General features: G+C 40.9%; 1 protein-coding gene across 1 annotated transcript; it reads left to right on the top strand.

The window, feature by feature from the left end:
* The first annotated feature begins 19,852 nt into the window (after nt 1–19,852).
* On the top strand, nt 19,853–52,264 carry LOC144668609 (salivary plasminogen activator beta-like). The gene is made up of 12 exons (XM_078530796.1): nt 19,853–20,348; nt 27,545–27,640; nt 31,271–31,325; nt 32,269–32,394; nt 33,758–33,868; nt 35,687–35,861; nt 37,581–37,672; nt 41,182–41,374; nt 42,592–42,728; nt 42,882–43,022; nt 45,314–45,462; nt 47,739–52,264. The coding sequence occupies exons 2-12, from the start codon at nt 27,587–27,589 to the stop codon at nt 47,895–47,897; spliced, it is 1,392 nt and encodes a 463-aa protein (XP_078386922.1). The 5' UTR covers nt 19,853–20,348; nt 27,545–27,586; the 3' UTR covers nt 47,898–52,264.
* The last annotated feature ends 8,684 nt before the right edge of the window (nt 52,265–60,948 follow it).

The raw sequence follows: 60,948 nt of genomic DNA, 5'->3' as shown, positions 1-60,948 counted from the left end.
CGGGCTGGAGCACTAAAGAGCCTCAGCACCTGATAGTGTCTCAGGATGTAAGCATCATGGGAGCTGCCAGGGTACCTTGCATAGACTTGCAGAATCTGCATCCTGTGATCACACACTATCTGCACGTTCAGGAGTGGAATCTCTTTCTGTTGACGAAGGCTCCCTGCTCACCCGCTGGTGCCTTGATGGCCACATGTGTGCAGTTGAAGGCACCCTGGATACAGAGGAACCCAGCAATTACTGCGAAGCCTCTGGCTTGCTCTGCCTACCTGGTTTCATCCATACAGTAATCAATGAAAGTCAATGCATGGCTGAACAGAGCTTCTATCACCAGTTTGACACAACTGTGGACAGCTAATTGGGAAACTTCACACAGATCCCCCACTGAGCCCTGGAAAGAGCCAGAGTCACAGAAGTTTAGGGCTACCATGACCTTCAGAGCCACTGGCATGGGGTGTCCACCCACACAGTCAGAGCTGATCTCAGGGTCGATCCTCTGACAGATGGAGGTCACTGTCTCCCTTGAGAGATGGTGCCTCCTTTGGCATTGCGCCTCGGACATATTGAGGTAGCTGCATCGCCGCCTGCAAACCCTGGAAGCAGGATAGTGGCGTCTTCTGCGGCCCCTTCTGCCTTGGACTTCCTGCTGGCCCTGCGCCCCTTGTGCCTACGCCTCTCCTCCCACAGGTCGCTCCCCTGGAAGCTGAATAGGGACACCTGGCCTCTTCCCCGTTCTGGCCCTCTCCTCCTCAGCAGAAGTGCCTTCAGCGGAAACCACAATCCCCATTACCAGGGTAAGGGAAGTCTGTCTGATACCTGGAAGGCCTCACATGGTGTGAATCCTCGAAGGGCCTGGAAGACAATACTGAGCCCTGAACTGAAGCCTCTAAATGCTCTGAAAGCAGCGTTGAAGCCAAATGAAGCTGTCCTGTTCACAGAAGCAAACAGCAGCAAGTGATATCCAAAACTACCCGCTATTCTCTTTGTCAAGCCCAGTGACCCCTCTCATCCTGCCCATGGATGAGGTTTTGCAACTTGTGACCTGCCCACCTGCCCGTTTTGCCCGCACGACGGCCTGAAAATCGCACAGGCTACGTAAACTTGGAGACATTTGGTTTCTCAAGGGCCTTAACTGGCCACTTAATTAATGGTGGGCACGCTTCCATCTTCATCGCGCTCCCGCCTAGTGAAATATCGCGAGAGTGTGCGTTGATGTTGGGACACTTGTCTGACATCAACATGCTTTATTTCACCCATGGGCGTGCCAGGCGCAGGCCCACATGTCAAGGGTAAAACTCTGCCCTTGGAGTTATTGCAGTGATCTTAGAAAATTTTCCTATTCCTTCCTGGTGGCAGCATGGATACAAAGTTGGCTTTTTTTCCTTTATTCTGTCATGGTATGTGGACATCACTGGCAAAGATAGTATTTGTTGCCCATCCCTAATTGCCCTTGAACTGACTGACTTGCTATGCCCTTGTAGAGGGCAGTTAAGAGTCAACCACATCACTGGGGGTCTGGAGTCACACTTAGTCAGACCAGGCAAGGATGATAGGTTTCCTTCCCCAACTAGATGGGTTCTTACAACAATCACTAATAGTTTCACGGTCACCGTTACTGAGACAAGCTTTATTTTGCAGATTTATTAATCAAATTTAAATTCTACCAGCTGCCATGGCAGGATTTGAACCCATGTTCCCAGATCATTAGTCTGGGCCTGTGATATTATCACTTGCCGCCATCTCCCCATGACAGGAAACAAAGTTGTGGTAAACATTTGATTTTCAAACTGGAGGAAGATATATTTGCAGATGGCACAAAACTTGGAAGTATTGTGAACTGTGAGGAGAATGCTGAAAGACTTCAAGAGGACATAGACAGGCTGGTGGAATAGATAGATATGGTGGCAGATGAAATTTAATGCAGATAATTAGAAAGTGATACATTTTGGTAGGAAGAACAAGGAGGGGCAATATAAAATAAGCAACACAATTCTAAAAGGGCTGCAGGAGCAGAGGGACCTGGGGTTATATTTGTACAAGTCATTGAAGGTGGCAAGGCACAAGGGATCCTGGGCTTTATAAATAGAGGTGTGGAGTACAGAAGTAAAGTGGTTATGGTGAACCGTTGTAAAACACTGATTTGGCCTCAGCTGGAGTGTTGTGTCCAATTCTGGGCCCCACACTTTAGGGGGGATGTGAAGGCATTAGAGAGAGCACAGAAAAGATTTACAAGAATTATTCCAGGGATAAGGGACTTCAGTTACATAGATAGATTAGTGAAGCTAAGGTTGTTCTCCTAGAGAAGAGAGTTTGTGAGAAGATTGGATAGAGGTGTTCAAAATTCCTTGAGGGGTCTGGACAAAGTAAACAAGGAGACATTTTTCCCATTGGCAGAAGGGTTAAGAACCAAAAGAGACTGATTTAAGGTAAACGACACAAGAACCAGAGGCAAAATGAAGAAACTTTTTTTACACATGTGTATAGGGTAAAGAATGCACTGCCTGAGTGTGTGGTGCAGGCTGATTCACTCATAACTTTCAAAAGGCCACTGACTAATTATCTGAAGAGAAAAATTTGCAGGACTAGGGAGAAAGGGTGGGGACTAGTTGATTTGCTCTTGCAGAGCCCGAGCATGGACACAAAGGGTTGAACGGCCTCCTTCTGTGCTGTAGCCATTCTATAATTCTACTCCAGAACTGGGTCTACACCAATTAAACTATTAAATGGATCAGAATTAATAAAAAACAGAAAATGCTGAAACTAGTCAGCAGGTCTAGCAGCATCTCATCATTAACCTGAAACATTAACTCTCCACAGATACTGCCAGACTGGCTGAGTATTTCTCTGTATTTTTATTTCAGATTTTTAACATCTGCAGTATTGTATTTTTGTGTAAATGGTCCAGTGTAGTTTTTTTAAGTCATTTTCAATTACCTTAAATCAGGTTACTCAGTTGGATGACTGGATCCCCATATTAAAAATGCTTCTTTTTGCTGATAAAACTATTGTCAGCTGCATTTACATCAAGGAATACATTCCTGCTCAATTAGCTGGCAGTTTCAGGTATGTGCCTGCTAGCTGAAAAGAGGGAACTGTGCTGTAGTATTCCACTATGGTTTTAACCGTTTAACCCTTAGTTGTCCTGCAGACGTATTTTACTCTTCCACAGTTATCATCCCTAATTGACCTTGAACCATTTAAGTTCCACCAGCTGCTGTGGTGAGATTTGAACCCATTCCCTTTGGGCATTAGCCTGGGCCTCTAGATTATTAGTCTAGTGAAATTACCATTGCCATTGCTACCATCACCCCTGATGTGATTACATCAATGAATTTTAGCAGAAGTTTGAAGCCTAACCTAACCAATGCAATTTCAAGTACATTTTGGGTGCAAAATAGAAGTCTTAGAAACCATGTAAAATATTTAAGATAAAAAAAATTACCCCTTGTATATCCCATAAATATCAGTTAAGTGTTTGACTGCATATAGCTGGAAAGAGTTCAAACGATAGCCTTGGAATTATGTTGGGAGTAATTGTCACTGAATGCTTAATATATTCTTGTAAAATTCCTTCTGGCTACTATTTTCTTGGTGTAAAATAGTAATGTTTATTGGTCCACTCAATTAGCACACAGACGACCATAATAGGAATATGTAAAGCCTTCAACTGAAAATATCTCCAATGGTAAATTTTCATCTTACAGCTTTCTGATGTTGTGCAATAGATATTGTTGTTTTTGGATTAATGTGTGACAAGCTTTATAATGCTTGGCACACGATATTCATGCTGCCCTTGTCCTAACTCTCACCAAGTTCCAGTAACCCATCAGCTGTTTGCTTGCTGACTGACATTAACTCCCAGTTCAGCAATATCTCAATTTTAAAATTCTCATCCTTACTTTCAAATCTCTCCTTGGCCTCACCACTCCCTATCTATAACCTTCCTCCAGCCCCACAACTCTGCAACTTTCTAATTCTGGCCTCTCGAGCAGCCTCATTTATAATTGCCATTCATGGCCATGCCTTCAGCTGCCTAGGCCCAATACTCTGGAACTCCTTCCCTAAACCTTTCCGTCTCTCAGTCCTCTTTTAAAGTATTCCTTGAAACCTACTTATTTGACCAAGCTTTTGGTCATCGGCTGTAATGTCTGTTTACGTGTCTGCAACTGGTGTGGTTTGAGGAAGAAATGTTGTCTCCTTACAGATATTAAACATTCATATGTTCTGTACGTGTAATAAAGGAGTAAATAATGGCAAGTAAGTGGAAAGCATTAACTGAATCAGTGTGTCCTAACCTTACAAATAGGGTGAGCTTTGCAGTCATACTTCTCTGCATCATTAAAACTCTGAATTAATTTCAACCTTGTATTCTCTCAAATATTGAGTTGAGAAATATAACATACATTACTGCCACTGATCACACTCTCTTATCATATTAGTTATTTTTGTACAAAGTCTGCATGTAATCTTCAGTCAGCCCAGGTATAGATTTCTTTTGTGCTTTAGGAAAAGTAAACATATTTTTAAAATATGGATTTACAAACTTTCTACACATCATACACAAGAAAATGATTCATCACTCAATTGAAACACCACACCCAATTTGTCTATACAACTGAACACTCATTTTCATTTTGATGAAATCTTACCACACCTTGGTTGATTAGGCTGAGTTCTGTCTGCAATATAATCAGGAGCTGCTGACTGCACACTGCAACTGATACATGCTGGTCTTGCACATATTACTGTAGCTTTACTATGGTCTTTTGTGGACAATGGTTAATTACTTACTTACTAATCTCCAAATAGACCCTTTCTTTTCTAGGTAGACTGTGTGTCTGTAGGCTGCTTCTATTATGATTCACAAGCCAATTGAAAAGTATTTATTCTCAGCTTTTTTCTGAAGCCGAAAATATCAAATAACATGGAAGTTATTTAAGTGACAAAATTGTAATAACAGCTTGCAGTTATGTAGCACTTTTAGAGTAATAAAACATTTCAAAGCACTTAAAATTATAACAGACTTAAAAGTAAATGGTAAAAGCTTTGAAAGCAGAGAGAATTTTAGGTTCTGAGTTCCAGACAGTCAACTGAAGCTTTACCATTGATGAGGTGGCAGCACACTAGGGTGGGATACGCAGAGGGCAGGATCTAAGGGCTGAGGGAATTCGTTGTGATAGGACAAAGCTGGAAACCAAGTTGCAACACAAAAGTCCTAGAGGATTTTAGAAGCAAGGAAAGGATTTTGAATTCAGTGCATCCGGACACAGGGTGGTCATGGTGGATAGAAGGTGATAAGTGAGCAAAAATTATTCTAGGACAAGATGTGATTGATGAGTTTTGGACAATTTATATTGTTAGGGTGCAGGTCAGGGGACCATTACAAAGAACATTAGAGAAATTGAGTCTTGGGGCTATGAAAATATGAATAAAGATTTTGGTGTAGTGGGGGTGGGGAAAAATGAAGGTAACATTACAGACCGGATACAGTATCAGGGTTGAAGTTCAGCTCAGGATCAAAGAAGAAATATGGACTGTGCTCATCTGGTTCAGGCAAAGCAAACAGCTGGGAGGAGGGATAGAGTTGGGCACAAGAGTTTCAGTAGGAGCCAAATAAGATCAATTTTGTTTTCTTAATGTTCAACTGGAAAATGTTCTAGTTCTGTAACGACTAAAACTGAAGTGGCTGTCAAATCGAATGTGGTGGTAGCGAGGTAGGGCTAGGTGTCATTCAATCAACTTTAACATATTAAGGTTTTTGCCTCTTTGGCCTAGAGGGATTTTGTTTTAATTTATATTTTGTTACTGATATAAACTAACATTCAGATTACAAATAGTTAACTCTCAGGGGTACCCAAAGACATCTAGGATGTTGATAAAGATAATTAGATGCATTACCAGATTGAACAGCCATCAAAATTGTGTACCATTGTAGATAACATTAGCTTTAAGACAACATGGAGGCATGAAGCACATTACCATAGCAGTTTGCATGTCAAATAAAAGAATAATTTCCATTTAAAGTGCCCAGTAGAGGATTTAACTAAACTGAGAATGTAGTTACTATGAGCCACACATTGAGAAATGCCTCATGTAAGTTAGTAATTTTGATTGGCAGCCCAACAAGCCAACCCTTAATAATCAGTGATGAAGGAGTGGCTAGAAGTCAGGTACTCTCTCGAGAATGCAGTGTAGGCCAGAGTGACTGAAATGATGAGAGTCCAAAAGAGATCTCTGCGCCAGCCAGGGCGCAGCTGAGATATGAATATATAAAGCTTGTAAGAGAAAAGGTTAGTGATAGTTAATCGGTCTGCCTGAAACTTGCTGGTCTTCAGGTGCAAAGAGTTGTCCACAACTGAGTATTGTAGGCTGGTACAATCCAAAATCCAGGACTACGTGCTGAGGGACGCACACAAGATTGGGGCAGCCACAGCAAAGGCACAATGGGGAAAGGCCACCATCTAAGGTCATTCTGCCTTAGTACACCAAGGGTCTGGAAACTAGGGGGCAAAAAACCTTTGGGCTGTATGCTTAACATATAGTGAATGTTATAAATATTAATGTAATTGTAAATGTAGTGAGTAACATATAGTATTGGAAGAAACTGATTTGGTTTGCACTTTATGTAATGTCAACTTCAAATGGTCATTTCATATACTTACAAATTTTATGAATAAAGTATATTTTTGGAAAAAAGTTATCATAGTTCTGTAGGGGTACATAAGTACAGAAAGTAATTAGACAACTGGACAGATATGTGGAAGGGTATATAGGTACACAGTAGACGGGAACTTGATGTAAGGGTGACCACAAGACCATAAGATGTACGAGAAGTAGGCCATTCAGCCCATCAAGTCTTCTCCGCCATTCAATGAGATCATGGCTGATCTGATAATCCTCAACTCCACTTTCCTGCCTTTTCCCCATAACCCTTGATTTCTTTCCTAATTAAAAACCTGTGTATTTCAGCCTTGAATATACTTAATGACCCAGCCTCTACAGCCCCCTGCAGTAAAGAATTCTACAGATTCATTACCCTCTGAAAGAAGAAATTCCTCCTCATCTCTGTTTTAAATGGGCGACCCCCTTACTCTGAGATTATGCCCTCTGGTCTTAGACTCTCCTGCAAAGGGAAACAACCTCTAAGCATCTACCCTGTCAAGCCCCCTAAGAATCTTATAATGTTTCAATAAGGTCACCTCCCATTCTTCTAAACTCCAATGAGTACAGGCCCAACTTACTCAACCTCTCCTCATAAGGAAATCCCTCCATACCTGGGACGAACCGAGTGAACCTTCTCTGGACTGCTTCCAATGCCAGTATATCTTTCCTTAGTTAAGGGGACCAAAACTGTTCACAGTATTCTAGGGTATGGTCTAACTAGTGCCTTGTTTAGTTTTAGTAAGACTTCCTTATTTTTATACTCTATTTCCTTTTAAATAAAGGCCAACATTTCAGTTGCCTTCCCTATTACCTGCTGAACTTGTATGTTAGCTTTTTGTGATTCATGCACGAGGACCCCCAAATCCTTCTGTGCTGCAGCCCCATTTAAATAATATTCAGCTCCACTATTCTTCCTGCCAAAGTGCATAACCTCACATTTTCCCACCTTATATTCCATCTGCCAAATTTTTACCCACTCACTTAATCTAGCTATATCCCTCTGTAGACTCTTTGTGTCATCCTCACCACTTGCCTTCCCACCTACTTTTGTGTATTCTGCAAACTTGGTGATAATACATTCACTTCCCTCATCCAAGTCATTAATATATATTGTAAATAATTGTGGCCCCCAGCACTGATCTCTGTGGCACTAGTTACAGGCTGCCATCCTGAAAATGCCCCCCTTAAACCAACTCTGTCTTCTATTCGTTAGCCAATCCTCTAACCATGCTAATATACTACCCCCAACACCATAGCCTCTTATCTTATTAAGTAGCCTTATGTGCAGTGCCTTATCGAATGCCTTTTGGAAATCCAAATATATTACATCTACTGGTTCCCCTTTATCTATCCTGTTTGTTATCTCCTCAAAGAATTCAGATAAATTTGTCAAGCATGATTTAAAAACATTTAATTCAAGCTTAATTCAGAATCTGCTCAAGACACAGAGAGGAGAGTTGAGCAGTTTAGCTGCACAAAGAGACATAACCACGATAATGCGTGTAAAGTAGAGACTCGTTTAGCGTTACAGAGAGATAATTGCTGCGAATGGGAACCTGTTTGCATTCACAAGGGACAGGGTCACTGTAACGTAGGTGCAGAAGGAACTTCATTAGCTTTACAAAGGAAGCATTTATTACAACCAGGGACTAGTCTAGTCTCCTAATAAGGCATCGATACTGTAATTGTCTAGTACTGTTTGTGTAACAGACTGGATACCTGAGTAACAAGCACAACTGTAAAGTGTATTAGCATGTAAAGCAAACTTTTGTTCATTGAACAGTCTCTCCTGAGCTGTATTGCCATATGCATATAGGTAGAATAAAGTCTTTGTCTTGTTGGGAGAACCCTGAAACCTCTCTTTGAGTCCCTGGTGGGAAGCAATCAAGGAAAACATCAAGAGGTTTTTCATATTCAAAGGCGTCCAGAAAGCTAGAAGGGAACAGAGGGAAATGTCTCGACTCCAGAAAGACATGCAGAACCTGCTCCGGCTGCAGGCGATGGGGGTCGATGTCAAGGAGGAACTCCAAGAGGTGAAGAGCCAGCAAGCCTCGCTCTTTGCCTCGGAGGCCTCCAAGATCATCTTCCAGTCCAGAGTCCGCTCCGTGGAGCGGGATGAGACGTGCTCACATTTCTTCTTCCAAAAGGTACACAGAGAGAGCTCTGTGATCAGCAGCCTGAAGGAAGAAGATGGCTCAGTAAAGTTATCGCAGTCTGACATTTTGAGGATCAGCAAATCCTTTTATGCTGGGTTGTATGACGTGAAGCCCACAGACTGCGTGGCCTCCCTGTCCTTCCTGTACTCTATCACGGAGGTCTTAGACGACAGTACACGAGAGAGCCGGGACAAACCGCTAACTCCTGACGAACTGACTAAGACCCTTGAGTCCTTCGAGAAGAGTAAGACTCCCAGAAGCGACAGCTTGCCGGCTGAGTTGTATTCTGCCCTGTGGGACTGGATCAGCCCTGACCTGCTAGAAGTATACGAGAGTATGCTCCTGGCCGGCAGCATGTCAGAATCCATGAGGAAAGGCATCATCACCCTCATCTACAAGCACAAGGGAGAAAGGGAGGAAATTAGAAATTGGCGACCCATTTCACTGTTGAATGTGGACTATAAGATTCTGTCCAAAGTCATTGCCAATCAGGTCAAGTCTGCTCTGGAATTGGTGATCCACCCTGACCAGACCTGCGCTGTGCCCGGCAGGAAGATCTTTGACAGCCTTGGGGATACGATTGCCTATGTGCAGGACAGGGGTGTGGACACTTGCCTCATTAGCCTGGATCAGGAGAAGGCCTTTGACAGAATATCGCATACCTACATGGTAGATGTGCTCTCCAAAATGGGGTTTGGAGAGGGAATCCGCAACTGGATTCAACTGCTCAACACTAACATCAGTAGCGCAGTCTCAATCAATGGGTGGGAATCAGATAGCTTTCCTTTTAGATCTGGAGTCAGGCAGGGCTGCCCTCTCTGCCCTGTCCTGTTTGTGTGTTGCATAGAACCTTTTGCTGTGTCCATCAGGAAGGATCTGGGCATAAGAAGAGTGATGATCCCAGGCAGTGGAGGCACTCAGGTCAAAGCCTCCCTCTACATGGATGATGTCGCCGTCTTCTGCTCGGATCTGCTGTCAGTGCACAGACTGATCCACATCTGTGACCAGTTCGAACTGGCCTCAGGAGCCAAGGTAAATCATGGGAAGAGCGAGGCCATATTCCTTTAGAACTGGGCTGACCAATCCTTTGTCCCCTTCATCGTCAGGGCTGACAGCCTGAAGGTGCTGGGGATATGATTTGGAGGGTCCGGGGCATGCGTTTGAAACTGGAAGAAGCGAGTGTCCATGGTGCAAAGAAAACTGGGCATGTGGGAGCGACTCTCCCTCTCCACTGCGGGTAAGAATCTGGTCATCAGGCATGAGACACTCTTGGTGTTGCTGTACGTGGTGCATGTCTAGCCCATTCCAGACTCCTGCACATTGGCGATTACCTGAGCCATCTTTCGCTTTATCTGGAGGGCGAAAATGGATCGTGTCCGCAGGCATGCGATGTACAAGCCTCTAGATAAGGGGGGAAAGAAACGTGCCCAACATCGCCCTCATACTGATGGCCACCTTTGAGTGCACCTGCATCGAGCTGTGCGTAAACCCTCGGTACGCAAACATCAAGTGTCACTACGTGCTGAGGTTCTATCTGTGCCCGGTGTTGCGAAGGATGGGTCTGGCCACGCTGCCGCGGAACGCTCCAAATAGTTGGACCATGCCATGCCACCTGTCCCTCGTGGAAAATTTATGCAGAGAAACACCTTTGACCACAAGTCCATCAGGCAGTGGCCGGTACATAACATCTTAGAGGCCCTGTGGGAAAAGGAGATGGTGGATCCTGTTGGATGGTTCCCTGAGCAGACTGTCAAAGTCATTTGGCAGAATGCCTCATCACCAGAACTGTCCAACAAGCGCCAAGATGTAGCTTGGCTGGTGGTGAGAAAGGCCCTCCCCGTCAGATCCTTCCAACATGCCAGGAATCTCACCCCCCTCTACACATTGCCCTCGAGGTTGCTGTGGTGGGGACGAGACTGTTGTTCACCTCCTTGTGGATTGTGCCTTTGCAAAGAAGGTCCGGAGAGAGATGCAGTGGTTTTTGTCGAGGTTCATCCCGAGCAGTTCTGTGACACAGGACTCTGTGCTCAACGGACTGTTCCCAGGGACACACACAGAGACAAACATCAACTGCAGCTGGAGGATCATCAACTCAGTGAACGACGCTCTTTGGTCTGCCCGAAACTTGTTGGTCTTCCAGCGCAAAGAGTTGTCCCCGACCAAGTGTTGCAGACTGGCACATTCCAAGGTCCAAGACTACGTGCTGAGGGACACAGTAAGCTTGGGGCAGCCACCGCAAAGGCGTAATGGGGAAAGGTCGCTGTCTAAGACCTTTCTGCCATAGCGCACCGAGGGGCTGGGAATTGTATAGACCCCTCGGGCTGTATGGCTCATAATGAGTGTATGCATTGAATATTAATTGTATTTTAATTGTATTGAAGCACCTCAGAGCGCAACATGATGTATGTTGATAATTCCAATACCATTGCACTGTCTGACTGTCTGTAATGACCATATTGAAATGATTGTAATGTTCATTGATTGTATTGAAGCACCTCGTGATCCATGTGTAAAAGTTGAATCTGATTGCACTTTTTGTGATGGCGATTTAGAAATGTTTTGTAATGTTCTTCCAGATATTTTATGAATAAAGTATATTTTTAAAAAAAAAGTCTTTGTCTTGTTGGCGCTGCAAAGGCACAATGGGGAAAAGTCGCTGTCTAAGACCTTTCAGCCATTGTGCACCGAGGGGCTTGGAATTGTATAGACCCCCTCGGGTTGTATGACTCACAATGAATGTATGTAGTGAAAACTAAATGTATCATAATTGTATTGAAGCACCTCAGAGCGCAACATGACGTATGTCGATAACTTGAATACCATTGCACTGACTGACTGACTGTAATGACCATGCTGAAATGTCTGTAATATTCACTGATTGTATTGAAGCACCTCATGATCCATGTGAGAAACATGAATCTGTTTGCACTCTTTGTGATGGCCATTTTGAAATGTTCTTTCAGATATTTTATGAATAAAGTACATTTTTCAAAAAAAAATTTTGTCTTGTTGGGCTTTTAACTGTCTCCATATCTAGTGTTGCATGATACACTACCACAGTTCATAGTTTGCTAAATTATGAGCTTGTTTTTTGAAAAAAGGATGACAGCTTTTAAGAGAAACTGAAAGCCTCCTTTGCAAGTGTTTACAGTGATAGTCAGCACTGGAGCAAGAACAAAGAGTTACAGGGAGGTGGGTTTCATAGATCAGATGAACCTCACTATAGCAGGGAGAAATAATCTGTGGATTATCTGATTCTTTGATATGAAGAAGTCAATAAGCTTCTAACAATGAGCAGGATGTGGATGGAAGGAGCAGAAAGTGTATGTTGGAGGAGGTAGTTGACCATTGAGAACAGAAGTTTAAGATTGTCTTCTCCTGAATGGCTATGGAGTAGCTGGAGGATAATCACATGAAATTTTTCCACAAAAAAAACCTGCAAAAAGCAAACTTTTGAATATTTAATGGAAATTGACTAGGACTTTTTAACACCAAAATAATCAAAATAACAACTGCAGTGCTACTCTCAACCAAAAGTCAGCATCAAACGCATGAAACACTGCATGCAACAAGTTCCACAACCACAAAGTACAGGGTACTGGAGATGACAGAAGCATGAATAATTTTCAGCAGCAGAACTGAGAGAGGGTAGGAACCGAGGCTGGGTGGAGATAGGCACAGTTAACCAAGTGAAAGTTCACAGATCTGGTGATGGACAGGATGTGGAGTTTCATGCTCAACTCAGGATTGAACACTAAGTACTGTTCTAATATTACTTTAAGCTCTGAAAATGTAAGAAAACAAAATCAGTAACACAGATTCAAAATGATATGTGAAAATACAAGTGTAATAACACATGATTGAGAGTTGTCATCATTAGAACACTTTCAAACACCTTCAAAGGACATCTTTCAAGGTGATGCTTACATTTGCTGCTGACTTTAACACGTACTTACTGTTGAATTTGATTGCTCTGTCAAATTATTACCATTCTTTCAGCTCTTTTGGAGTAATAATTCCAGACTGCAGTAACATGTACAATATGATTTATGGGTGATTCAGGTTTTTAAAGCACTACTTATTTACTACTGGGAGCATTGGCTGCCTCACTTGGGGTTCTTTGGGAGGAGCAAGAAGAAGTATTCTATTTCCTGAGAATAGCAGGAGAAGGACAGCCAGCCAGACTGAGCAAGCATGGTTGAAGGTGGCTCATTCTGCGAGTGGTTGCAGTGTTGTGAGGAGGTTGTGGGTTCAGTGCCACAAACAATTCAGTGATCTTCTTGCATCTGGCAAGGTGAGTACAACGTGACACCCAGATCTGAGGCCTCCAGGTCTGTAGTCACTGGCATACACAACAGCTGAGCAGCCTGAGGGTGCATAATGTTCCTGAATGTGGGATAACTGTGCAGGAGCACTGTAGAGACATGAGCCAAGCTGATAACGTGAGCACTATTGTGGTGGAGGTAACACTGAAGATCATCATCTCATGTGATTGTACCGATGAGAGAGATGAGGGAAGGCAGTCTCATCTCAGCCTTCTCACTTTTGACCTTGCAGAAGAAAAGAGCACACAACACAAGCGCCCCAAGTTGCCATTTTAACTTCTACGGAGGAGCCGGCTCTCAAAATGGCTATGCTGGGAGTGGGCAATGGGATACTGTCCAAGGCGGGATGTGATGATCTTAAAAACCCAAGGCGAGTAGCGAATATCAATGGACTAGTAATCCAGAGGCCCAGGCTAATGCTCTGGGGTCCAAATCCCATCACAGCAGCTGGTGCAATTTAAATTCAATTAATAAAAAAATCTGGAATTAAAAGCTAATCTCGACCACAAAACTATTGCTGATTGTCGTAAAAACCCATCTGATTCACTCATGCCCTTTAGGGATGGAAAACTGCCATCCTTATCCAGCCTGGCCTACATGTGACTCCAGACCCACAGCAATGTGGTTGACTCTTAAATGCCCTCTGAAATGGCCTGGCAAGCCATTTAGTTGTTTCAAACCACTACGAAGTCTAAAAGGAATGAAACTGAATAGGCCACCTGACATCAACCTAGGCACCAGAAACAACACCAGCAAATCCAACCCTGTCAACCCTACAAAGTCCTCCTTTCTAACATCTGGGGGCTCATGCCAAAATTAGGAGAGCTATCTCACAGACTAGTCAAGCAACAGCCTGACATAGTCATCCTCACGGAATCATAGTTTACAGACAATGGCCCAGAACTTCCAATATCTTGATGGGGGCGGGGGGGGGTTGGTGGGCACTGACTGTACCCAAGAGGAACTGCAGAAGATGCACTGTGGGACTCCCCGGAAGTCCCCAAGTAAGGACCGCATGGCAATTGTCCGGGAAGTTTGAACTTCCAATGGGCAATTACCCTGCACCAGGAACCATCTGACACTCCGATTTAAATCGGAGACTTCAGATCGTTCTGACTCTCTTAGCAGAATAGTTACCCAGGAAAAGTTAAAAAAGAATTAAAACCACTTCTACCTCAGGGGTAGCTATTGTACTGACCATCACTCTCCCCCACCCTAACCCTCACTGAACCACCAGACTACAATACCCGTACATTCACTGGACACCCTGACTCCCAATGACCCCTACACCCCAACCTCCAGCTATCCCCGACTACCCCCCAATCCCCGACTACATTCTCCACCCACTAACTAAGCTTCCAATCCTCTGATTATCCCCCTCCACCCCCCACCAACTGACCACCTGATTCCCCAACCCATCCTACCCCAATTCCCCAAATGACCACCCAATTCCCCCCTGACCTATCCTATCCACCGCCCCACCCCCCCACCCCCCCGCATGACCACCTGACTCCCCCGACATGTCCTAACCCCATTACTAACCACCTGACCCCACCCAAAACATCCTATCCCGACCGACTGACTACCTGACATCCCCCCCTCCAACCTATCCTCCCCCCACCCCGCCACCGACTGACCACCCAGCCCCCTAACCCAACCCACCTCCCCAACCCATCCTACACTCTGGACCCATCCTACCCCCACATCCTATCCTGCCGACCCATTCTACACCTCCCCCATCCTACCTACCTGAACCTATTCTACCCAATCCCCCCCTCCGCCCCCACCCCACCCTCCACCGTCATCCTACCCACTTATCTTATACACTTACCTTCTCCCTGGCTTCTCAAAGTGGCTAGGACCTTTAAACCCACCTGCTTTATGGCATCTAGTGCCATAAAAAGGGGCATGGTTTTACTTCCCCCGATGCTGCTGCCCTGCATTGAAGGCCTTGGGAACCCACTGCACTGCACTTTTCTCACCAGGCCCAAGTTGGAGAGTTGAGCAAGAAATGTGCAGTTCCCAACTAAGGTACGTAAAAAGGAGCAGAATGGCAATCCAACGGTGATTGCTACTCCTCAGAAGTTCTGGCCCCATGTTCCAGATACCACCATCATCTTCCCCGATATGTTCTGTCCCGCCAACAAGACAGACCCACCAGAGGTGGCAGCACAGCAGCATAGTCAGGAGGCAGTTGCCCTGGGAGTCCTCAACATTGACTCCAGACCCCATGAAGTCTCATGGCATCAGGTCAAACATGGGCTAGGAAACCTCCTGTTGATTACCACATACCGCCCTCCCTCAGCTGATGAATCAGTACTCCTCCACATTGAACACCAATTGGAAGAATCACTGAGGATGGCAAGGACACAGAATGTACTCTGGGTGGGAGACTTCAATATCTATCACCAAGACTGGCTTCGTAGCACCACTACCGACTGAGCTGGCCAAGTCCTAAAGGACATAGTTGCTAGACTGGGTTTGCAGCAGAAGGTAAGGGAACCAACAAGAAGGAAATGCCTACTTGACCTCATCTCCACCAATCTGCCTTTGCCAGATGCACCTCTCCATGACACTATTGGTAGGAATGACCACTGCACAGTCCTTGTGGAGGCAAAGTGCTGCCTTCACATTGAGGATACCCTCCAACATGTTGTGTGGCTCTATCACTGTGCTTGATGGGATAGATTTCGAATAGATCTAGCAAATCAAAACTGGGCATTCATGAGTTGCTGTGGGCCATCAGCAGCAGCAGAATTGTATACAACCACAATCTGTAACTTCACAGCCCTGCCTATTCCCCCCCCACAACCCCACTCTACCATTACCATCAAGCCGGGGATCAACCCTGGTTCAGTGAAAAGTGCAGGAGGGCATGCCAGAAGCAGCACCACACATACTTGAGAAAGAGTTATCAACCTAGTGAAGCTGCAACACAGGGCTTCTAGCATGCCAAAGAGTGGAAGCAGAATGCAATGGACAGAGTTAAGCGATCCCACAATCAACGATTTGATCTAAGCTCTGCAGTCCTGTCACATCCAGTTGCAAATGGTGGTGGACAATTAAACAACTAACTGTAAGAGAAGGCTCCACAAATAACTCCATCCTCAATAATAGGGGAGCCCAGCACGTCAGTGCAAAAGATAAGGCTGGAACATTTGCAACCATCTTAAGCCAGAAGTGCTAGGCGGATGATCCATCACAGTCTCCTCCTGAGGTTCCCAGCATCACGGATGACAGTCTTCAGCCAATTTGATTCACTCCACATGATATCAAGAAACGGCTCAAGGCACTGGATACAGCAAAGGCTATGGATTCTGAAAACATTCCGGCAATAGAACAAAAGACTTGTGCTCCAGAACTAGCCACAGCCCTAGCCAAGCTGTTCCAGTACAGCTACAACACTGGCATCTACCCGGCTATGTGGAAAATTGCCCAGGTATGTCTTGAACACAAAAAACAGGACAAATCTAAGCCGGCCAATTACCACCCCATCAGTCTACTCTTGACCATCAGTAAAGTAATTGAAGGGGTCATCAACTGTGCTTTCGAGTGACATTTACTCAGCAATAACCTACTCGCTGATGCTCAGCTTGGGTTCCACCAGGGCCACTCAGGACCTGACCTCAAACATAGGCAAAAGAGATGAACTCCAATGGTGAGGTGAAAGTGACTGCCCTTGATATCAAGGCAGCATTTGACCGAGTGTGGCATCAAGGCACACAGCAAAACTGGAGTCAATGGGAATCAGAGGAAAACTCTCCACTTGTTGGAGTCATATCTAGCACAAAGGAAGATGGTTGTGATTGTTGGAGGTCAATCATCTCAGTTCCAGGACATTGTAAAGTTGCAAAAAAATGTTTTGGATTGGGGGAAAGTGGGTTTTAGTAAAATAAGGTAGGCTGGGAACAGTTACTTGTGGGGAAATCTACAGAGGAGCAGTGGGGGGTGTTCAAAAAGGAAATGGGGAGGGTACAGGCTCAACACGTTCCCTCGAGGGTGTTAGGAAGGAGTAACAAGCCCAAAGAACCATGGATGACCAGAGATATTCAGGTTATGATGAGAAGGAAAAGAGAGGCTTTTAGCAGGTACAAGGGAAGCAAATCAGCAGAGGTATTAGTGGATTACAGAAAGTGCAGGGTGGAGCTTAAGAAAGCAATTAGGAGAGCAAAGAGGGGATATGAGAAAGCTCTGACTGGTAAAAGTAGGGAAAATCCCAAGATATTCTATAAGTATATCAATGGGAAGAGGATAACCAGGGAAAGAGTAGGGCCCATAAGGGACCAAGGGGGAAATCTATGGGTGGAGCCAGGGGACATTGCTGGAGTGTTGAATGAATACTTCACATCCGTCTTCACCCAAGAGAATGAGGATGAAGGTATCGAACTCGGGGAGAGAGTCTGCAAGGTTCTTAAGCAAATTGATATAGGGAGTGACAAGGTATTGGAGGGGTTGGCAGGCTTAAAAGTGGACAAATCTCCAGGTCCAGATGATTTGTGTCCCAGACTGCTGAGGGAGGCAAGGGAGGAGATCGCAGGAGCTCTGACCCAAATTTTTAATTCCTCTCTGGCCATGGGGGAGGTGCCAGAGGACTGGAGAACAGCTAACAGCTAAACCTATTTAAGAAGGTTTGTAGAGATAAGCCAGGGAACTACAGGCCAGTGAGTCTCATGTCAGTGGTAGTGAAACTATTGGAAAAAGTTCTGAAGGAGAATATCTATCTCCACTTGGAGAGGCAAGGTTTGATCAGGGTTAGTCAGCATGGCTTTGTCAGAGGGAGGTCATGCCAACAAATTTGATTGAATTTTTTGAAGTATGTAGATGAGGGAAGTGTAGTTGATGTAGTTTATATGGATTTCAGCAAAGCCTTTGACAAGGTCCCACATGGGAGACTTATAAAGAAGGCAAATGCACATGGGATACAGGGTAATTTGATAAGGTGGATTCAGAATTGGCTTAGTTGTAGGAAGCAGAGGGTGATGACAGAAGGATGCTTTAGTGACTGGAAGCCAGTGTCATACCACAGGGATCTGTGCTCGATCCCCTGTTATTTATTTATATAAATGACATAGATGACTATGTGGGGGGTAGGATTAGTAAGTTTGCGGATGACACAAAGATTGGCCGGGTGGTTAACAGTGAGGTTGAGTGTCTTGGGCTACAGGAAGATGTAGACGGGATGGTCAAATGGGCAGATAAGTGGCAGATGGACTTTAACCCTGAAAAGTGTGAGGTGATACACTTTGGAAGGAGTAATTTGACAAGGAAGTATTCAATGAATGGCATGACACTAGGAAGTTCTGAGGAACAAAGGGACCTTGGCGTGTGTGTCCATAGATCTCTGAAGGCAGAGGGGCATGTTAGTGGGGTGGTGAAAAGGGCATACGGGACACTTGCCTTTATCAATCGAGGCATAGATTACAAAAGTAGGGAGGTCATGTTGGAGTTCTATAGAACCTTGGTGAGGCCACAGCTGGAGTACTGGTCGCCACATTATAGGAAGGATGTGATTGCACTGAAGGGGGTGCAGAGGAGATTCACCAGGATGTTGCCTGGGATGAAACATTTAAGTTATGAAGAGAGGTTGGATAGACTTGGGTTGCTTTCGTTGGAGCAGAGAAGACTGAGGAGCGACCTGATCGAGGTGTACAAGATTATAAAGGGGCATGGACGGGGTGGATAGGGAGCAGCTGTTCCCCTTAGTTGAAGGGTCAGTTACAAGGGGCCATAAGTTCAAGGTGAGGGGCAGGAGGTTTAGGGGGGGGGGGATGTGAGGAAAAACTTCTTTACCCAGAGGGTGGTGACGGTCTGGAATGCACTGCCTGGGAGGGTGGTGGAGGCAGGTTGCCTCACATCCTTTAAAAAGTACCTGGATGAGCACCTGGCCCATAGCCTTGAATGTTATGACGTGCTAAGTGCTGGTAAATGGGATTAGGTAGGTAGGTCAGGTGTTTCTCACGTGTTGGTTCAGGCTCGATGGGCCGAAGGGCCTCTTTTGCACTGTGATTGTGCGTGATTCTGTGATTACTGCAGGAGTTCCTCAGGATAGTGTCCTAGGCCCAACCATCATTAGTTGCTTCATCAATGATTTTCCCTCCATCGTAAGGTTATAAGTGGGGACGTTCGCTGATGATTGCACAATGTTGAGCACCATTCTCCACTCCACATATACTGAAGCAGTCCATGTCCAAATGCAGTAATATCTGAACAACATTCAGGTTTGGGTTGTTAAGTGGCAAGTAACATTCGTACCACACAAATGCCAGGCAATAACCTTCTCAAAAATCGTAAACTGGTTGATAAATAGCTTGTTTACATCAACAATTAACCATATGCCATATTCCGGCAGGTTGGCAGGTCCTGCTTGTTGACATTGTGACCAAAATAGCTGCATGTCAGTGACAAGATTCTGTCCCATCACTTGGCAGCATGAAATTCCAGACCCTGCCCCTGCTGCCTGCCTCCATTGCCACCCCAAACCAGCCTTAAAAATTCTGCCCAATAGATCACACAGTTAGATAGACAGAAAGCTGCATACATAGATGGCTAGGGAGATGTAAAAATACTATAATAGAATGCAGAAGTGACTCAGTTGGTAGCACTGAAGCCTCGAAATCATAAAGTTGTGTGTTCAAGTCCCACTCCACGGCTTAAGCATAAAAAGTAAAGCCGACACTCCAGTGCAATACTGGGGAGCACTGCACTGTTGGAGGTGCCATCTTTCAGGTGCCTGCTCAGGTGGGTGTAAGAGATCCCATGACACTATTTTGAAGAAGGGCAGGCGAGTTATCCCCTAGCTCATATCTATCCCTTAATCAACATCACAAAAAGAGCAGATTATCTAGCCATTTACCACATTCATAAATGTTGGCGGAATAGGAATGTTAATCTGTGATGTGGACACAATCAAAGCAGAAGCCTGATTTCTCGAGAGAACTATTTTTTGGTTGATCTGTATTCCGAGTATCAGCTGGGTTTCAGCATGTGATGTGTCGGGAAATGAAAAGGCAGACCGATACCCGTCCTCCGCTTTCCTGGGGGCTGAGATTCCCCACCAAGTAGGCGAAGTCGGTGATGAGCTGTCGTTCACTTCCGCCACTGAGTCTTTATAACGTGTGGGAGCCTCGGCAAATCACAGCAAAGCTCGGCCAGGAGGACAGATCGCGGTCAGCAACAAACAGGAACAAGCACCCTCTTTTACCAGGTTTGATCTTTCACTATCACGCTTTAAGTTTGAAAATATATCGTAGCAGGCAATATATTAACGATCGTTCGTTATTCGTCCAAAATATCTTAGCGGTGTATATTTCAGCGCAATAAGATTACCCCGTTGCCAAGAAAACATGACCATACATCCGAAAATAGATGGTTACATGGGATGCGCTCACTTACTGACCAAGGATAGACAAGAGTTGCTTTAGACAGCTGTTGGGATTATAAAAGACTGGCGATTGGGTTTGGACTGCTGCGATGTTAGAACTATTGCCTGTGTGAGGGACAAGGCAGGTTCCAAGCTGGAGTCTGGGTTGCGACTGATAAAAACGGGTGTTTTTATCAGTCGCAACATGTTCCATGATTTAGTCGACTAATAATTCATATTTGGTGCAATAATTTGAACTAAATCACCCAAATAACACAGGAAAGTAAAAGTTAATTACTAATAACTTGATTTATTAGTTTTAATTTAATTTGAATTCAGTGATTTTGAACTAAGAGTAGACTGTACCTAAAAGAAAGTCACAAGGACGGGTTCAATAATGAAACTGTGATGATGTAACTGTCTCTAAGACGTATCTCGCTCTTTTCTTCCTTTTCGTGGCATTTAAGAAGCTTGACCTTCTATTTGTATGCTGACAATGCCCAACTGCATCTTCCCGCCAGCTCCTCCAACTCAATGACCACCTCTTATCAAGAGCACGTCTCACATCAAGTCACGAGTGAACAAAATCAAAGAATAACAATCTTGGGGAATTTATTTCAGGTTGGAAACCGATTTCAAATCATAAAGTATCAGCTTGGCTGAGTACAACCGCTCTCACTCCAGTCAGAAACCCATTTGTCAGGTGTGCTGTCTTTTGGTGAAGTGTTAAACAATACCTTTTTCTGCTGGTTTACGTCAATGTAAAAATATTCCATGCTCCTATTCAAAGAGCAGGGAGTTTTTCTGGTGTCCTGGCCAACATTCCTCTTTAACCAACATAGTATATATATAAAAAAACAAAAAACTACTGCGGATGCTGGAAATCCAAAACAAAAACAGAATTACCTGGAAAAACTCAGCAGGTCTGGCAGCATCGGTGGAGAAGAAAAGAGTCGACGTTTCGAGTCCACATGACCCTTCAACAGAACTGAGTGTAGTTAGGAGAGGGGTGAAATATAAGCTGGTTTAAGGTGGGGGGCGGGGGAGAGAAGTTGAGGGTGGGGTGGTTGTAGGGACAAGCAAGCAGTGATAGGAGCAGATAATCAAAAGATGTCACAGACAAACGGATCAAAGAGGTGTTGAAGGTGGTGATATTATCTAAGAAAATATTTTTTAAGACTTTTTAAGATTCTAAGACTTTTCTTAGATAATATCACCACCTTCAACACCTCTTTGATCCTTTTGTCTGTGACATCTTTTGATTATCTGCTCCTATCACTGCTTGCTTGTCCCTACAAACACCTCACCCTCAACTTCTCTCCCCCCCGCCCCCCACCTTAAACCAGCTTATATTTCACCCCTCTCCTAACTACACTCAGTTCTGTTGAAGGGTCATGTGGACTCAAAACGTCGACTCTTTTCTTCTCCACCGATGCTGCCAGACCTGCTGAGTTTTTCCATAGTATATATATATATATGTATCTCAATATATCTATATATTTATATTGTGTATATAATAAAAATAAAATACTGCAGATGCTGGAAATCTGAAATAAAAACAGAAAATGCTGGAAAAATTCAGCAGGTCTCTGACAGCATCTGTGGACAGAGAAACAGAGTTAATGTTTCGAGTCTGTATGAGCCTTCTTCAGAGCTAAAGAGAAATAGAAATGTGATGAAATTTATACTGTTTAAGAGGGGGGGTTGTGGAGCAGGTGAAGCTGGATAGAAGGTCAGCGATAGGTTGGGGTTAAGGAGAGATTGAAAAAGATGTCATGGACAAAAAGACAAAGGGAGTGTTAATGGTAGTGGTAAGGGCTAAAGGAGGAGCTGTTTGTGCGGCCTTACTTTTCAATTGGTTGCTAAATTTGTCGACATTTCAAAAGATTTTTTGTGACATACCTTGAGGTATCCAGACTGTGGTTAGACTAATGATCCAGAGGCCTACACTAATGATCTGGAAATATTAATTCAGATCCCAATACATTAGCTGGGGATTATAAATTCAATTAATTAAATAAAAACTGGAATAAACAACTAGTAACAGTACAAATAATAACAGAGGGACCTGGAGGTTCATATGCATAAATCTTAGAAGGAAGGAGGACATATTGAGTGAGTAATTAGCAAAGCATATAGCACCTTGAGCTTCATAAATATAGGTATTGAGTACAAAAATTGGGAAGTTATGCTGAACCCTTATAGCGCTCTGGCTAGACTAGAACAGGGCTGTCCAACCTACAATCCACCCTGCCATGTCTCTCCATCTAGCTTGCGGACTCTCTGTTCAAAATACAGGCAAGTGGAAAAAACAGTTCCAAACGGAGCTGCTCTTCCAATCACAGGCCATTTCTCTCCTGCATTTGCTGCTGATAGGCTCACTCTCTCTTGCTCTCTAAACTTGAGAGCTCCTGGGGGGAGTAAGTAAGTCTGTGTGAGTGAATCAGTCTGTGTGTGTGTATACGCGCATGCATGTGTGAGTGCGCGCATGTAAGACACACAAACCCTTCCCCTTCTCCTCCTCCCTCTCCAAAAACCTATCCACAAAGCAAACTGGAAGAAGAGGAAAATGCCAGGCTGAAAGGCAACCCGCTTCCAACTCCCACTTTCATGTGAATTTTGCTGAGGCCAGCTGGAATGGCCAACTCCCTGCCCATGGTTCCCACTCCTTACCTGGTATCCAGGACTTGGGGCCTTGCCTGTCTCTCTAGTTCTGCTTCTAAAGCAAAAAGGCAACAAAGGTTTAGTTGGTTAACTCTGCTACTTAGCATTTTTCAATGTTCATTTTTATTAAATACTTCTTTTCAACTTTTCAATTTATTACTTTGACATTGATTTTTTAAAAATTCATGTTTAATGTTGTGCCAAACTTTTTCTTTCCAGAATGTTCTCATCGGCCCTTTCAGTGGGATAAAAAAAAATGAAATGTGGCCCCTCAAGTGAAAAGGTTGGACACCCCTGGGCTAAATATTGCGCTCAGTTCTGGTGACCACACTTTAGGAAGAATGTGAAGGTTTTTGAGAGATTGCAGAGGAGATTTACCAGAATGGTTTGAGGAGTGAGGGATTTTAGCTCCTTGGTTAGGTTGGAAAAGGTTGTTCTCCTTGGTGGAAGGGAGATTTGACAGAGTTGTAAAAGATTAAGACAGGTTTAGATAAGGTAGACAAAGAAAAGCTGTTCCCATTAGCTGATGGTACAAAATCTAGGGGACGCAGATTTAAGGTCTTGGGCAAGAGGTGCAAGAAGGATATGAGGAAGAACATTTTTACACAAGTGTAAAAGTTGTTGACTATGAAGTTGGTGGAAGTGGAGATGATTATTGATTTCAAAAGGAAACTGGATGGGCACTGGAGAGAAATAAATTGTGCCGTAATGACTCTATCACTCTATGGTGACCATGAAACTAATGGATTGTCTTAAAAAACATCTGGTTTACTAATGCCCTTTAGGGAAGGAATTCCACTATCCTTACCCAGTCTGGCCTCTATGTGACTTCAGACCCACAGCAAAGTGGCTGACTCTGAAATGGTCCAACAAGCTACTCAGTGGCACCTCAAATGTAACTAGGGATGAGCAATAAGTGCATCCACATCCCACGAATGAATAAGAAAAATTCTGAGTTTGTTTATAAATGCAAGCTCTCTCTTTAAGCGAAAGGACTTAAAATGCAAACGTACCTCAGTCAGCACCACAAGTAATGTGAACTGATGATCCAGAAGAACTCATACTGGGAACCCTGAGTTAGTAGAATCATATGAGAGTTATATTTTTCTCCTTCCATTCTGGTCAGACAAATGTGCTTAGGAATTTCACCCAATTGCTTATAGCTCCAAGTTGCTGATGATCAAAAAGCTACACTAAAATATTGACTGAATTACATGCATTGTATTCACTTAGTTGTGAAATCTTATTTAAAAATACACTTTCTGTAAATTATTTCTTTGCAGAAATCAGTCCCAATGATTTTGTCTTGTTTCCGTTATTGGTGAAAACATAAAACTAAGCTTTGCTGCTAACTCTTTCAAAATACATAATATATGTAAAGCCAAGTCTATTTCCAGTATTTTAAAGAAACATTCCTATCCTCTGTATTTCTTGTCTACTACTTTCATAACCACTATTTTGAATATCTGTTTGACTGATTTTGAAAGCTGCAAAGAACTAAAGGTTTAATTTTTGTGCAAGCTTCTCCTTTGCCTGCCCCCCCATTTTAGAAGTATTTAACAGTATAATAACCAACCAGAGAATTGAGAAAATTGCTTGTTCCTTGGTTTTGTCCAATGTGGGTTGCCCTTTGGCAGTGGTACGAGAGTGGTCCAGGGTAACTCAGCGCATCCAGGGGCAGGATTTTTCAGTCAGCATGCAGGGGCAGACCTGACACGCTGACGCGTAAAATGACGCACAATGACTTTGGGCATGCATCCCGATGTCATCATGCTGTCTCGCGATGTTTCATTCAGCAGGTGCGTGCCGGAGTCGGCTGCACACCGAAGTCAGCTTAGTTCCCGCCCGTATTTAAACAGCCTATTAAGGAAGTGATTAATGTCATTGTTAACGCTGTCCGTCCAACCTTAAAGTTGGTGGGCAGGCGAAAAGCCCAAATGGCCTTCACGTTTTTTAGGAAACTTCATCCACGAGCGGGATGAGGTTTCCTAAAGTTTTTATTAATAAAATGAAAAATTTTTCCTAACTATAAAAACGTCCTATTTCATGTGACACAGTCACATGATTAAATAAATTGTATTTTAAAATTTCAATAGCGATTCAATCTCCCTGAGGCAGCTCCATGCCTCAGGGAGATTGAAGCGCCCTTTCATGCGATGCGCAAAAGAGCGCTGACCCTGACTCTCCCTCTTCCCCTCCACCCGCTCAGGTAGCGCTGAGTGCTTGGCTTGCTTCGTATGCAGGGTGGGCCTTAATTGGCCCGCCCGTGTAAAATGGCGACGCAGAGCCGATCGAGGCTGGCGACTGGCTTTGCGACCGCCCGCTCCCACCAAGCCTGCCTGAGAAATTCAGGCCCAGGTCTTCAATTCCTCTTAATATGGAGAAGTGATTCTTTTCTCACAGGGGTATGCATGGGAAATTATGAACTTCTATATATGGAACTACTATAGTATAATGGGTATTACAAAAGTCATAAGATTTGTGGCTGAGAAAATGCTGTTGTAATTTGTATTCCAAAGTGGTTTACATTCTATCTTTTTATCCAAAAGGCTCAGTTCTTATCGCACAGAAATTACATTAATTCGAAAGATGGCTGAGAACAAACTTCAAAGGGGAAAAAAAACCTGAATGATACATTTTGTTTCATCAAAGGTCAAATAGATATTCTAAGAAATCTCTGCAGCATAAAGAATTGAGGATATTGCTAAAAATTGGATCATAAACTTTAGTCATTTGCTAAGAATGTTGTTACAAGACTCTTTTCACCTCTGAATTCTGAAATAAAAACATAACTTACAATATATATGCTTAGTTTTTGTAATGCTACATTTATAGGTTGTGTTTTTTTATTATAAAGGACCATTAAACCATCAAACTTACATAATAGAATTCTCCAATTTAGATAATCTACACAGCATGGAACATTATGAGAGTTAAACCGAGAATTATTTCATACCTTGGGGCATAACTCTTTTTGAAGTTAACAACCTTCCATGGTAATTTTCACATTTTTACCGTGATACCTTAGCTTGTGTAATAGTTCTCCCAGGGTCCTGCTCACATTTGCCCCCAGTCAACAGCTAAACACAGATATCTGGTCATATGTTTCATCACTGTTTGTGAGACCTTGTTGTTACTGGCTCCCATGTTACCTACATTACAACAGCAACTACACTTCAAAAGCACTTAATTGGCTGTAAAGTGCTTTAGGACATCCTGAGGTTTTGAAAGGCACTATGTAAATGCACATCTGTTTTTCCTTTCAACATCTGAAATGATTAAGTTCTATCCCAAAGAAGAAAATGTCCCTATGACACTTCGAACAATATTTACCAGCACTTTTATACACCAAACGATATATTATTCACATTTATTGAATATAAAAACTGTTTAGCTTTGGAGATAAAGCAGTTTACCAATGATAATGCTTCAAGTTTAGGATTTTGGTTGAATGTTTTTACTATTAGTGGACAGTCACTATATCATCTTGGTGCCTTGTATTTGGGGAGAAATCAAAATTCTACCTTTTTATCCAACAGGCTCAGTTCTTATCAGAAGTCTTTTGGAAATCTTGGAATGTGTACACTGTTTTCAATAATATTTCCACATAAATGTTTTAAAGGCTTATTTGACTATTTTCACTTAAGTTATTGCAAGCTGGCGGCAACTATCTATCTATCTAGGGATAAGTAATCAATACTAGACTTACCAGCAACACCCACATCCCAAGAATGATTTTTCTAAAAAGTGGTGTTCTATGGAAAAGTGCAGAACACCAGCAAGTCCCGGGAACAAAATGTATTGTAAAGTAAAACTTAAAAAATAAATAAAATGATAGAATTTATCTTCCCTTCTATTTCAGCAATTGTCCTTAAAAACTACAAGCTTGTTAATTAACAAAGCTTGAAACTGTTTTATTTACATTAGTGAAAATGCTAATTAGAAGTAAAGATGACCATGAACTCACTCGACAGTTAATTATACATTTATTAACTGGCAGGAGGAGTAGTAACACTAATGCTTCATGGTAAACTTATCAATCCTTAAAAGGGTTTTGCTGTCAGGAATATTCAGTTTGCAGTTTGTACAAATAAGCAACTTTTCAATAGGTTTGAAAATTTAACCTTTCTTTCAACAGTATTTTTGCAGGTCTTTTTTAAACAATACAGGTTGTTCTTAAATTTTCCTCCCTGTGCCCACTGGCCAGAAAATTAAAGAAAACCCTGGGGGAATATTTCTCATCTCATCTATTATCTGTGCAGCAGGATATTTTTAAAGAGAGAATTAGTCAGCGACATGTAATGCAAAAAATATTTAGTGAGCCATATCAATGAGGTGCAGCTGGTGCTAAGTTCGCTTGTCTCCTTTCTTTGCAGAAATACTTCAAGAAAGTAAGTTCCCGAAGAAACAGAAAAACAATGAAGTTCCTGCTTTTGATTTTACTGTCATCATTCAGCATTTGCATTGAGATGGTAAGAGATTGTAATCAAAATAGTTTAAACAAAGATTTGATAAAAAGAAAAGCTCCAAGTAATTATGTTCTTCCCAAAGAGTTGTCTTTTTTTGCAATGGTTTTTCCCAAAATAATCAGTATCGTTAGTTCCCTTCATCAAGAAAGAAACATTGCTCTCACTTCTGCTTCTGGCTGTTGATAGGACTTATGGAACAGAAATGCTAATGATTAATGTCAAGAAATGTCCATTAATAGTCAATTGCATCAAATGTGCCACAACAAAGCGTTGGATTTCTATTCCTTACATGGTGTTGTCGGCTTTAAAACATCCTAAATTCCAACTATGCACAAGATGATGACATCAATATCAGCCTCACCTATGTTTGCACTTCCTCTGAGAGATAACAAATTAGCAAATTTCAAATCGAGCTCCTTATATAGACATTTGTATCTTGTTATAACCCTCTGATTCATGTAGATTAATCGATAGGCAAATGCTTTGTCTGCTCAAAGCTCAGACTCACAGAATGGTTACAGCACAGGAGGCGGCCTTTTGGCCTGTTGTGTTTGTGCTGGCTCTCAAAAGGAGCAATTCGCCTAGCTACAGCTAAAGAAGCTGAAGAGCATTCATCCAGTCAGAAAGATCATAAAACCACTCCCCTCATAGCATCCAGCTGCTTCTTAAATAACTTTAGAGTCTTTGCTTCCATTACTCTATTGGGGAGTTTATTCAATATGCTGATTACTCTTTGTGGGAAGAAGAATTTCCTAAGTAGCCTTCTCGAGTTTGAACCTGTAATCCCCTTGTTGGGCTCCCACAGTTTAAAGGCCCAGAATTTTCTCAAAGCAGCTCCTACCCCACTGCCATAACATTGCCTGAAGGAATTCTCAGCCAAAGTAATAATTGGGTTAATGTTTGTATATCCATAACAATCCTATATACATGTTGCTTTCCAGACTGAAAGTTTATTCAATTTTTTTCTCATAACCATTAGCCCTGCCACTGGAGTAGCCTTGTGGCTCTTCTCTGCATCGCCTCCAGTGTTTGACTGACTGTTCATCTTGTTTTTTGATGACTAGAACTGGATGCAATATTCAGTGTGTGGTCTGACTATAGCATTGTAAAGTTTGAGCACTACCTCCTCTGACCTATATTCTCCTTGGCTATGTAGTTCAATGTTCTGTTGACTTTGTTGATTGCTGTTCTGCATTAGTTTGATATGTTTAGCATTGAGTCTTCTGGGGCCCTATGTATTAGCCATATCGTCACTATTCATGAAATGTGTAACTTTAATCACATACGGCTTCCTTTAGGCCCAGGTGATGCCAGGAGCCTGTGTCTGTCCAGGAGGCTTTTCCTTCTTTTTGCATTCCTCTACATTTTTCAGCATAAATTTTGTCCATCATTGTTCTGCTCACTTGCCCACCTTATTCTGTAATTTCTGTGTTGCCTTTTCAGATTATTTTTGCTCATTCTAGTTTGGTATTATCTGCAAATGTGACCACTGTACATTGGATTTCTGAATCCAAGATGTTTATGTAAAATATAAACATTAGCAATAGAGTATGTCACCTTAAATGACCGGAATTTTCCTTGTTTTCCTACTCAATTATCCTCAGACCACACATCTCCCGTGTGGAAGAAATAAACTAATAGCCCATTGTCAGATGTCGTGTTTTTTTGTCCTTGGCGCATGGGGTAGTGCACTGGAGATAGAATCCCCTCTCTGATTTCTCCTTTCTTGCGGGAAGGCACCAGTGCTCCATCCATGCAATGCAGTTGAATTCATGGAAATAATAGAGGGATCTCAGATATTTGCTACTCGACCCTGAATCCTTGGGCATTAATATTTCAATATGTAGCATCCTTATTATAGCTTTCCAACATTTTTTAAAAATCAGTTGCTTATGTAACATGGACAGATACCAAACCCTATGCTTCAGAGATTCCAAACCATATAGGTTGAGTTTCTGATTACCTGATACAGAGAGTTCAGTTCCCCCCTCAAAGAAACACACCATATTTAACTACATCCAGTTTTCTTGGAGATGGACAGATTTTAGGGACACCTAATTGTGAGATAGGCCACTGGTTTAACCAGGGAAACTTATTAGCACACAGCCCCTGGTAAGCTTTCTGCTGCTCGTCCACTCTGTTGTTTAGACATTGTATTCCAGGACTATCTGGAGCTGCGCAGGAACAATCAAAGCCCCCAATAACAGGTCTATCATGTCAGGTCTCATTAATGAACCAGGCTGGCATGCTAATCTTGAACAAGGCTCTCGGGTACCATGGATGTTCCTAGCTCAAATACTAGACTCCAAGTCTGTCACACACAGTTGACGCTTTTGTGCTAACTTGGCTGGAGAGAGACATTTCCTTTCCAAAGTAGTATAGTCAATGGGCAGTCATTAGAAAACTGACCAGCAAAGTTTAAGCCTTGTTAGATAGAAAATGTGATTCGGACCTCATCAGTGGCAAGGTGAGGAGCTTGACTCACATAAAAAGGTTGGGTCCATATCCACCATCCTCCTGCATGCATGCTGTACTCCACCTGGTCAAGTTACAGAGCTTCAGTAGCAGCTGTTTCTGTTTCTAATCTAATTACAAGGCATTGTACCCAAGATATATGAACACATCTTCCCCTATCCAACCCTCAGGCAATATGTTCTAGCAGCTGCTATTCCACGCCTTTCAAATTTTCTCATCATTTACCTAATGGACAGCTATCCTCGCTGTTGTGCAATGATCTATGCAGAACAACTTTCGACATTACAGCCACCTTAGCATTCTTCAAGGTGCTATTTTGAAATGTTCTATCCAGCGTTCTGATGAGTGTTGAGTGTTTGGAATGACAAGTAGCTCAGCGTAATGCTCTAGCTTCTCACATGGTTGAAGTTAGTTAGAATTTTCTGCTGTGGGTCAGGCCCTTATGATATTCATCCTTAACTGATATTTTGTATCTCAATTTTGAATTAAAAGGCAGAGTAGTTTATTTTCCCCACGTTTCTGATTGCTAATACTTTGCCTCCAGATCTATGAAGCATTCAGGCAGTTTCTACATGTCTCCCTGTTATTATTTTCCCCTTTCTCTCTTAAAGAACTTTACTCCAAGTTGCATATGATTCTCGCATGGCAGTCACCCTCTGATATTTTGCCCAGTAGTCATTATTCACCGCTAAACTTTGATGGGGACTATTGGCAGATTATTCAACTATGAGATCTATCACATCTATCCTCACTAGATGTTTGATTGACACACACCTTCTTTTCCTTCACCTAAAGCAATGGCACTGAATCCAATGAAAAGTGCCCTGACTGATGCCCCTAGTAAAGGCTGCAAACTCAGCATAGGCTTGGAATTAAACCTGGGATTTACAGGCCTACATGGCTCAGCTGCTCATGGGATGAATTGACTGAGTCATCAGGGGATTACAGGGAGTTTCTTTGAAACTGTATTTCAGGAGTCTTTTATTTTCATAGAATCAGAAATAAAGTTGACAACAATTTCATATTAATTTTCTTTTTCCAAATTGCTTAAAGCATGCCATTTCTTCTCTTATTTGTGATCGATTTTGATATATTTAAAGCAAAAGCTACAATACTTCTGTCCCAGAGATTTCTCATTACCCATATTTTTTCCTTCAGACTCTGCTGAGTAATCAGTTACAGAAAAGAAAAAAACATATTTCAAACAGAACAGGTAAGCTACAATTTGAAACATCTGGCACCTTCCCAATGTTAAGAATAGGGCACATTGAAACATGTTTCATCAGACAATCATGTTCAATCTAATAAAAACTGGTCTCAGCTGAGACGATCATGGGGCTGCTTAAAGTAACCTCATCAATCCCTGAACTAAAGAGGACAAAAAAAAATCAGCCAGGGTTTTCGCTTCTAATTGTTAGCTGATGACCCCACACATACTTACACAGTGGATGGGTTAAGTGGAGGAGTACAATATTATGGGAAAGGAAGTAGACGGTCTTTGTGATGGAAAGTATATGGGATCTGTACTTCAGCTCAGAGTTGAATAAGTTGCTAGTCATCTGGTTCAGCCTGAAACAGTGTCTGGGCAGGAGAATTGAATCAGAGGCCAGGATAACACAATTTATTAGTATCTACTTCCATAACTAGCTCAACCAAGACATAAAGCAGGTGACCTGGTCACCTTTTTCATTGCAGTTTCTGGGACCTAGCTGTGTGTAAGTTAACCTCTGTGTTTTCCTACAGTGATTGTACATTCAAAGTACCTAATTGGTTGCGAAGTACTTTAGGATATCCTTAAATCTTTTCCCAGTGGCATTACCAGTTTAAGGTGGACCTAAATGACAAAGTCAGATTTTCTCTTCCACACTCCACCATCAGCATCACTTAAATAGAATATTTAAATATCACAAAATATTGTGGATTACCTTCTATCCATCTGTGAGTCAACAAAACCATCAGGATGTCCGATTCAATAATCATGCAGCTTAAGGATATAAACCTGACCTTCATTTTTTCTAAGTTAATTCAGTTTGTCCTACATAACTCAGTCACAATATTCAATTCAACTGTGATTCTGTCATAGCTAAACTACTGAGATATTTTACAGATTGGTTAACACATATTAAAAACACAATGTTTCAACAAATCCCTATCAGGTACATGCGTAGAATCACCATTTGAGATCTACAAAAGGGGTGACACCTGGTTGCGAATTCACAGAAACAACATACAGAAATGTATATGCAGAAGGAGTGCAATGTGTTACGATGTACACACAAAAGGTAAAATCATTCTTGCAAAGTCCATTGGTTCTTGTTACTAGCTAATATAACAACAGCTTATATTGGGAGAAGTCTGAGATTAAGCCAGTCTCTTTGCAACCTTGGTGCCACATTTGACCCCAAGATGAGCTTCTGACCTCATTCACACCATCACTAAGACCCTCATATTTCCACCTCCATAACATTGATCATTTCCCCCCCGCCCCATCTGCTGCTGAAACCCTTATTCATGTCTTCATTACCTCTAGACTTGACTATTCCAATTGGTTCCTGGCTGGTCTCCCAAACTCAACCATCTGTAAACTTGAGGTAATCCAGAACTCAGCTCTCAGTATCTTAACTCACACCAAGTCCCATTCCTCCATCACCCCTGCTCACTGACCTTCATTGGCTCCCGTTCAAGCAACATTTTCATTTTTAAATTCTCATCCTTGTTTTTAAATACCTCCATGGCCTTGCCCCTCCCTATTTCTGAAATCTCCTCCAGCTCTACAACCCTCTAAGATATCTAAACTCCTCTAATTTTGGCCTCTTAAACATCCGTGATTTTAATGACTCCACCATTGGTAGCCACACCTTCACTTGTCTAGGCCCTAAGCTCTGGATGCCTCTCTGCCTTGCTTTACCCCTTTAAGACACTCCTTAAAACCTACCTCTTTGACCAACATTTTGGTCTTGTGACCTAATATTTCCTTATGCGGCTTGATGTCAATTTTACCTAATGCTCCTGGGAAGTGCCTTGGGATGCTTTGTTACGTTAAAGGCACTAAATAAATATAAGTTGTTGTTATATAGCACCTTTAATGTAATAACTCATCCCAAGGTGCTTAACAAGAGCATGATCAATAAAGACATTTTTGGCACTGATGTCCAAAAGCTGAGCCAAAGTGATCCATTTGAATGTGTATTTAAAGAAGGAAAAGAGGTAGAGAGGCAGAAAGATTTAAGGAGGGAATTGCAGTGCTTCGGGTCAAGGCAGCCTTAAGTATGCCAGCTGATGAAGCAGTAATTATCAAGGAGTCACTAGCCGGCCGATTTAGAGGAGATTTGTAAAGCTGCAGAAGGTTACAAAGATAGGGAGGGCAAGGCCATGGAGCGATTTGAAAACAAAGTTGAGGATTTTAAAAATTGAGGAGCTGTCAGACCAGGAGCCAGTGTAGGACAGCAAGCACAAGGCTGACACGTGAACAAGATTTGGTGGCATTTAAGATATGGGCAGTGGAGTTTTGGATGAGCACAAATTCATTTATAACTTTAATGCAATACCAAAACAGCAAAACACAACCTGAGAATGCCAGAACTATTCTTACTGATACTAACTCATGATAACTCTGTTTTTAACTGTCACTTTTTACATTTACAGAATGCACCAGAAATAAGTGTCTAAATGGAGGAAGCTGTGCACAACTTATTCATTCAAAGGATTATGTCTGTCGTTGCCCCGAGGAATATTTTGGTAAACACTGTGAGATAGGTATGTTACCATCCAGCAATCTAACCCATTATTTGCAGTTAGCCTAGGTGATATCATGAAACTTTGTTTAGCCATGTTGATTGAAGGAGGAATTTTGGCCATATCACCAGAGAATTTCCATGCTCTTATTTGCATAATGGCATTGGATCTTTCATGTCTATCTGTACAGGCAGACAGATTTAATGTCTAATCTGGAAAGGGGTACCTTGGATAATGCAGCACTCCATCAGCACTGCATTGTAAAATCAGCCTACATTATGTGTTCAAATCTCACAGTGGTCAAGAGGCAAGCTGGCATTAAAGACCACTTTATATAAAATTGCATGCAAAATCAAATCATTTTAGTATCGTTTTCCAATTTTAAGTTAAAAAGTATTTCACAGAAATTTAAGTAACAAATGGGTTTTATAGGATGGTAGATTGTGTAACATGAAGGTGAACCTGTATGCCATGGTTTTGCAGAGTGGGGATATCAGTATGCACAATAACTTGTTACTGATCTTACTGTGGGAATGTGCTGTACACAGGGCAGGGTCTTCTTGGTAGGGTCAGAGAGAGCCCTGAAGCTGGAGTTATCACTAGTGTAACCTTGCAAATTTTTGAAGTGGTTCAAAGCAGCACTGGTGGGGGCCAAGGGCAGATCACCTTTTTTGTGGTGTTGGTTACAGAGAGATCCAGGGTTGTGTGGTGAGGAGGGAGAATGGGATCAGTTAAGTCATACAAAAAAAAAAGGTAAAAAAGCAACATGTGGGTTTGAAAATAAAATAGTTGAATATATTACATAATCTTACTGCACAGGAGGCCATTCAGTCTATCGTGCCTGTGTCAGCTCCTGGGAGAGCTATCCAGTTCGCCTACTCCTCTGCTCCTTTCCTTAGCTTTCCCATTTCAATATATATATATATATATATATATATACACACACACACACTTGCATTCATTCAAATTGTTCAAAATAATGCCATGCCTAATTAGTAAAAGTACTGTGTGGGATACCTTACTTCCTTAGGCCCAGATGCAGAAATTAAGTGCCAAATGCATACATTCATATCATGGTATCTATTGACACCTCCTCCCTTCTCACCATCTAAGGCCCAAAAACTCCTTCCAAGAGAAAGTGATGTACCTCTATCAATTTAGTATACTGTATCTGCTGCTCACGATATCATCTCTTCCTACATTGGAAAGGCCAAACGAGACTGGGTGACTGTTTTGAGGAACACCTCTGATCAAGCATGATCCTGAGCTTCCTGTCAATTCTCCACTTTGCTCACGCTCTGACCTTTATGTTCTTGGCCTGCTGCAGTTTTCCAGTGAAGCTCAATGCAAACCCGAGGAACAGCACTTCGTCTTTTGATGGCACTCTACAGCCTTCTGGACTCAGCACTGAGTTCAACAATTTTAGATCATAATCTCTGCCTCCATTTTGTTCCTTGTTTTTTTTTTGCTGGTTTGGATTTTTTCTATTTTCTTTATTTTTTAACTTTGCATTTGGACAGCTGCTATCCAACCATTCACACCTCATCTGGACACATCATTTGTTTCTTTACTCATAACGACGCCCTTTGGCTTTTGTACCGTGAAACTTTTTGTCATTTAATTTTTCTTGCCCTCCACCTTAACACAGACTTTTCCTCTTGTCCTTCCACCCCTCTCCCATTTGCCATGCTCAAAACCTATTATATTTTTATCTTTCCTCAGTTCTGATGAAGGGTCATTGACCTGAAAATGTTAACTTTTCACAGATACTGCCTGACCTACTGAGTATTTCTATCATTTTCTCTTTTTACATCATTGATATCTTTGTTTTTTCTAAAGACAGTAGATCCCATTGCATTAATGACAGTGGAAAAGATTACAGGGGAACAAGGAGCTACACAGCATCTGGTGCAGAATGCTTGAAATGGGACTCATTTGCTGTACTTGGAAGAAAATACAATGCAATGAGATATTATGCATCAAAGTTGGGTCTTGGAAGTCATAACCACTGCAGGTAGATTTTGTCTTTTCGTAATACTTTGATGAATTATTTTTTCTGAAATAACTTGATCACAAATTTCTATGCAGCTCAAATAAGGGAAGAGAAACTCTGAAATAAAGGTGGCTAGATGAACCACAATGGTTTTCTGGTGCATTTTTAAAAACCAAAGCTAAAATCACTACTAACAATTAAATCTCTATATCGGTGTGAAAATTTAACTTCCAAGTTTGGAAGATAATGGATTACAGTAAGTAGGGTAACATGCCCTTGGGTTAATTTTAAAGCTAGGTCTCGAAAATAGTTGAAATAGCTGGTTATTTCTCAAGACTGGACAACCCCAAGCACTGCTTCTTGTATTTACACCTGCAATTTATTTGGGTGAGTGTGGGAGAGTAGGTAGGAAAAGAACAAATCAAATGGTTAAAATGCTTAAATACGAGGATTCCTGTGAGAGGCAGCATTCCTAGATAATTATCTAAATAAAACATTTAGAACAGCTCACATGTTGATCCAAGAGTTTTGAAATTGATAGCTGCATTCCCCAAAAACATTCCTAACAGTTTTTCATCTAGACTATTTTCATTCACATCTTTACAGATAGAAAGACAACTGGAAATCCAAAATAATGCCAGGAAGATCTGGAAATGCTCAGCAGTTCAATCAGAATGTGAAAATAAAATGATAGATTTGCACTATTTTCTGATAAAGGATGCCATCAGAAACATTAATCTATATTTCTGTCAGTTACTGACTTTATGGCCAGAATTTTCACGTCTTTTCAGAATTTACACACCTGAACTGAGCGTCTGTCACCTGCTTGACACAAGTGTGTCCCAATGTCACCACACGTCATCACGATATTTCGGTGGGCGGGCGCACAATGATCTCCGTTGCATGTCCGCCATTAATTAACAGGCCACTTAAGGCCCTTGAGCCAACTGTGCGGGTGGGCACCCCATGCCTAGGCACGGGCAATATCTGCTGGCCCACCCAGAGAGGGACATGTGAAAGATTCAATGCTGTACTTGCACTCAGAGTTGGCGGGCGGGGGGCTGCTGGGGGGAAAGCCTACCTGCTGTGTTAAGTGACCTCTGCCAACATGGTATTCACCCTTCCCAAGCGCAAGAGGTCGTTGAAATGCTTGCTGCACTAGACCCATGTGCGTTGCACCACGTCATGGGGCTAACTATGTCTGCCACCTCCTCCCAGGCACATTTGGTCAGGTCGGGGGGGATCTCCTCCTCCTGTCCCTAGGAACAAGGACCTCCCGCCGTGCTGCCACCTCCTCCAGGAGGGCAGCTAGGCACTCGTCAGAAAAGTGAGGGGCACTGTGCGTTGCTGCCCGACCCTCCTGCCTGGCCTGCTCACCCGCAGCGTAATGGAGAGCCCTTCTGTTTGCCATGATGCACAGCCTCTGCAAGGCTGCCTGCGTGCTATTGGAACAGGCCGCCGGGTCACCAGTGGACCCTGCGGTCATTGCATTCCTGCCGCCGCCCACCCACTCCTGCTATCCTTAGGAGCCGCGCTTCACGCTGGGTGGGCCTTAATTGGCCCGCCCACGTAAAATGGCGGCGCGGAGCTGATCGCGGGCAGCTCTGCGCCCGTCTGCTCCTGAAAATTCTCCCCTATATGTTCTGCTTTTTTTAATGTCTGATAAATGGAGTTCACTTTATTTGGCCAGAAATTTACTAGTCTATTATGGTTTTTTAAAAAATATTTCTCCTATAAAAGGAATCCAGATGGTGATGCCAAACCTTGGTGTTATGTTCCGGGTTCAATGTATTGGGAACCCTGTGATATCCCAACATGTCAAACAATAGTAGGTAAGTGAAAACTTTATCATGAATTACTATTGGAAAAACTATTTAAAATAATAAAATAATAATGTGAAAGCATTTTCCAGAGACAAGCAATTCATGATTTTTAAAAAACTATTAAACATTAACATGGTGCCTGGTTACTCAAGTACCTGGAGCATCAAAATACTGAAATCTGTTTCACAGTTGAGTTTGGATGGATGGAAAATGTTTCCATTTACTGCTTGTCAAATTGACATGGACACTATGTCCCCTTAGTTGGCAATCACACATTGGTCTTTCCCACTACTCATCTGGTTCTCTGAGCATCTCACTTGTTCCATCCCTCTCATCTCTCTTTTTAAATCCTTGTCTTTATCATAGTACCCTAAGTTTCCTTACCATTCCAACCACACTTCCTTCTGTACCGCCCCTGGAATAAATTCTCCACTAAATCACATAACTGCACTTTCAAACCTCCAACTATCTAACCTTTGGCCCTCAATTAATTACAATACTTAACTAGATATCAATCTGTTCAACTAAATACCTTATCTCCAGCTTTGAAACCCTTGCCCCCAGAAAAACAATTTCTCCCACAACTTGACCATTCCTCCTACTATGGCTCCACCTTCACTCTCTCAATTTGAAGGGCTGTAGACTTGAGCATGTCTGCTGCACAACTAATTTCACCATCTGTCTTTGCATCTGGCTGGACCACATCAAGAACAATAGGGCCTTGCTCACATGTGCCAAAATATCACACCAGCCGAGGATCATCATAAAAACAAATATAAGCTCTCTTCTTTTCTCCACTATCAAATGATTCCTTAAGCTCCTCTCCTCTGCCCCTCCACCCTCACTTCCAACCATAATTATGAAGAACACATGGACTTCTTTGCTCAGGTTATGTGGTGTAGTGGTTGTGTTCCTGGATTAACCTAGAGGATTCTGCTGGTACTTCCATATAACTCTTACCCTCATCCACTCTCACCCTGAACTCATGAGTTTCTCTCCTATCTCTCTTTAATTACCTTTCCCCACTCAATTGTCCATGAGATCCACTTTATGCGTTTTTGACCCCATTGAGCTAAATTGCTGGCCAACCAACTTTCCTTCCTCAATCCCCATGCTAGCTGACATTATAAATAGTTCCCTCTCCTCAGGTAAACTCCCCCTACCTTACAAAAATGCCATCAACGAAACCTCGTCAAAGAAAAACAACCATGATCCTTCTGTATTTACATACTATTGTATCACCCCATTTCCAACTTTCCTTTCCTCTTCAATATCCTTGCATATGTTGTGTCTCTCAAATCCATGCTTATCTTTACCACATTCCATGCCTGAATCTCTCCATTCAAGTTTCTGCCATACTGTAGCACAGAAATGAGCCAGTCACAAATTATACATTCTATGAATGTGATAGCACTACACTATTCTTCCTCATCTTTTTCAACCTCACTGTAGTGTTATGATCTCCATAGAAGAGATTTTAATTCCCAGTGACCAACTTAAAGGAGGTTTTAGGACTTTTACTGTAAGAAAACAACTAAAAACAACACCGACTTAGCAATCAAAAACAAAAATACTGTGGATGCTGGAAATCTGAAATAAAAACAGAAAATGCAGTAAATACTAAGCAAGTCAGACAGCATCTCTTTCATTAACATCTAATGCCACCTGACCTGTTGAGTATTTCCAGCATTTCCTGTTGTTATCAACTAAACAATAATTAGTAGGCAACTAATACACTAAACCACAGAAAACATATCCCCCTTTAACTTTTAGCACAACCAGAAATCCTACGCCATAGTTATACTTCACTGCCTGCTAGCTACAGAATTGCGGTTTTTACGGGAACTACGTATGTCACTCCCTGCTTCCAGGTTTGCGTCTTCCCATTTCACTAAGGCGTAACGTCAAGTGACTATGAAAATTCATTTTGCTCAGTTTTCGGAAAAGTCTGAATCGAATATCAGCAGGAAGGCCCACTCTGGCGATTCTTCTGCCCCACCCCAGCAGGATGAATCTTCCAGATTCCTTAGATTACCATGGGATACACCTCTTTGAGCAGAGACCAGCTTTCTTCCTGCTTTCTGCTTGGTAGCTTGCAGAGAAGTCACACTCTTATTCTCTCTGCTAATCACACCAGCTGCAGCCTCTGTTTCTTTGTGAGACCTCCCTCTTTCTCTCTTTTCTGCCAAAAACTTGGGGACTGAAAGTCTATTCATAGTCAGCACAGCTGCTCTTGCCATTATTTTCAGTTGTGAACATTTTACACTTCGTTCCGAGTAAGTCTCATCCCGGGCCTCCTGTCCCCATCGTAACCAAGCCACCCAGGCTTATTGCTGGGCAGAATTCATAGCAGATAGCAGATCACAAGACTCTCTTCACCACACTACATTACCTTGAATTACAGGGACGATCCCAAAACATAATCATCTTATACAACCTCGCATTCATAACAGCAGCCTTTGAAATAGTCAGCCGCACCACAATCTTCCTCCGATGTTTCTCTTCCGTTATTCAGGCCAATGCCCTTGCTTGATTACAATTATACCTATCTGTAGCCAGTGCATCTCCATCTTACCACCCCTTGGCTTCCTCTTCTAATTGGCTTTCATTGATGAAATAATGAAAAATATGTTTAATTTAACTGAACTTTTTTTTTTAAGAGCCTTAATTAAAAGCATTTGTTGTTGGTGATAAGGAACAATAAAATACTGCTCACCAGCAAAGCATACCATCATGTAAGATAATGCTACTGTAAGTGTATAAACTTGTACCTAGTGTTCAGAAAAGATGTACAATATAAAAACTTAGTTGGATTGATGCACGTACAATTTGATTTCTGCCATATTGTCTTGCCTTCCCCCTTTTTGAAAGAATTGATTCCAAGAGACTGTAGCTCTTCCACTACTGCATCCAAGTGGCTATTCTTCAAGGATAAGCCCAGAAATTAAGAGTTGATAGGTTGCTGCACCACAAAATTCAATGATGTTCTTGTCCAACAGTCATGCACATGCAATTCCAACAGAGGCCTCTGGAAAGCAATGAGGAGTGGGAACACAGCCGACTTTACACCCTTGACCTTAGGAACACTGACCAATTGGAGCACACCTGCTACCACTTGACTGAAATGAGCTAACTTGACACAGACCCAGATATTGAAGCTAGGACATTCCTCAAATCTTTGGAATGAGCTGGCTCAACAGAGCTTTCAATTTTTAACATGGCCAACAGCTTCCACAGCACAACAACATACTTAGTGAAATGCTCAGACTGTATCATCTGTAACACCTGTTTTCCTATACTATTAATTTGGCAGAACTTGTGGCCTATTATCTATAATTGAAATATCCCTAGACATTCTGCCACGCTTACTTGTTTTAATCATTTGAACAACTCATCATTTTTTTGTGTTTGTAGATACTAATATTACCCTTGTTGGTAGTTTAGGTATCTTTGGATGTGGGGTTTTAATATTCCAATAAACAATATGATTGGGTTAACCCACTAATTTCTCTCCCCAGCATTAAAGTGTGGCCAGAGGGAATATAAAATGAACAAGATTACTGGAGGAAAGAAAGCAGCCATTGAATTTCACCCCTGGCAAGCAGCACTCTACATAACTGAGATACGATCCACAAATCCATATTTTATATGTGGAGGAAGTCTGATCCACCCTTGTTGGGTTCTGACAGCTGCACACTGTGTTGACACAAGGTATCTTAAACACTCAATTATTTATGCCCACAGCTAAGCAAATTTTTGCAATGTACAAATGAAAATATTAGTGTTAGACTGTGATCCCACACTGTGAGCTGTATGGTTTGGAGAATCAGGACTACAATGCCATATTCACATCTCCGATTCATACTCCCTGGGAATGTGGACTTTGCTGGGAAGGGAATGGAATGGAATGGAATATTTATCAAGTTCAGCAAACTTAGTTACTTGTGTGGTTGTTCGATGTAAATTAACTTTCTGGGAGTTGACTTACACTTCTCCACATCAACTTATACAATTGCGGAACAGGGTTATAACTATGAAACTTCCTCTTGTGACCTGAATACCAGTGTTCATTGCAAGTTATTTCTTTATCTCTCTAAAAATGTACCATATGAATGAGATGAGGTGAAATTTGGTTTGAATTGTTAAATTGCCTTAATCTACAGTAATGTGAACATAGAAAACTATGGCTATGATCAAGTTCATTTACTGCAATCTTACAACTTATCTCCTTTAACTTTGACTTAAACATAAAGACTCTTCTACATTCTATCTTATAACCCAGGGAAGAAACTTTCTCCCTGAAGACTATATTTTTTTACACTTCTCACAACACTTTACTACCTACTAGGAGATTTGGTGCTTTTTTTTAAACCTCAAGCCAGAGTCAGCTTTCAGTCAAAGCTGACTACACCCCCACCAAACAGCAGAGACCATCAGCTTAAATTGACAATTACCCTATTGAGTTCAAATGAATAGGATTGCCACAGCAACAATGAACTTGAACAATTATTGGAATTTCAAATTTTCTTTCACTATCTCCATGATGTCCATTCAGATGCTCGGCTGAAAATGGATACACATCGGATCTGCTCTCCCTATCCTGTGATCTTTACCCAATGATTACACCTGATGTTGGTTCACTCTGTACAATGTCATAGGAAGGTCAATTGATAATCTGTGTATTTTTTTAAATTTACTTTTACAAACTGTTTATTCATGGCAGACTTTATTTGTGGAGCTCCTATTATAAAGTGAAATTGAGACAAGTCTGAGTGATAATGAAGACCTATGTTAGCCTGAATTTCTTCTGTGAACAGAAATTGGAGAGCATTCATTGAATAGTAAATGATAATTTAACTATGACCCAAAAGCTTGTAAATTTGTGCCAAGTTATAAAATGTTCTAAGAGAAACCTTTTTTCCGTTCAGAGTTTCTCATGCGGAGTATCATGTAGTACTGGGAAGACCTTCAATAAATGAACCTACGAAAAATGATCAAACATTTATAGTGGAAAAGATAATTAGTCATCCACAGTTCAATGACGATACCTTTGACAATGACATAGGTAAGATTTGTTATTGGTATTAGATTAATAGAAATTGTAAACAAGATTCAGGTCAGAAGTCTCATGCTCGATCCTTAATGTATATTATAACTCTTTAAGTTAACTTCTTGTTTAATTTCAAGGTTTGACTAATGGTTTTCTTTTTCTTTTTAGCTCTGCTAAAGTTAAAATCTCAATCAGGAATGTGCGCAGAAGCGTCTAAATTTGTGCAACCCATTTGTTTGCCTTCTAAACATCTTACATTTCCTGAAAACACTCAGTGTGAAGTTTCTGGATATGGGAAGGAAGCTGAGTGTAAGTTGGAAATTCTGGTTGATAAGTCTTGCTATAATATTTTTATTTTCAAAGTGCAATCCTTCCTTGCTTTAAAAAACCTTTTCATGGTTTTATCTATTTCTTAAAAAATACAGCCGATTGATTGATTGATTGAAATAATGCATGTATATTAGTGATAATGCTGTTCAATGCAATTGATTTATATGTTAATTAAAATTTTGTTGCCATTTCCTTCATTGTAGTTCTCTAAATATAAGTAGAATTGTAGAATCATAGAACTATCCAGCAAAGAGGGAGGCCATTTAGCCTGCTCTACCTTTACTGGATCATAGAAAGAGCTTATTCCTATATCCCTGCCTTTTGTCCATAGTCCTTTTATTTCCTCATCCTCAAGTATCTGTCAAACCCTTTTTAGAATTATTTATGGAACCAGCTTTCGCCACCTTTTCAAGTAAGTGAAAAAAATTCTCATCTCTCTAGATTTTTCGCCAGTTATTTTAAATCTATTCCATCCAGTATTGATTCACTCACAAGGAGGAGTATTTTTCTCTACCTACTCCATTATCTTTAAAACCACTATTGGGTCACTTCTTAACCTTGCTTTTCCAAGGACAAGAGTCCTAATTTTTCTAACCTCTCATAACTGATGTCTTTCATCTATGGCAACGTCCTGGTAAACCAGCTCTGTACTCTTTCCAAGGCCTTTACGTCTTTCCTGATGCCCAGAATTGTTCATAATACTCCAACTGAGACCTAACCAATCATTTATAAAATTCCAGCATGATCTTTTTGCTTTTATATTCTATTCCTTTATTTAAAAACCCAATTAACCATCCTATCAATTGGTCATGCCACCTTTAAGCATTTCCCTATATGAGCACCAAGGTTATTCTGCTCATCTACACTTTTCAAAATTATGCTATTTATAGTATACAGTCTTTCCAGGTTAGTCCTTCCAAAGTGCAACACTTTATAATGATCTACTTTGCCAATTTTGTATCATCTGCAAACTTTATAATGCTGCTCTCTGCACATAAGTAAAGGTTATTTCTAATAATTTCAAATAGTAACAGACCCAAAACTGACTCTTGGAGGACATCACTGCAACCACCTCTATCTGCAAAACAAGCATCCATCACCACCCTTTACTTCCTGCCACTGAGCCAATTTTGCATGCATACATCAGTTCCTCTTAAATTCAGGAGTTCTCGCCTTCTTAACAAGCTTCCTGTGTGGCACTTAGAGAAACATTCTCTGAAAGTCTAGACACACATTTTCCCTGTTCCCCCAAAGAATTCAATCAAGTCAGTCAGACATGATTTACGTTTAACAAATCCATGCTGGCTTTCCTTGGTGAATTCATGATTTTCCAAATGAAAGTTAATTTGTTTCCAATAACTTCCTCATCACTCATGTTAGTTTGTAAATTCCTGCTTTATTTCTCTCTCTCTTTTCTTGAACAATGGTATAATATTAGCAACCCTTTTGTCCTCCAGCATTCACTCCTGTATCCAATAAGGATTAAAAGATTGTAACTAATGCCTCTGCTTTTTACCTTTCCTCCTTTTAGCAATCTAGGATGGATTCCATCTGGACCAAGTGACTTACCAACTTTCAGTTATGCAAACCTTTTTAGTACATCATCTCTACCTATTATCCTGTCCATAACTTCCCTCTCCTATTTTAGTGTAAACTTCACATCATTCACTTCCTTTGTGAAGACAGATGCAGAGAACTCATTTAATACCTTAGGCATGCCCTCTGCCTCTACATGAAGAATTCTCTTCTAGGTCCTAAATAGGCCCTGCCCCAATAAAATATAGTGGGGTTGAATTAATGTTGCCTGCTAATCTTTACTTGTAACCTCTCTTTGCCTTTCATATTAACTTTTCCAATTTCCTCCTGTACTTTCCATAATCTTCCTGGTTCTTAACTGAAACTTGCTCCTGACATTTGTCACAAGCCTCCTTCTGTTGTTTCGTTTTACTTTTATTTCATTTGTCATCCAGGATGCATTAATTTTGGATGCTCCATCTATTCTCTTCAAAAGAATGTGCCTAGCTTGTGCCTGAACTCTGTCTTTTCTGAATGCCCTCCTTTGCTCTGTTACTGCCAAGTAATTGTTGTATTTATATAGATTGTTCTATAAAAGTTTCTTGCATTTTGTAAAACATGTCTATGCAGTCCAAATATTTCCAGCACTTTACTTCAATAGTGTTGCAAACCAGCATTATGTCAAATAATTTTCTCAAGAAATGTATGATGATAGAAGTGTACATTTTTAATTTTGTATTTTTGTTTTATTTCAGTTTCTCCTTTCTTCTCCAAATTTCTGAAGGAGGCAAGAGTGAATTTGATTTCACAACAAGAATGTGGGTCTCCTAAATATTATGGAAACAAATTAACAGACAATATGTTGTGTGCTGCCCACCCTGACTGGAAGGCGGATTCTTGTAAAGTAAGTAAACAGAACCAAGTTCATTGACATTTTCCAGTAAAATTCACTAAATCTGAGATGTCCTAGGCCCAACCATCTTCAGCTGCTTCATCAATTACATTCCTTCTATCATGAGATCAGAAGTGGGGATGTTCATTGAGTACCATTTGCGACTCCTCAGATACTGAAGCAGTCCATGTCCAAATGCAGCAAGACCTGGACAATATCCAGGCTTAGGCTGATAAGTGGCAAGTAACATTCGCCCCACACAAGTGCCAGGCAATGACCATCTCCAGCAAGAGAGAATCTAACCATCGTCCCTTGACATTCAATGGCATTACCATCACTGAATCCCCCACTATCAACATCCTGGGGATTACCATTGGCCAGAAACTGAACTGGACTAGCCATATAAATACTGTGGTTACAAGAGCAGGTCAGAAGCTAGGAATCCTGCGGTGAGTAACTCACCTCCTGACTTTCCAAAGCCTGTCCACCATATACAAGGCACAAGTCAGGAGTATGGTGGAATACTCTGCACTTGCCTGGATGAATGCAGCTTCAACAACACTCAAAAAGCTTGACACCATCCAGGGCAAAGCAGCCCGCTTGATTGGCACCCCATCTACAAACATTCATTCCCTCCACCACCAATGCACAGTGGCAGCAGTGTATACCATCTACAAAATGCACTACAGGAACTCACCAAGGTTCTTTAGTCAGCACCAAGGTTCTTTAGTCAGCACCTTCCAAACCCATGACCACTACCATCTAGAAGGATAAGGACAGCACAAACACATGGGAACACCACTACCTGAAAGTTCCGCTCCAAGCCACTCACCATCCTGACTTGGAACTATATCGTCATTCCTTCACTGTCGCTGGGTCAAAATCCTGGAACTCCCTAACAGCTCTGTGGGTGTACCTAAGCCACATGGACTGCAGCGGTTCAAGAAGGCAGCTCACCACCACCGTCTTCTCAAGGGCAGTTAGGGATAGGCAATTAATGCTGGCCCAGCCAGCTATGCCCACACCCCATGAATGAATAAAAAAAAATAAACTGTACCATATAATGCTTTTGACAATTGTTGCCAGTCTTTACTTGGTAAGGAATTGTGCTTTTTAAATGTGAAAAAAAACTACTTATATTAGCCTGGATTTTGCAGTCGTAGGGAAAGGAATAGCACAAAGTTGACAGCTACCTACAACATGGTTGTCGGTTTTTAAGTGGACTTGCACTAATTGAGTGTCTGACCCATAGGGAAACTCTCGACAGGGCATCTATGAGGAAGACAGGAAACAATGAGGTTCTTCAACTAATCAAATTGAAGAATCTTCACTGAGCTATGCAGAGTCTAAACCCAGAAGTATAAATTACATTTAAATCGTGTTCAGAAAGCAAAATAAATAAACATTGTGAAAGGAAGATGGGATTAGGAGAGAATAGAAGAGACAGCTGAAAAAGTAACATTTTTATTAAAACATCACCAGCACGAATTAGCTTCTGAAGGAATGAAACTCCACAGCTGAAAATTACATTTTCTTGGCCAGAGAAGTTGTTTGGATAATCTTCACATTAAAAATGCACTTACTTTTGAATGCGGCAGGTTTAACAATGTTTAGTGGATAACTGGTCAGTTTAGTGGTCAGTATTCCAACTTCACGCTGTTGCATTATTTTAGTACCAAGTCTTTCAGAGAGGTGTGGGTATAACGCAGACTTCGGAGGAGCAGGGTAACTTGGACCGCAATGTCTGGTCTTAGCTGTGCATATGCATACTCCACAGGTTGCTATACAATTTACTCCATAATAACAGTGAGCACTATTAGACTCACCATTATCATTAGCACAAAATATGGGCTATTATGTGCTTTTTCTCATCTCAGAAATAACTCAAGGGTTCAAATTCAATATTTACTTTGCAATGATTATTATATAGGCAAACAAGGCAACTATTTTGACTTCAATGCAAATAAAAAATTGGAAGACCTGTAAAACAGGCTGCTGACTCACTGTCACGCATTTCACACAACCACCCAAAGTAAAAACTACCCACTGCATTTGTTACTTCTGTAAAAGATTTCAATTTAAATGTGTGTTACCCGTATTAGAATATTGTGCTCTTTGACATTGCAAGCCAATTCACTACATTTTTCATTCTCAGATACTGAGCCAGAGTATAATTAGTAATTTTCTGAATCTTTTCTCTTATGTATTTAAACAGTAACAATATAGCAACCTTCCCAATGAATTGATTTAAGCTTTAATTAAACCATTTATTCTTCTTTTAATGACAGGGAGATTCTGGTGGACCTCTTGTATGTGAAAACAATGGACAGATGCATCTTCATGGAATAATTAGCTGGGGAGAAGGGTGTGCCAAAAAAAATAAACCCGGCGTTTACACAAGAGTTAGAAACTACATCCAGTGGATTGAAGAAAACATGAATGCCTGATTTAACAGATTTTAAATCACTGGTCACAATATCAGCTGATCAGTGACCTAGATTGTTTGCAGTAAGGTTTATGTGTCTAATACTATTATCCAATCTACCTCCTGTAATTTACAATTTTGGTATAGTTCTGAAAATTTAAGTCAGTTAAAGCACATTTTACATCTGCAACATTTTGAATTTTGTCTGCATCAGACAACATGGCCCATTTTTATATGTTTCATTTAATATAGCTAAACATTTTTAAAAATTAACTTTTCTAATTTGTTGGGAAGATAAAGACTAATATGTACAGGGCAATGAGCCATTTTGTAAGACAGTTTGTTTTGCTGTGAACTGGTTTTGACTTCACAGTTCACAAACTGTGCATTGTAACTGCTGAACTAGTCTCAGTTTGCATTTGGCTATCGGATGGGAGACCACCCCTGGGAGTAAGTATATCCGGAAGTGAACTTTGTGAACTTGAACAAATTCACAGGCTGGCTGGTCTGCCTTTAAGCTTTTTTTTAATGTTAGTGAAGAGCCAAAAGGATCTTTTCTAATACAAAACATGCTACCAATAGGATGCAAATTAGCAGGTTACTTGCATATGTGTCAGTGTAACCTGTGCACCTGAACTAACAAGGCTGATACTGTTTCAAACCTGTGCCTGTATCATAATGGCAACATACAACAAACTTGAACTGTTGTCAAAGCAAATAATTTATTTTCATTTGATACTTTTTTGATATTTAATCGGTTGTGTGGAGTGTATACAATTATCACTTTCAGCATACTAAACCAGGCTAAATTGGTGCCTCCTCAAGACTCTAGCTTTATGTAATGGTGGGTCATAAGAACATAGGAATTAGGAGTAAGAGTAGGCCATTCAGCCTTAGAGCCTGCTCCGCCACTCAGTACGATCATGGGTCAAGTTCACTGTTCTATCCATTTGGTCTATTTTGTTAAGAATGCTGAAACTTTTTGTGACCATTCATGAATATTTTCTAAGGTCATATTAGGCCTCAAATTCATTATGATGTAAATTTATTTTCCCACTTGTATTTGGGTCAAATGATACATTCTATGCACTAAGTACATTTAAACCTTTCGTAAAATTTGGACACCTCAGGTCAGAGACAAATAGTACATGTCCCTCAAGCATTGGATGGGGACAATTATTATGGATCCAAGGATGAAATTAAATCAATATATGTGCCACGAGTCTTAAATTCATCAGACCTTGGTAATTCTAAAACTAGACATGATTAAAATGTATCACCTCAGTTTGGTACAGTAATGCCTTGCTTAACATGGGAGTTGCTTTCCTGAAAAGTGCAACTTTAAATGAAACAACATTAAGCAAATCAGACTTTCCCATTACAGCCAATGCAAAAGCTTTAGTTAGGTTCTGTAGGGCCTCTCCCATTAGGAAAAAACATGTAAAGATTATACCCTATGTCATAAATACTGTACATAGTAATATTTTAGAGGCAATTTTTATTTCTAGGAAGATTGAAGTTAACTGTAGAAAATGAGATAAACGCAACTAAAGGAGCTCTAAGACTTACATTTAAAAGGTTGGTGCCATGTTGACCAAGAGGTTAACAGCTAAAAACGTTATATCATAAAACAGCAGGTGTGCTTACTTAGCTGGAGAATTGGAGATGAGGTGTCTACACTGCTTGCAAAGAAATGCAAGCCAGAGAGTTTTGTTTTGGGAGTTAAAGCCACAATTAATCTAAAAGTATTCAGTGAGCCCTGGAACGCTACGTCGTCATGGAGATGGTTGGAGCTTAAGAAAGTTCTAGGGTTTCAATTTATCTGTGTGTTTGCTGGGGGAATGTGTGTTCTGCAGCAGGGGAAAAGGCCATACCGAAAAGGTGCTGCTGTTAGGAGGCTCCAGGCAGCTAAAGTGATGCTGTTAGTTGGCTCTGTGTGGTTGGGGTTCAGGAGAAGTCTTGTGGAGCTGGGAAGATGGCAGAAAGTTACTGGCTCCGTGTTGGAAAGGGTTAAACCTCAGGGGAAACCCTGGGAGCCATTTATAATTTAGTATAGCTGGAGAGATTGGAGCCTGGTGAAATCCAGGGTAGTGCCAGGCCAGTGAAGCAAGCCAACTGTTAAAGTAGAGGCTGAAATTGCACCAGTAAGTAGAGGCTGAAGTGCAGACTTGGAAATCCAGGGGAATGGAGCCTCAGGATGAGACTGAAACCCTTGGAGGGGTGCACTTGTTGAGGCTTTGAGATAATTCAGGGGCTTGTTCTTCAAAAGTGAAAAGTTTGGAGTCCCTCAAGAGGGAGACAGAGTTTCAACTGGACTGGTTCACTTACGGTGTTTACTGACATCTGGGTGGGTTGTTAAGAAATCCGTGGGACGTGTCTTGGTCACATTCGCTATTTATTGTACACTGTGGTGTGTTCGACCACAGTTTGCTTGTTAATTTAAATGTACCTCATATGTACCTGAATGTTAGACTACAAGATTGATGTAAATTGTTGTATCGTGAAGTTTATTTTTGTTTGTTCAAAACCTGTGGAATCCTGTGGCTTTATTCTCTAATCAAGTATATTGAATCCCAAACTCTGTCCCCTTTAAACAAAACGTTATTGGTCCTAAACCGGATCTTACCAAAAACTTGGGGGGTCAGGTCCAGGATCATAACACCTGTAAGTTTTTAAATGTTGTACACTGTTTATGAATATAGTAATTTAGCAAAATAATTTTTAAAACAGAATAAATTTAAAAATATAAAAGAAATATGCTATTCTACTTACCTCCTGCTCACCATCTCTCCTGCTCATCGTCTCTCCCACTCCCTGACCCTCCGGCTTGCTGCCGAGTGTGCTCTCCTAACCTCTGGCTTGCAACTGATCATCGTTTTGGAGTGGTTTCTCCCTCTCTCTGACACTCCCGCTCCTTGACCCTCTCGCTGGCTGACTCTGCTGCTCCCCGACCCTCCCAGTCACTGCACTCTCCCACTTGCCACTTCCCTCTCTGTGAGTGAGGGCTCAGCAGATGAGCAGTGAGAGGCAGGAAGCATCCTACGGCATGAGAGCATCTTCACATTGCAGGGTTGCAGAAATAAGCTGCAAGCTGGAGAGACGGCGACCAGGAGGGTCAGGGAATGGGAGAGGCCACTTCAAAATGGCGCCGATCGGCTCATGCCCTATGTCACATCCGGCACAGAACAATGTTAAAACAAAACTGAGACTAAGCACAAGTACCGGCCCCATTAATTGACCGTTAAATCAAAAAGGCGTAAAATGGGGTGACATAAAGCAAGAACTTAATGTCCTTTTAAAAGCTGAAGAGCATAAACGAGCTTCTTTATTACTTACAACATGTTATGATGACAATTTATGATATTTGTGGAGCAAATATAGGTCTGAATTTTATTTGTTCACCTCCAAAAAATCTGGATTGTCAAGTATTTTTTATGGTAGTTAATGAAAGAGCAGATATGGTTATCAGCTGGAGTTAATATCTGAAGCATTGACAGTGTATCCATCAAGTAGACATGCAAGTGATATTGTCCTGTTTCCAAACACATAACCAAACTTAAAGTCCAATAAAGCTTTTATCTAAAGTCCTGTCCTATATATTTAGATAAAAGCACTTTTCTCTCACTTATGATGTTATTATTGCTAGATTTTTATACACATACAATCAAAACCCAAGTCTAATCCTAGAATTTTTTTTACAAAAGCTATAATGTTTATCTGGATTTGAAGTTTCCATTGCTATTTACAAGATAATCAGCTAAGAGATTACAATGTTAATTTTACTTTGTAAAACTGTGACTATATTTTGTATTGTTATCTTTTCAGTTGTGTTTTTTAGTTTCAAGGGTTCAGTGATTGTACCTAGCCTGTTGATACAATTTTAATTTTTATTTGATTCATTATATGCTTTATTCAGATATTAAATGCAATTTTACTTTTTAAGCACACTCAGTATTTAACGGATAAATTTGCAAGTTGTTCCAAGGTTAATGTATACAGTAATATGGAGGTATTATTTATGCAACTTATTTTTAACATACCTATAAATACATGTATAATCCTGAAAAAGAAGTCAAAACAAACAATACGGGCCTTCTGAAAAAATATGGCATTTGAAAAGAATGCCAGGAATTGCATATGGATTTATAAAAAATGATAATTTTGTTGCCTTCAAGATCGTTCCATTTTGTTCCAAAGGAAGTTGAGAAAAATATATCAGAGGAAAATGATTTTTCATCTTTGCTTGTGTAATAAAAAAATGTCTAACACTATACTAGTGATTGACTTCTGAAAAAGTCACACACTATTTCCAACGGTCCTGTGATATTTAGTACAATTTTTATTGTTAATCTTTCTATGTAGATTAATAAAGTTAATTCTTGAAATACATACATGTTTATTAATAGTTTCTGTATTTTTTTTAACAATCATAGACTGCGTCACAGTGTTTGATTAGAAAACAAGTCACATAGGTCATGTACCCAAATAGGCCATAGCTTAACTACTGGTGTTTGTACCTACTCTACAGTTAACCTCGGGTCCTCAGACACAGGTGCAGCCCATATATTGGCTAGAGATTGTAAGTTGTTGTACAGTTATAAGGCAATTGAAGCAGATAGCTGCCATGGAAATTAATGTTCAGTGCATTTTATTTGCCATTAATAATATTGGCATTTGTTCACTAAAAAGACTCCACCTCCAAAGGATGCATAGGTCACACCAGTTACTTTAAAATGCAAAGTGTGAAATACATGTGTGGCCTGTAGTTGTAAAAATAGACATGGGTCACTGATTTTTCTGGGTGATGCACAGATGTTTGTCTGTGCAATAACACTAAATGTTTAATCCTCAAGATAATCTATTAGGAAAATAACAAATGATGTTCTAAAATTGGCTTAGTGTATTTCTACTTATTTATATTATTGATACTTTGCAAGATAAATACATAGGTTAAAAGAGTGCTGTTAAAATATCAAGGCTAATTCTACTTGCTGCTCCTTGTGGTTTTCTCAGAAAAGTGAACAGAATTATAAATTTAATTGCTAAAATGCTGCTCATAATCTCAGCAAATCCAATCCCAGGTACTAAACAAAGAAATTGACTTATTCAGTCATCACAAATCAGTGGCCCCAATTATAAATACATATTATCAAAGAATGTGATTCAAAGAACATTAGCTTAAAAAAAACTTGGAATCCTACATAACAAATGTTAAATTTACTTTATGGCTCAATAACCATAAATCAATGATCCAGCAATAAATTTTCTGTAATAATGATGGTCATATGAGGTCGTTATAGGATCTTATGAGGTCAATATATGTCTGGGAAAAAAATAACATGAGCTGGAGTGGTAAATAATTTTCTTCACTGTAAAACTGATTGACATCCAATTACAGATTTTGGTGCAAAGCCTCATGCAAGTCATGATACTAGAGCCAAATGTGAGCATAAATATTTTACCCATTTAACCACTTTACAGTCAACGTAAGCATCAGTGCAGCAATATCTTCAACATGAACCTTACTTGATGCATTAGCATAAATTGGAAGTTTGTGTCTGAACCATCAGTACATCAATTAAGAAACAAACTGCTACAAGCATGAACTTCATGCTAGAACCAGGCAGTACATCAAGTCTGTGACTGAAAATTGCATCATGTAACCAATATGGAGATATCAAGCTAGAAGGTAAAGGATGAATGAGACGAGACAGAGAAAGGTACTATGCCAAATTATCCCCATGCAGTTTTTCAAAGCATGTCAAATTACACATGAGTGACGATGCACTATTATAATGCACACCGTGCACCTTAGCATTATTTTGCTTTATCTTACTTGCCAGTAAGAAATTGCAGATAAATGCCGGGAATTATCCCTACACTCACAATCCTTGTTGAATGGTGGCGATCACAATCTCACCTATGAAATATCCTTGCACATATAACTATTTGTAGGCCTGACAATACACTAACAGGAGGTAGATAGTTATTCAAAGAGCTTTGTTAACTGTTGAACATGATTCTTTATATTTCTAGAATTGGAAAGAGAATTTGAAATGTATAGGGCTGAGATTTCTGTTTCTGCATGGAGAGAACATTTCTGCATGAACATATATCTGTGTAAGCTTATAATTACTCAATTTTCCTGACCAGCAGTGATTGAATCACATAAATTTATCAATAACAGCCCATCTACAATAAATGGAGGGAATGGTAACATTGGGAACAGATTTTGTGAATGCTTGTTGGCCTGCAGCTAATAGCGCTGAGTTGCGTACTTTATGGTTACTGGGCAACCTTTGAGAACTTCAACTTTCAGTATTTAAAAAAAAATTAAAACATCAGTGCCTTAAATTAGAAATTTCCACACTTATTTACAGTATTAGTACATGAACCAAATAATTTCTGTACTGTATATATTTCAATACATCAACTATTTTTGTACAATTCTAGTTCTGTTGTGTTTTGATTTCTTACTCATGGACCAGAACCAACAATCAAATACAGTTGAAGGGTCATGAGGACTCGAAACGTCAACTGTGCTCTTCTCCGCCGATGCTGCCAGACCTGCTGAGTTTTTCCAGGTATTTCTGTTTCTGTTTTTGTATCAAATACAGTCTACCATTGTCCACAAGAGGGCAATACATGACCAAGCAATGCAGAGAAGTCAAACAAAAAAGTTAAAACAGCAGAACAAGAAAAAAAAGACTGTTAAACCAACTAATTCCAAAGGCGAATGTAAAATTCACCTCCATTGTGAAGCTGAAAGAGGGGTGGCTTCTATAATGGGTGGCCATTCCACAACACCAGCCATACACCCAGAGGGCAAGTTGAAAATCTATCCCCTTTAGGTTTTGTTCTGGTTGAGTCTTTTGTCTCAAGAAGACACATAATACAATGAAAGAGAGTTTCAGGAGAGAAATAGAAATGACAGCCAGGTTGAATGGAAATTTTATAAATGAATTTTAACTTTTTGCCAAACAGCAATCATTAAGACCATATCCATGTTGGATGGCTCATTGCAATTTATATATAAAGACTGAATAAGAGAAAAAAAATGACGATGTAACCCTAAATGAAGCAACTATCACGACTAAATTTAAATTCAGCAAACATAGAAACTTAAGACAATTAAAAACTTTAAAAGATACACAAATATTTTAAGCAGGCAGTGACTCCTTTGGTGAATGTGCAACAGCAATAGTATTTGTTTGCAACCCTCTCAAAAAAGGGATAGATGGTAGACATGGTCAATAATGCCAGTTACTAATTTATATGATTTTCTCTCCCTCCTGCAGGAGAACTCACAGACCTTGTTCATCATGCCCCTCACCAGCTCAGCTCAGAAACCTGCACCCTCCTGACCTATGGGACTGAGCATTAGTGTTACAAATGCTCAGATTTCCTCTGCTGCCTCAAAAGTCTTTGCAGGGGAATTAAGTGATGAACTCAGAAATTTGTATTTCTGGACACAAATGTAAAATTTTTTGATTACATTCCTACACAGTCATGCCATTAATTCATCTAATAAATTATGTGCAGGCACAGTTGCATTTTTTGCTACACTATTGGTCTTCTCTGTTGAAAGGTGTAGAAGGAACAGAAATAGTAGTTTCATCTGACTCAAGATTGGTACACTTTCTAAATGATAGGTGAATGAATTCAAGATTTGTAAACCATTTACCACTTTGCCTGGCGGATTTACAGCAAGCATACAGTAATTTGCCCAAGGAGTCATTCCTCGTATAAATCCAGAATTTTGGCATATAATTTATGGCAGTGGAGGACCTACATTTTCACAAAACGTAAATTTTGAAACACTTGCAGGAATCCTTAAATTAATTTCTGAATGAATCAGGTACCCAAAGGCATTAGTGGTACCATTGCAGACAATTATTTTAATTAATACGAGCAGATCTTTTGTGTCAATGTACACAGGGAATCAAGAGCTGTATTAAAACCTTCCAGCTACATGATGCTCAATAAAGAAATGACATAATCCCTTAGATCTTCAGTGGATTAAAGATCCATCTGATATAATGTGGTGAATAAATGATAATTTAACTATAGAACTTTCATTACTGTAAGGTGTTCATGCTTTTTTCAAAATATGCAACCTCAGCAAAAATAAATTACCCAGAAAAAACAAGCATGAGATGTTACGATATGAAGACAACTGATATTTTCTAATACATATCATAAACATTTCAACCCCTGAGTATAGTTGCAACCATCTCTCAACAAAAATAAGCAAACCAAGGTAATACACACTTCTATCCACGTTGTAAATCATAGAATGAAACAACACAGGCCATTCAGCCCCTTGTGCCCTTGCCAGGACTTTGAAAGTACTATTCAATTCGTCCCACTTTCCTGATTCTTTGCCTATTGCCCTGAAAATGTTTCCTACTCAGATATGTATCCAATTTCCCCTTTGAAAGTTATGGTTTAATCTGCTTCCACCATTCTTTCTACCACTGCATTTCAGATTACAAAAATGCAATGAGTTAAAACAAATGCTTAACTTCTTTCTGATTTGTCAATTATATGGTTACCAATTGTCCTGTCAATGGAAACAATTTCTCCTTATCTATTCTTCCAAAACCTATCATTTTAAATGTCTCTACTAAATGTCAGCTAAACCTGCTCTGTTCCAAAAAGAACAATTGAAGCTTCTCTATTCATTCCAATAAGAAACTTATTTTTCATCTACTTATTTACTTTACGAACTTATAAATAAAAAAAAGTTTACTTTTTTTTATTCATTCACGGGATGTGGGCATTACTGACTAGGCCAGCATTTATTCCCCATCCCTAATTTCCCTTGAGAAAGTGGTCGTGAGCTGCCTTCTTGAACCACAGTCGTCCATGTGACATAGGTACACCCACAGTGCTGTAAGGAGTGGGGGTGTTCCAGGATTTTGACTCAGCGACAGCGAAGGAATGGTGATATAGTTCCAAGTCAGGATGGTGTGTAGCTTGGAGGGGTACTTGGTGTTGGTATTCCCATGGATCTGCTGCCCTTGTCCTTCTAGGTGGTAGAGGGCGTGGGTTTGCAAGGTGCTGTCGAAGGACCCTTGGTAAGTTGCTGCAGTGCATCTTGTACACACTGCTGCCACTGTGCATAGGTGGTGGAGGGAGTGAATGTTGAAGATGCTGCTTTGCCCTGGATGGTGTCAAACTTCTTGAGTGTTGTTGGAACTGCACTCATCCAGGCAAGTGGAGAGTATTCCATCACACTCCTGACTTGTGCCTTGTAGATAGTGGACAGGCTTTTGGGGAGTCAGGAGGTGGGTTACTTACTGCAGGATTCCCAGCCTCTGGCCTGCCCTTATAGCCACAGTATTTATATGCAGTATTATAAGCAGTGAATACAGTAGCCTCGATTGAAAGAAGTACGTGTAAATCACTGCTTCATCTGAAAGGAGAGTTTGGGGCAATAGACGGTGAGGAGAGAGAGGAGGTAAATGGACAGGTGTAACCTCTCCTGCATTTTCATGGAAAGGTGCCATGAGAAGAGGATTGTGTGATAGGAGTGATTAGGAATGGTCCAGGGTATCTTGGAGAGAACAGTCCCTTAGGATGCTGAAAGGGGAGGGGAAGACATGGTTGTGGCATCACTCTAAAAGTGATGGAAATGGTGGAAATGATCTGTTGACTACAGAGGCTGGTTGGGTAGAAGGTGAGGGCAAGGGGCACCCTAACATGATGCTGAGAAGGAGGGGAAGAAGTGGGGGAAATGTAGCAGGTGTGGTCGAGGGCCCTGTCAACCACAGTGGAAGGCATCTTGGGTTGAAGAATAAAGGAGATATCTTGGAAGCACTGTTGTGGAAGTTTACATCTCAGAACAGATGCAATGGAGATGGACAAACTGGGAGAAAGGAATAGAATCTTTACAGGATGTAGGGTGTCAGGAAGTGTGGTAAAGGTCATTTGTTTTGTGTTTGTTCTTTAAGCCAGCAGCACACCTGCTCTGGGTACATGTTTTGCTCCTTTATTTTTTTCTTGCCCCATCTCCATCCCCTTTGACCCTGGAGGACAAACTCTTCAATCATTCAATCTCTCCTGTCTTTCACCTTACCACAGGCCTTCCTCCTGTCCTTGTCGCACCCACCCATCCCTTGCTCAAAAACCTATTAAATTTTTTTAGCTTTTTGCAGATCTAATGAAAGGCCACAGACCTGAAACATTAACTGTTTCTCTTTCCACAGATGCTGCCTAACCTGATTTTTTTTCTCAGCATTTTTTGTTTCTTTTTAGATTCCCAGCATTTGCAGTATTCTGTTCTGTGAGAATAAAATATACACACACTTCAAAAGTAACTGGTAAATGCAATGGTTTCTTTATCAAACCCCAAAACATCTAAGTAACGGTATCACCAAAATGAATATCAATATTAGTTCCACTGCCGTTATTATAGATTATTTTATTACTTGCCAGCTCTGATAGGTGGCTGCATTTTCTGCAACAAGGTCCATGATCCAGATATTTGCAAGCTTAGGGGTGGGGAAAAGGTGGCAATAGTGTGCAAACATTTGGGAGAGTATCATATGCCAGGGAGCAGCATGGGCAGTTCAGTATTCATGCCAGGGCTGGAGAGTTGGATATGAGATGTATGGGAAGTGGGTTTTGCAGTATGAGATGAGTGCATCCAATGTCTTGAAATCTGATAATGAAGTCAGACTTTCTGAGATGTGATACTGCTTGGAGAGTAATTACTACACTTGTTGATCAGGCCCTGGGATCTGTAAATGGTGGGGCTGTTGCCATAACATTAAAACATTTCTGAGGGAGGGCCAAATTATTATGGGAGTCCTAGGAGGAAAGGATGTCAGGATCTCAGGGGAGTGAAGCGTTTTGGATCATCTGAATGTGCAGCAGGGGCCTGTTGCATCGTATGGATTCTGGGAGCAGTCCAGTGTTTGATAGGAAAGAGCTTTGAAGCACTATGGGGGAGGGATGAATGAGAGGTTTGATAGTATTAGGAGAGGTTCTAAATGTTAAGGCAGTTAGTGGATGGTGCATTGATAGGCAGTAAAACCACCTTTCAATATTAAACTGCAGATGGCTATGACTTTTGGTCACTCTACTCCCTTAAACTCTGGGAATCAATAGTATTTAGAAGTTGCAGCACTGAATGTTAACGACTTCTGAAAAAAAAAAGCAAGCAGACCAAGAAAAGTGATCATAGTGTAAGCAGGGTTGTGCTTTTTCACAATTGGAGTGCACTGATCTGTGGGCACATTTAAGACGAAGTGAAGAGTTTGGGCAAATATAAATTTGGGCATAAAAGAATAATGTAGCGCAGCAATACATGGGCCTGGAGTTTCCGCTAGATTGTGCTTGTTTTCACCCAAAATTGGTCAAACCAGCGCAAATGATTGAGGAATTTCAAGCACGGATTACATCCAGCATAAATCGAGCTTCCACTATCTTTTGCGCTAGTTTAAAACACATTGCACTAGAAGCCAGCCCACCTAAAAAAATGGCCGAGTCCCAGAGTGAATTAATCATTATTATGAATTTCTGCTAATTGCACCCATTCCTTCAAGGAGGCTCCTTAAATTAAACTGCTTTTCTTTTCAGGTTCAAGGACACTGATACGCATCTTTTAATTTATTTTAATTAATTTAGAAACCAACTACAATATACCAATGCAACTTGTAAATGATTCTCTGTAGTTTTTTTAAAGTAAGTTTCAGTTATTTAAAATCACAGCTGGGAACAGACAATGATTTAAAATGCTTTATGATATGCTTTATGTGTAGTGGTATTGTCACTGGACTAGTACTCCAGAGACCCACGGTAATTCTCTCGGGGCCTGGGTTCAAATCCCACCATGGCAGATAGCGAAATTTAAATTCAATAAAATTCTGGAATTAAAAGTCTAATGATGACCATGAACCCATTGTCGATTGTCATAAAAACCCATCTGGCTCACGAATGCCCTTTAGGGAAGGAAATCTGCTATGCTTACCTGGTCTGGTCTACATGTGACTTCAGACCCACAGCAATGTGGTTGACTCTTAAATGCCCTATGAAATGGCTTAGCAAGCCACTCAGTTCTCAAGAGCAATTAGGGATGGGCAATAAATGCTGGCACAGCCAGTGATGCCCACATCCCATGAATGAATAAAATAAAATCAATTTTCAGCCGTAATAATAAAACTGCACCAGGTTACAGCTATAAAATGTGCCAAAGAATATGTTTTAATGCTAGATTTTTAATAAATTACATTCTAAACCACTGACTTATTATGAAAGAATAAAATTGAACTTTGTAGATTATATATCCGGTAATATGCAAATAAGTTACTGTAAACAGTGTTTATGATCTCATCAGATTTTTCTGTATTTGACTAATTACTGTATTATTTCTAATGCATAATCTATAAATATGGTAAAAGACTTTATAAATTCCTTCACATGTTAAAATTAATTTCTGCAATGCTGTTGTGATAACATCCTTGTTAGTTTAAAATAGGCTGTCTTCCAACTTACTGTTAGTGCTGCACTACCTCAGCCTTTTGAATACTCTTGTGTGATGGCATTCATTACCAGTAATTGTAAAATGGAAGATTGCGATCAATTCTTATTTCCAACTTGCTTTTCTTTTTTATTATTCCAACTTCAAATTGTGCATGTTAGAAGCCAAGCTGCCAATTTTACATTAAAAAGTTAAAATTTAATATTTTCCATACACTGACAAACTGAATGCTGTTGATAAAAGCTCAGTCTTTTCCGGTGTGTACGTTGAATTAACTAATGTGTGAGCTGCACTTTTACCACAGAGTAACCAATATTAAATGTGGGAAAAAAGTGAGATCGCTGGTGCAGGGTAACAATGCAGTGCTTAATTAGATTACTTTAACAACAACTTGTATTTGCATAGCACCTTCAATATTGTCAGATGTCCCAAAGTGCTTCAAAGGAGCATTATAAAGCAAAACTAAAGACAAAGCCAGCCACATGAGATATTACTGCAGATGACCAAAGTTCAATAAGACAGCAACAAATTCCATGAAGGGTGCTATATAAATATAATAAAATCTCCCAAGGGGCTTCACTGGAGC

This window comes from Cetorhinus maximus, chromosome 27 (assembly GCF_964194155.1).
Source record: "Cetorhinus maximus chromosome 27, sCetMax3.hap1.1, whole genome shotgun sequence".
In the NCBI taxonomy this organism is placed as follows: Eukaryota; Metazoa; Chordata; class Chondrichthyes; order Lamniformes; family Cetorhinidae; genus Cetorhinus; species Cetorhinus maximus.
Note: the sequence above shows the minus strand (reverse complement) of the source record. Positions and strands in the feature narration are given on the sequence as shown.

What these genes read in the sequence shown, in the direction of transcription:
- LOC144668609 (XM_078530796.1), top strand. Translation starts at nt 27,587, where the DNA reads ATGAAGTTCCTGCTTTTGATTTTACTGTCATCATTCAGCATTTGCATT. An exon ending in TGGTAAACACTGTGAGATAG is followed by an intron (nt 33,869 to 35,686) that starts GTATGTTACCAT and finishes TTTTTTCTAAAG; the next exon opens with ACAGTAGATCCCATTGCATT. An exon ending in ATATGGGAAGGAAGCTGAGT is followed by an intron (nt 43,023 to 45,313) that starts GTAAGTTGGAAA and finishes GTTTTATTTCAG; the next exon opens with TTTCTCCTTTCTTCTCCAAA.